At 34.6% G+C, this 72,089-nt stretch overlaps 1 long non-coding RNA gene and 1 pseudogene across 3 annotated transcripts; one reads left to right on the top strand and one right to left on the bottom strand.

Annotated features, from left to right (window-relative positions):
• The first annotated feature begins 34,452 nt into the window (after positions 1-34,452).
• Positions 34,453-40,063, top strand: LOC113760692. Of its 3 annotated transcripts, XR_003467093.1 has the most exons (9): positions 34,453-34,719; positions 34,812-34,979; positions 35,055-35,191; positions 35,878-35,954; positions 36,425-36,567; positions 36,664-36,888; positions 36,967-39,252; positions 39,422-39,479; positions 39,584-40,063. It is a non-coding gene; the product is annotated as an uncharacterized LOC113760692 (long non-coding RNA). The 3 variants fall into 3 exon arrangements; XR_003467094.1 differs by having other exon boundaries at positions 35,055-35,155; positions 39,422-40,063; XR_003467092.1 differs by having other exon boundaries at positions 39,422-40,063.
• A 17,810-nt stretch (positions 40,064-57,873) lies between these two features.
• Positions 57,874-59,622, bottom strand: LOC113763373 (annotated as a pseudogene).
• Positions 59,623-72,089: the final 12,467 nt, after the last annotated feature.

Below are 72,089 nucleotides of genomic sequence, written 5' to 3'. Positions count from 1 at the left end.
GTTTATGACTTGTTGTGTTGGTGTTGATCACGGATTTGATGCGAGTATAGTAGTAAATGATAGGTTAACATATGATTCTACTATTTTATTGTTAGTTTTGCTTTTAAAAGTATGCGAATTTCGTCCTCTATATGCAACAAGTATTCCTTTCAATTGTATAAAATGTTTTTCTAAGTATTGAATTAAAATATTAAATTGATGTTTTGCAACAAGGTGGAGGCGGAAAGAAGGTGAACAGTAACTAATGAAGTGATGCTGAGAAAATTGTCACAATGACGTGAGTTTAATCCTTTATTTTGCTTTTGCTTTGATTGATTTAAGCTGAAAAGAGGTTAAGCTATTGATACTTTGTACTAATTACATGTTGTCAACTCTGCTTAACTATGGTCAACATGATCTTAACCTTTATTTTATGAAACTAATGACTCAACAATAACTAATTAACCGCCAGCTATTTACTGGAAATAGCGAAATACACATGGCTTCAATATTTCAAACAAATGGCACATAATAGTCATCAGTCAAAATAATGACAAGTTATGGAAAACTACTTCAAACCAAGGAAGGGATCCAGATTTGTTGAGTTTCAAAGGATCAACCGCTTTTTTATCTTGAATCATCTTTAGAATTTGACGCCATTGATCACATGCTCGTATCAAATTACCTTGTATAGAAAGTTCTAGAAAGAGAACTTTCTGTAGAATTCTCAAAAAACTTGTATAGCTTTCTTAGCTTGCCCATAAATTCGTCAATCCCCCTCATTTGTAACCAATCTTGTGGAGGTGTTCACAAGTGCAATACAAATTTTTCTTTTTCTTCCAACATTTTCCTTCTTTGTTCTCTACTTTAGATTCCGCACATTTTCGTACACTTAGTGTTTACACTGAACTACCAAACCGTTCATAGTTTAAGTCTTGAACGATCGCTAGTACCACATTGCGTGTTGGCTTATAGAAAATTAAACAACCCGTTACAAAGGGAAGCAAACTCCTCTAGTATCCTCCTCCAAAACAAAAGAAATTTCTTCATCTTTTTTTATCTATACCTGACCCGAATCCGTTTAATATTTTTCATGTATGGATATAGTTTTAATTTTATTTATCCGAGCCTGGCTCGGACACGCTTAAACTAATCTAAAAAATGGGTAGAATAGGAAATATTGAGTTTCGTCCCGGGTTCGATCCGAACTCATTTGAATAAATAATTATTTTGATAATATATTTGAGTATTTCATATTTGTTTGAATCCTTTAGAGACTGTAATTTGTAGGAATTATAATAATTATCGAAAATAATTTTTGATTTTTAATTGAAATTTATGATGTGCAATTAATGTTTGTTTAGAAATATATTTTCTTCATTGTTTTGACTAATTTTTTTTGGCTGGACATATCCTACCAATACCTAAACCTAATCAAACTCGGATCCAAAAGAATAATTTCAGGACCCGCTGCGTATTCGGGTTGAATCCGATACAAGTATATCTAAGCGGAGTTTAGATCCGAGTCCGAAATATTCAATTTTAATCCAGACCCGACTCGATTACAGTTCTATCTAATTTTGATTAAAAAAAATTTTTTTAAAAATTGGCTCTCTTCTTTGTCGTCCCACGAATATAAATGATTTCCTACGTTCTTTCTCCAACCAGAAAAGATGCCTCCCTTCTCTCTCCACTCCACCCCCACTTCCAACCCCCAACCTCATCTCCACCTTCCTCCGCAGTACTGCCCCCTCCGCCCTATTCCTCTCCTCCCACTACTCCGTTCCATTCGCCCCAACACCACCCTTTCCCTTTCCCTTTCCTTTAAAGTCTACTCCTCCAACAATGTAATCCCCACCATGAACTTCATCTCTCCCTCCCTCTTCCGTCCCTTTTAAAGTTTGGATTCTACCGTGTTTTGTCAGGATAAGGATGGAATCTGCTACTGTGCCACCAAATGTACTTGCTGTGATCACATCAGTGGCACTAGTATGTTATTTAGTATTTTTATGGGTTGAAGTCGAAAAAGATGTCCAATGATGAACGAACAGTGGCGTATATCAGTGTTCTTGGCCCCTTTTTCGGTATATCACATCTTTTTTGTTTTTTAAAGATTTGTTTTGGATTTTTTTGGCTGATTTTTTGTTACTTTAATTCAGGGGTATTTGTCCTACCATAGACCGAAGGATTTGTCGGAGGTGTTGCTTAATGTCGTGCGGCTAATCATTGCTAAAAAAATGGAACATTTGCAATCATCCCTGGTGATCTTGTGTTCTTCAGGGCATTGTGACTTTTTAAACTAATTTGTATACGAAAAATAAATATATTTATAAATGGTTGATTTTGAATTTGATTTATAACTCACTTTGATTTTTGGTTGTTCTTTTATTTTTTTGATTTCCTTGTAGTTTATGACTTGTTGTGTTGGTGTTGATCGCGGATTTGATGCGATTAGAGTAGTAAATGATGTGGTGACATATGATTCTACTATTTTATTGTTAGTTTTGCTTTTAAAAGTATGCGAATTTCGTCCTCTATATGCAACAAGTATTCCTTTCAATTGTATAAAATGTTTTTCTAAGTATTGAATTAAAATATTAAATTGATGTTTTGCAACAAGGTGGAGGCGGAAAGAAGGTGGATGGTAACTAATGAAGTGATGCTGAGAAAATTGTCACAATGACGTGAGTTTAATCCTTTATTTTGCTTTTGCTTTGATTGATTTAAGCTGAAAAGAGGTTAAGCTATTGATACTTTGTACTAATTACATGTTGTCAACTCTGCTTAACTATGGTCAACATGATCTTAACCTTTATTTTATGAAACTAATGACTCAACAATAACTAATTAACCGCCAGCTATTTACTGGAAATAGCGAAATACACATGGCTTCAATATTTCAAACAAATGGCACATAATAGTCATCAGTCAAAATAATGACAAGTTATGGAAAACTACTTCAAACCAAGGAAGGGATCCAGATTTGTTGAGTTTCAAAGGATCAACCGCTTTTTTATCTTGAATCATCTTTAGAATTTGACGCCATTGATCACATGCTCGTATCAAATTACCTTGTATAGAAAGTTCTAGAAAGAGAACTTTCTGTAGAATTCTCAAAAAACTTGTATAGCTTTCTTAGCTTGCCCATAAATTCGTCAATCCCCCTCATTTGTAACCAATCTTGTGGAGGTGTTCACAAGTGCAATACAAATTTTTCTTTTTCTTCCAACATTTTCCTTCTTTGTTCTCTACTTTAGATTCCGCACATTTTCGTACACTTAGTGTTTACACTGAACTACCAAATCGTTCATAGTTTAAGTCTTGAACGATCGCTAGTACCACATTGCGTGTTGGCTTATAGAAAATTAAACAACCCGTTACAAAGGGAAGCAAACTCCTCTAGTATCCTCCTCCAAAACAAAAGAAATTTCTTCATCTTTTTTTATCTATACCTGACCCGAATCCGTTTAATATTTTTCATGTATGGATATAGTTTTAATTTTATTTATCCGAGCCTGGCTCGGACACGCTTAAACTAATCTAAAAAATGGGTAGAATAGGAAATATTGAGTTTCGTCCCGGGTTCGATCCGAACTCATTTGAATAAATAATTATTTTGATAATATATTTGAGTATTTCATATTTGTTTGAATCCTTTAGAGACTGTAATTTGTAGGAATTATAATAATTATCGAAAATAATTTTTGATTTTTAATTGAAATTTATGATGTGCAATTAATTTTTGTTTAGAAATATATTTTCTTCATTGTTTTGACTAATTTTTTTTGGCTGGACATATCCTACCAATACCTAAACCTAATCAAACTCGGATCCAAAAGAATAATTTCAGGACCCGCTGCGTATTCGGGTTGAATCCGATACAAGTATATCTAAGCGGAGTTTAGATCCGAGTCCGAAATATTCAATTTTAATCCAGACCCGACTCGATTACAGTTCTATCTAATTTTGATTAAAAAAAATTTTTTTAAAAATTGGCTCTCTTCTTTGTCGTCCCACGAATATAAATGATTTCCTACGTTCTTTCTCCAACCAGAAAAGATGCCTCCCTTCTCTCTCCACTCCACCCCCACTTCCAACCCCCAACCTCATCTCCACCTTCCTCCGCAGTACTGCCCCCTCCGCCCTATTCCTCTCCTCCCACTACTCCGTTCCATTCCCCCCAACACCACCCTTTCCCTTTCCCTTTCCTTTAAAGTCTACTCCTCCAACAATGTAATCCCCACCATGAACTTCATCTCTCCCTCCCTCTTCCGTCCCTTTTAAAGTTTGGATTCTACCGTGTTTTGTCAGGATAAGGATGGAATCTGCTACTGTGCCACCAAATGTACTTGCTGTGATCACATCAGTGGCACTAGTATGTTATTTAGTATTTTTATGGGTTGAAGTCGAAAAAGATGTCCAATGATGAACGAACAGTGGCGTATATCAGTGTTCTTGGCCCCTTTTTCGGTATATCTCTTCTTTTTTGTTTTTTAAAGATTTGTTTTGGATTTTTTTGGCTGATTTTTTGTTATTTTAATTCAGGGGTATTTGTCCTACCATAGACCGAAGGATTTGTCGGAGGCTTTGCTTAATGTCGTGCGGCTAATCATTTCTAAAAAAATGGAACATTTGCAATCATCCCTGGTGGTCCTGTGTTCTTCAGGGCATTGTGGCTTTTTAAACTAATTTGTATGCGAAAAATAAATATATTTATAAATGGTTGATTTTGAATTTGATTTATAACTTACTTTGATTTTTTGTTGTTCTTTTATTTTTTTGGTTTCCTTGTAGTTTATGACTTGTTGTGTTGGTGTTGATCACGGATTTGATGCGAGTATAGTAGTAAATGATAGGTTAACATATGATTCTACTATTTTATTGTTAGTTTTGCTTTTAAAAGTATGCGAATTTCGTCCTCTATATGCAACAAGTATTCCTTTCAATTGTATAAAATGTTTTTCTAAGTATTGAATTAAAATATTAAATTGATGTTTTGCAACAAGGTGGAGGCGGAAAGAAGGTGAACAGTAACTAATGAAGTGATGCTGAGAAAATTGTCACAATGACGTGAGTTTAATCCTTTATTTTGCTTTTGCTTTGATTGATTTAAGCTGAAAAGAGGTTAAGCTATTGATACTTTGTACTAATTACATGTTGTCAACTCTGCTTAACTATGGTCAACATGATCTTAACCTTTATTTTATGAAACTAATGACTCAACAATAACTAATTAACCGCCAGCTATTTACTGGAAATAGCGAAATACACATGGCTTCAATATTTCAAACAAATGGCACATAATAGTCATCAGTCAAAATAATGACAAGTTATGGAAAACTACTTCAAACCAAGGAAGGGATCCAGATTTGTTGAGTTTCAAAGGATCAACCGCTTTTTTATCTTGAATCATCTTTAGAATTTGACGCCATTGATCACATGCTCGTATCAAATTACCTTGTATAGAAAGTTCTAGAAAGAGAACTTTCTGTAGAATTCTCAAAAAACTTGTATAGCTTTCTTAGCTTGCCCATAAATTCGTCAATCCCCCTCATTTGTAACCAATCTTGTGGAGGTGTTCACAAGTGCAATACAAATTTTTCTTTTTCTTCCAACATTTTCCTTCTTTGTTCTCTACTTTAGATTCCGCACATTTTCGTACACTTAGTGTTTACACTGAACTACCAAACCGTTCATAGTTTAAGTCTTGAACGATCGCTAGTACCACATTGCGTGTTGGCTTATAGAAAATTAAACAACCCGTTACAAAGGGAAGCAAACTCCTCTAGTATCCTCCTCCAAAACAAAAGAAATTTCTTCATCTTTTTTTATCTATACCTGACCCGAATCCGCTTAATATTTTCATATATGGATATAGTTTTAATTTTATTTATCCGAGCCTGGCTCGGACACGCTTAAACTAATCTAAAAAATGGGTAGAATACGAAATATTGAGTTTCGTCCCGGGTTCGATCCGAACTCATTTGAATAAATAATTATTTTGATAATATATTTGAGTATTTCATATTTGTTTGAATCCTTTAGAGACTGTAATTTGTAGGAATTATAATAATTATCGAAAATAATTTTTGATTTTTAATTGAAATTTATGATGTGCAATTAATGTTTGTTTAGAAATATATTTTCTTCATTGTTTTGACTAATTTTTTTTGGCTGGACATATCCTACCAATACCTAAACCTAATCAAACTCGGATCCAAAAGAATAATTTCAAGACCCGCTGCGTATTCGGGTTGAATCCGATACAAGTATATCTAAGCGGAGTTTAGATCCGAGTCCGAAATATTCAATTTTAATCCAGACCCGACTCGATTACAGTTCTATGTAATTTTGATTAAAAAAATTTTTTTTAAAAATTGGCTCTCTTCTTTGTCGTCCCACGAATATAAATGATTTCCTACGTTCTTTCTCCAACCAGAAAAGATGCCTCCCTTCTCTCTCCACTCCACCCCCACTTCCAACCCCCAACCTCATCTCCACCTTCCTCCGCAGTACTGCCCCCTCCGCCCTATTCCTCTCCTCCCACTACTCCGTTCCATTCGCCCCAACACCACCCTTTCCCTTTCCCTTTCCTTTAAAGTCTACTCCTCCAACAATGTAATCCCCACCATGAACTTCATCTCTCCCTCCCTCTTCCGTCCCTTTTAAAGTTTGGATTCTACCGTGTTTTGTCAGGATAAGGATGGAATCTGCTACTGTGCCACCAAATGTACTTGCTGTGATCACATCAGTGGCACTAGTATGTTATTTAGTATTTTTATGGGTTGAAGTCGAAAAAGATGTCCAATGATGAACGAACAGTGGCGTATATCAGTGTTCTTGGCCCCTTTTTCGGTATATCACATCTTTTTTGTTTTTTAAAGATTTGTTTTGGATTTTTTTGGCTGATTTTTTGTTACTTTAATTCAGGGGTATTTGTCCTACCATAGACCGAAGGATTTGTCGGAGGTGTTGCTTAATGTCGTGCGGCTAATCATTGCTAAAAAAATGGAACATTTGCAATCATCCCTGGTGATCTTGTGTTCTTCAGGGCATTGTGACTTTTTAAACTAATTTGTATACGAAAAATAAATATATTTATAAATGGTTGATTTTGAATTTGATTTATAACTCACTTTGATTTTTGGTTGTTCTTTTATTTTTTTGATTTCCTTGTAGTTTATGACTTGTTGTGTTGGTGTTGATCGCGGATTTGATGCGATTAGAGTAGTAAATGATGTGGTGACATATGATTCTACTATTTTATTGTTAGTTTTGCTTTTAAAAGTATGCGAATTTCGTCCTCTATATGCAACAAGTATTCCTTTCAATTGTATAAAATGTTTTTCTAAGTATTGAATTAAAATATTAAATTGATGTTTTGCAACAAGGTGGAGGCGGAAAGAAGGTGGATGGTAACTAATGAAGTGATGCTGAGAAAATTGTCACAATGACGTGAGTTTAATCCTTTATTTTGCTTTTGCTTTGATTGATTTAAGCTGAAAAGAGGTTAAGCTATTGATACTTTGTACTAATTACATGTTGTCAACTCTGCTTAACTATGGTCAACATGATCTTAACCTTTATTTTATGAAACTAATGACTCAACAATAACTAATTAACCGCCAGCTATTTACTGGAAATAGCGAAATACACATGGCTTCAATATTTCAAACAAATGGCACATAATAGTCATCAGTCAAAATAATGACAAGTTATGGAAAACTACTTCAAACCAAGGAAGGGATCCAGATTTGTTGAGTTTCAAAGGATCAACCGCTTTTTTATCTTGAATCATCTTTAGAATTTGACGCCATTGATCACATGCTCGTATCAAATTACCTTGTATAGAAAGTTCTAGAAAGAGAACTTTCTGTAGAATTCTCAAAAAACTTGTATAGCTTTCTTAGCTTGCCCATAAATTCGTCAATCCCCCTCATTTGTAACCAATCTTGTGGAGGTGTTCACAAGTGCAATACAAATTTTTCTTTTTCTTCCAACATTTTCCTTCTTTGTTCTCTACTTTAGATTCCGCACATTTTCGTACACTTAGTGTTTACACTGAACTACCAAATCGTTCATAGTTTAAGTCTTGAACGATCGCTAGTACCACATTGCGTGTTGGCTTATAGAAAATTAAACAACCCGTTACAAAGGGAAGCAAACTCCTCTAGTATCCTCCTCCAAAACAAAAGAAATTTCTTCATCTTTTTTTATCTATACCTGACCCGAATCCGTTTAATATTTTTCATGTATGGATATAGTTTTAATTTTATTTATCCGAGCCTGGCTCGGACACGCTTAAACTAATCTAAAAAATGGGTAGAATACGAAATATTGAGTTTCGTCCCGGGTTCGATCCGAACTCATTTGAATAAATAATTATTTTGATAATATATTTGAGTATTTCATATTTGTTTGAATCCTTTAGAGACTGTAATTTGTAGGAATTATAATAATTATCGAAAATAATTTTTGATTTTTAATTGAAATTTATGATGTGCAATTAATGTTTGTTTAGAAATATATTTTCTTCATTGTTTTGACTAATTTTTTTTGGCTGGACATATCCTACCAATACCTAAACCTAATCAAACTCGGATCCAAAAGAATAATTTCAAGACCCGCTGCGTATTCGGGTTGAATCCGATACAAGTATATCTAAGCGGAGTTTAGATCCGAGTCCGAAATATTCAATTTTAATCCAGACCCGACTCGATTACAGTTCTATGTAATTTTGATTAAAAAAAATTTTTTTAAAAATTGGCTCTCTTCTTTGTCGTCCCACGAATATAAATGATTTCCTACGTTCTTTCTCCAACCAGAAAAGATGCCTCCCTTCTCTCTCCACTCCACCCCCACTTCCAACCCCCAACCTCATCTCCACCTTCCTCCGCAGTACTGCCCCCTCCGCCCTATTCCTCTCCTCCCACTACTCCGTTCCATTCGCCCCAACACCACCCTTTCCCTTTCCCTTTCCTTTAAAGTCTACTCCTCCAACAATGTAATCCCCACCATGAACTTCATCTCTCCCTCCCTCTTCCGTCCCTTTTAAAGTTTGGATTCTACCGTGTTTTGTCAGGATAAGGATGGAATCTGCTACTGTGCCACCAAATGTACTTGCTGTGATCACATCAGTGGCACTAGTATGTTATTTAGTATTTTTATGGGTTGAAGTCGAAAAAGATGTCCAATGATGAACGAACAGTGGCGTATATCAGTGTTCTTGGCCCCTTTTTCGGTATATCTCTTCTTTTTTGTTTTTTAAAGATTTGTTTTGGATTTTTTTGGCTGATTTTTTGTTACTTTAATTCAGGGGTATTTGTCCTACCATAGACCGAAGGATTTGTCGGAGGCTTTGCTTAATGTCGTGCGGCTAATCATTTCTAAAAAAATGGAACATTTGCAATCATCCCTGGTGGTCCTGTGTTCTTCAGGGCATTGTGGCTTTTTAAACTAATTTGTATGCGAAAAATAAATATATTTATAAATGGTTGATTTTGAATTTGATTTATAACTTACTTTGATTTTTTGTTGTTCTTTTATTTTTTTGGTTTCCTTGTAGTTTATGACTTGTTGTGTTGGTGTTGATCACGGATTTGATGCGAGTATAGTAGTAAATGATAGGTTAACATATGATTCTACTATTTTATTGTTAGTTTTGCTTTTAAAAGTATGCGAATTTCGTCCTCTATATGCAACAAGTATTCCTTTCAATTGTATAAAATGTTTTTCTAAGTATTGAATTAAAATATTAAATTGATGTTTTGCAACAAGGTGGAGGCGGAAAGAAGGTGAACAGTAACTAATGAAGTGATGCTGAGAAAATTGTCACAATGACGTGAGTTTAATCCTTTATTTTGCTTTTGCTTTGATTGATTTAAGCTGAAAAGAGGTTAAGCTATTGATACTTTGTACTAATTACATGTTGTCAACTCTGCTTAACTATGGTCAACATGATCTTAACCTTTATTTTATGAAACTAATGACTCAACAATAACTAATTAACCGCCAGCTATTTACTGGAAATAGCGAAATACACATGGCTTCAATATTTCAAACAAATGGCACATAATAGTCATCAGTCAAAATAATGACAAGTTATGGAAAACTACTTCAAACCAAGGAAGGGATCCAGATTTGTTGAGTTTCAAAGGATCAACCGCTTTTTTATCTTGAATCATCTTTAGAATTTGACGCCATTGATCACATGCTCGTATCAAATTACCTTGTATAGAAAGTTCTAGAAAGAGAACTTTCTGTAGAATTCTCAAAAAACTTGTATAGCTTTCTTAGCTTGCCCATAAATTCGTCAATCCCCCTCATTTGTAACCAATCTTGTGGAGGTGTTCACAAGTGCAATACAAATTTTTCTTTTTCTTCCAACATTTTCCTTCTTTGTTCTCTACTTTAGATTCCGCACATTTTCGTACACTTAGTGTTTACACTGAACTACCAAACCGTTCATAGTTTAAGTCTTGAACGATCGCTAGTACCACATTGCGTGTTGGCTTATAGAAAATTAAACAACCCGTTACAAAGGGAAGCAAACTCCTCTAGTATCCTCCTCCAAAACAAAAGAAATTTCTTCATCTTTTTTTATCTATACCTGACCCGAATCCGTTTAATATTTTTCATGTATGGATATAGTTTTAATTTTATTTATCCGAGCCTGGCTCGGACACGCTTAAACTAATCTAAAAAATGGGTAGAATAGGAAATATTGAGTTTCGTCCCGGGTTCGATCCGAACTCATTTGAATAAATAATTATTTTGATAATATATTTGAGTATTTCATATTTGTTTGAATCCTTTAGAGACTGTAATTTGTAGGAATTATAATAATTATCGAAAATAATTTTTGATTTTTAATTGAAATTTATGATGTGCAATTAATGTTTGTTTAGAAATATATTTTCTTCATTGTTTTGACTAATTTTTTTTGGCTGGACATATCCTACCAATACCTAAACCTAATCAAACTCGGATCCAAAAGAATAATTTCAAGACCCGCTGCGTATTCGGGTTGAATCCGATACAAGTATATCTAAGCGGAGTTTAGATCCGAGTCCGAAATATTCAATTTTAATCCAGACCCGACTCGATTACAGTTCTATGTAATTTTGATTAAAAAAATTTTTTTTAAAAATTGGCTCTCTTCTTTGTCGTCCCACGAATATAAATGATTTCCTACGTTCTTTCTCCAACCAGAAAAGATGCCTCCCTTCTCTCTCCACTCCACCCCCACTTCCAACCCCCAACCTCATCTCCACCTTCCTCCGCAGTACTGCCCCCTCCGCCCTATTCCTCTCCTCCCACTACTCCGTTCCATTCGCCCCAACACCACCCTTTCCCTTTCCCTTTCCTTTAAAGTCTACTCCTCCAACAATGTAATCCCCACCATGAACTTCATCTCTCCCTCCCTCTTCCGTCCCTTTTAAAGTTTGGATTCTACCGTGTTTTGTCAGGATAAGGATGGAATCTGCTACTGTGCCACCAAATGTACTTGCTGTGATCACATCAGTGGCACTAGTATGTTATTTAGTATTTTTATGGGTTGAAGTCGAAAAAGATGTCCAATGATGAACGAACAGTGGCGTATATCAGTGTTCTTGGCCCCTTTTTCGGTATATCACATCTTTTTTGTTTTTTAAAGATTTGTTTTGGATTTTTTTGGCTGATTTTTTGTTACTTTAATTCAGGGGTATTTGTCCTACCATAGACCGAAGGATTTGTCGGAGGTGTTGCTTAATGTCGTGCGGCTAATCATTGCTAAAAAAATGGAACATTTGCAATCATCCCTGGTGATCTTGTGTTCTTCAGGGCATTGTGACTTTTTAAACTAATTTGTATACGAAAAATAAATATATTTATAAATGGTTGATTTTGAATTTGATTTATAACTCACTTTGATTTTTGGTTGTTCTTTTATTTTTTTGATTTCCTTGTAGTTTATGACTTGTTGTGTTGGTGTTGATCGCGGATTTGATGCGATTAGAGTAGTAAATGATGTGGTGACATATGATTCTACTATTTTATTGTTAGTTTTGCTTTTAAAAGTATGCGAATTTCGTCCTCTATATGCAACAAGTATTCCTTTCAATTGTATAAAATGTTTTTCTAAGTATTGAATTAAAATATTAAATTGATGTTTTGCAACAAGGTGGAGGCGGAAAGAAGGTGGATGGTAACTAATGAAGTGATGCTGAGAAAATTGTCACAATGACGTGAGTTTAATCCTTTATTTTGCTTTTGCTTTGATTGATTTAAGCTGAAAAGAGGTTAAGCTATTGATACTTTGTACTAATTACATGTTGTCAACTCTGCTTAACTATGGTCAACATGATCTTAACCTTTATTTTATGAAACTAATGACTCAACAATAACTAATTAACCGCCAGCTATTTACTGGAAATAGCGAAATACACATGGCTTCAATATTTCAAACAAATGGCACATAATAGTCATCAGTCAAAATAATGACAAGTTATGGAAAACTACTTCAAACCAAGGAAGGGATCCAGATTTGTTGAGTTTCAAAGGATCAACCGCTTTTTTATCTTGAATCATCTTTAGAATTTGACGCCATTGATCACATGCTCGTATCAAATTACCTTGTATAGAAAGTTCTAGAAAGAGAACTTTCTGTAGAATTCTCAAAAAACTTGTATAGCTTTCTTAGCTTGCCCATAAATTCGTCAATCCCCCTCATTTGTAACCAATCTTGTGGAGGTGTTCACAAGTGCAATACAAATTTTTCTTTTTCTTCCAACATTTTCCTTCTTTGTTCTCTACTTTAGATTCCGCACATTTTCGTACACTTAGTGTTTACACTGAACTACCAAATCGTTCATAGTTTAAGTCTTGAACGATCGCTAGTACCACATTGCGTGTTGGCTTATAGAAAATTAAACAACCCGTTACAAAGGGAAGCAAACTCCTCTAGTATCCTCCTCCAAAACAAAAGAAATTTCTTCATCTTTTTTTATCTATACCTGACCCGAATCCGTTTAATATTTTTCATGTATGGATATAGTTTTAATTTTATTTATCCGAGCCTGGCTCGGACACGCTTAAACTAATCTAAAAAATGGGTAGAATAGGAAATATTGAGTTTCGTCCCGGGTTCGATCCGAACTCATTTGAATAAATAATTATTTTGATAATATATTTGAGTATTTCATATTTGTTTGAATCCTTTAGAGACTGTAATTTGTAGGAATTATAATAATTATCGAAAATAATTTTTGATTTTTAATTGAAATTTATGATGTGCAATTAATGTTTGTTTAGAAATATATTTTCTTCATTGTTTTGACTAATTTTTTTTGGCTGGACATATCCTACCAATACCTAAACCTAATCAAACTCGGATCCAAAAGAATAATTTCAAGACCCGCTGCGTATTCGGGTTGAATCCGATACAAGTATATCTAAGCGGAGTTTAGATCCGAGTCCGAAATATTCAATTTTAATCCAGACCCGACTCGATTACAGTTCTATGTAATTTTGATTAAAAAAAATTTTTTTAAAAATTGGCTCTCTTCTTTGTCGTCCCACGAATATAAATGATTTCCTACGTTCTTTCTCCAACCAGAAAAGATGCCTCCCTTCTCTCTCCACTCCACCCCCACTTCCAACCCCCAACCTCATCTCCACCTTCCTCCGCAGTACTGCCCCCTCCGCCCTATTCCTCTCCTCCCACTACTCCGTTCCATTCGCCCCAACACCACCCTTTCCCTTTCCCTTTCCTTTAAAGTCTACTCCTCCAACAATGTAATCCCCACCATGAACTTCATCTCTCCCTCCCTCTTCCGTCCCTTTTAAAGTTTGGATTCTACCGTGTTTTGTCAGGATAAGGATGGAATCTGCTACTGTGCCACCAAATGTACTTGCTGTGATCACATCAGTGGCACTAGTATGTTATTTAGTATTTTTATGGGTTGAAGTCGAAAAAGATGTCCAATGATGAACGAACAGTGGCGTATATCAGTGTTCTTGGCCCCTTTTTCGGTATATCACATCTTTTTTGTTTTTTAAAGATTTGTTTTGGATTTTTTTGGCTGATTTTTTGTTACTTTAATTCAGGGGTATTTGTCCTACCATAGACCGAAGGATTTGTCGGAGGTGTTGCTTAATGTCGTGCGGCTAATCATTGCTAAAAAAATGGAACATTTGCAATCATCCCTGGTGATCTTGTGTTCTTCAGGGCATTGTGACTTTTTAAACTAATTTGTATACGAAAAATAAATATATTTATAAATGGTTGATTTTGAATTTGATTTATAACTCACTTTGATTTTTGGTTGTTCTTTTATTTTTTTGATTTCCTTGTAGTTTATGACTTGTTGTGTTGGTGTTGATCGCGGATTTGATGCGATTAGAGTAGTAAATGATGTGGTGACATATGATTCTACTATTTTATTGTTAGTTTTGCTTTTAAAAGTATGCGAATTTCGTCCTCTATGTGCAACAAGTATTCCTTTCAATTGTATAAAATGTTTTTCTAAGTACTGAATTAAAATATTAAATTGATGTTTTGCAACAAGGTGGAGGCGGAAAGAAGGTGGATGGTAACTAATGAAGTGATGCTGAGAAAATTGTCACAATGACGTGAGTTTAATCCTTTATTTTGCTTTTGCTTTGATTGATTTAAGCTGAAAAGAGGTTAAGCTATTGATACTTTGTACTAATTACATGTTGTCAACTCTGCTTAACTATGGTCAACATGATCTTAACCTTTATTTTATGAAACTAATGACTCAACAATAACTAATTAACCGCCAGCTATTTACTGGAAATAGCGAAATACACATGGCTTCAATATTTCAAACAAATGGCACATAATAGTCATCAGTCAAAATAATGACAAGTTATGGAAAACTACTTCAAACCAAGGAAGGGATCCAGATTTGTTGAGTTTCAAAGGATCAACCGCTTTTTTATCTTGAATCATCTTTAGAATTTGACGCCATTGATCACATGCTCGTATCAAATTACCTTGTATAGAAAGTTCTAGAAAGAGAACTTTCTGTAGAATTCTCAAAAAACTTGTATAGCTTTCTTAGCTTGCCCATAAATTCGTCAATCCCCCTCATTTGTAACCAATCTTGTGGAGGTGTTCACAAGTGCAATACAAATTTTTCTTTTTCTTCCAACATTTTCCTTCTTTGTTCTCTACTTTAGATTCCGCACATTTTCGTACACTTAGTGTTTACACTGAACTACCAAACCGTTCATAGTTTAAGTCTTGAACGATCGCTAGTACCACATTGCGTGTTGGCTTATAGAAAATTAAACAACCCGTTACAAAGGGAAGCAAACTCCTCTAGTATCCTCCTCCAAAACAAAAGAAATTTCTTCATCTTTTTTTATCTATACCTGACCCGAATCCGCTTAATATTTTCATATATGGATATAGTTTTAATTTTATTTATCCGAGCCTGGCTCGGACACGCTTAAACTAATCTAAAAAATGGGTAGAATACGAAATATTGAGTTTCGTCCCGGGTTCGATCCGAACTCATTTGAATAAATAATTATTTTGATAATATATTTGAGTATTTCATATTTGTTTGAATCCTTTAGAGACTGTAATTTGTAGGAATTATAATAATTATCGAAAATAATTTTTGATTTTTAATTGAAATTTATGATGTGCAATTAATGTTTGTTTAGAAATATATTTTCTTCATTGTTTTGACTAATTTTTTTTGGCTGGACATATCCTACCAATACCTAAACCTAATCAAACTCGGATCCAAAAGAATAATTTCAGGACCCGCTGCGTATTCGGGTTGAATCCGATACAAGTATATCTAAGCGGAGTTTAGATCCGAGTCCGAAATATTCAATTTTAATCCAGACCCGACTCGATTACAGTTCTATCTAATTTTGATTAAAAAAAATTTTTTTAAAAATTGGCTCTCTTCTTTGTCGTCCCACGAATATAAATGATTTCCTACGTTCTTTCTCCAACCAGAAAAGATGCCTCCCTTCTCTCTCCACTCCACCCCCACTTCCAACCCCCAACCTCATCTCCACCTTCCTCCGCAGTACTGCCCCCTCCGCCCTATTCCTCTCCTCCCACTACTCCGTTCCATTCGCCCCAACACCACCCTTTCCCTTTCCCTTTCCTTTAAAGTCTACTCCTCCAACAATGTAATCCCCACCATGAACTTCATCTCTCCCTCCCTCTTCCGTCCCTTTTAAAGTTTGGATTCTACCGTGTTTTGTCAGGATAAGGATGGAATCTGCTACTGTGCCACCAAATGTACTTGTTGTGATCACATCAGTGGCACTAGTATGTTATTTGGTATTTTTATGGGTTGAAATGGAAAAAGATGTCCAATGGTGAACGAACAGTGGCGTATATCAGTGTTCTTGGCCCCTTTTTCGGTATATCGCTTCTTTTTTGTTTTTTAATGATTTGTTTTGGATTTTTTTGGCTGATTTTTTGTTATTTTAATTCAGAGGTATTTGTCCTACCATAGACCGAAGGATTTGTCAGAGGCATTGCTTAATGTCGTGCGGCTAATCATTTCTAAAAAATGGAACATTTGCAATCATCCCTGGTGGTCTTGTGTTCTTCAGAGCATTGTGGCTTTTTAAACCAATTTGTATGCGAAAACCAAATATATTTTTAAATGGTTGATTTTGATTTTGATTTATAACTTACTTCGATTTTTTGTTGTTCTTTTATTTTTTTGGTTTCCTTGTAGTTTATGACTTGTGTTGGTGTTGATCGCGGATTTGATGCGATTAGAGTAATAAATGATGTGGTGACATATGATTATACTATTTTATTATTAGTTTTGCTTTTAAAAGTATGCGGATTTCGTCCTCTAAGTGCAACAAGTATTCCTTTCAATTATATAAAATATTTTTCTAAGTATTGAATTAAAATATTAAATTGATGTTTTGCAGCAAGGTGGAGGCGGAAAGAAGGTGGACAGTAACTAATGAAATAACGCTGAGAAAATTGTCACAATGATGTGAGTTTAACCTTTCTATTGCTTTTGCTTTGATTGATTTAAGCTAACAAGAGGTTAAGCTATTGATACTTTATACTAATTACATGTTGCCAACTTTGCTTAACTATGGTCAACATGATCTTAACCTTTATTTTATGAAACTAATGACTCAACAATAACTAATTAACCACCTGCTATTTGTTGGAAATAGCGAAATACACATGGCTTCAATATTTCAAACAAATGACACATAATAGTTATAAGTCAAAATAATGACAAGTTATGGAAAACTACTCCAAACCACCGAAGAGATCCAGATTTGTTGAGTTTCAATGGATCAACCGCTCTTTTATCTTAAATCATCTTTAGAATTTGACGCCATTGATCACATGCTCGTATCAAGTTGCCTTGTATTGAAAGTTCTAGAAAGAGAACTTACTGTAGAATTCTTTAAAAACTTGTATAGTTTTCCTGGTTTGCCCATAAATAGGTCAATTCCCTTCATTTGTAACCAATCTTGTGGAGGTGTTCACAAGTGCAATATAAGTTTTTCTTCGCTTCCAACATTTTCCTTCTCTGATGTCTACTTTAGATTCCGGAAATTTTCGTACACTTAGTGTTTATACTAAACTACCAAACTATTCATAGTTTAAATCTTGAACGATCACTAGTACCATATGGCGTGTTGGCTTCTAGAAAATTATGCAGCTCGTTACAAAGGGAAGCAAACTCCTCTAGTATCCTCCTCCAAAACAAAAGAAATTCCTTCATCTTTTTTTATCTAGACCTTACTCGAATCCGCTTAATATTTTCATGTATGGATATAGTTTTAATTTTGTTTATCCGAGCCTGGCTCGGACACGCTTAAACTAATCTAAAAAATGGGTAGAATACGAAATATTGAGTTTCGTCCCGGGTTCAATCTGAACTCGTTTGAATAAGTAATTATTTTGATAATATATTTGAGTATTTCATATTTGTTTGGATCCTTTAGAAACTGTAATTTGTAGGCATTATAATAATTATCTAAAATAATTTTTTATTTTTAATTGGAATTTAGGGTGTGCAATTAATGTTTGTTTAGAAATATATTTTCTTCATTTTTTTGACTAATTTTTTTTGGCTGGATATATCCTACCAATACCTGAACCTAATCAGAGTCGGATCCAGAAGAATAAGTTTAAAACCCGTTGGGTATTCGGTTTGAATTCGATACAAGTATATCTAAGCGGAGTTTAGATCCGAGTTCGAAATATTCAATTTTAATCCAGATCTGACTCGATTACAGCTTTATCTAATTTTGATAAAAAAAAATTAAAAAAAAAATTGGCTCTCTTCTTGGTCACCCTACGAATATAAATGCTTTCCTACGTTGTTTCTCCAACCAGAAAAGATGCCTACCTTCTCTCTCCACTCCACCCCCACTTTCAACCCCCAACCTCATCTCCACCTTTCTCCGCTGCACCGCTCCCTTCGCCCTACCCCTCTCCTCTCACTACTCCGTTCCGTTCCCCTCACCACCACCCTTTCCCTTAAAGTGTACTTCTCCAGCAATGTCCTCCCCACCACGAACCTCATCTCCCCCTCCCTCTTCCGTCCCTTTTAAACTTTGGACTTTATACCATGTTTTGCCTGAATAAGGATGGAATCTGCTACTGTACCAACAAATGTACTTGATGTGATCACATCAGTGGCACTAATAGGTTATTTGGTATTTTTGTGGGTTGAAGTGGAAAGAGATGTCCAATGATGAACGAATAGAGGCGTATATTAGTGTTCTTGGCCCATCTTTTCGGTATATCACTTCTTTTTTGTTTTTTAAAGATTTGTTTTGGATTTTTTTGGCTGGTTTTTTGTTATTTTAATTCAGGGTTATTTGTCCTACCATAGACGGAATAATTTGTCAAAGGTGTTGCATAATGTCGTGCTGCTCATGATTTCTAAAAAAATGGAACATTTGCAATCATCCCTGGTGGTTTTGTGTTCTATAGGGCATTGTGGCTTTTTAAACTAGTATGGATGCGAAAACCAAATATATTTATAAATGGTTGATTTTGATTTTGATTTATAACTTACTTTGATTTTTAGTTGTTCTTTAATTTTTTTTGTTTCCTTGTAGTTTATGGCTTGTTGTGTTGGTGTTAATTGCAGATTTGATGCGATTAGAGTAGTAAATGATGTGGTGCCATATGATTCTACTATTTTATTATTAGTTTTGCTTTTAAAAGTATGCGGATTTCGTCCTCTTAGTGCAACAAGCATTCATTTCAACTGTATAAAATGTTTTTCTAAATCTTGAATTAAAATATTAAATTGATGTTTTGCAACAAGGTGGAGGTGGAAAGAACGTGGACAGTAACCAATAAAGTGAGGCTAAGAAAATTGTCACAATGACGTGAGTTTAATCCTTTCTATTGCTTTTGCTTTGATTGATTTAAGCTGAAAAGAGGTTAAGTTATTGGTAATTTGTACTAATTACATCTTGTAAAATGTTAAATTTGGAAATTTTTAATCAGTACTGATTTGCATATTATGTGTTTTTTGTTCAGGATTATTTTTGCATATTCAATGCCAGATTTTTGCTTTGAAGTTGGGTCAGTTACAGTTGATTGAGTGAATGAAATCTCTTAACCCCCATAATTTTGCAATTGTTTTTGAAGTCCACCATAAATTTCTACTAAACCCACTAATCCATTCCCCTAGATGATTGTATATGATTCTTTCAACTCCTGCTGGTCTTGGGTTTCTAAGTGAAGCACCATCAGTATTGAGCAGAAATAATTAGATTCTCTCCTTAACTATTACAATTCAAAAGCTCACACATCAAGTTGACACAGATCACACTGTTTCCACTAATCGTGCCCGGCCGACCAGTCATGCACTATTGTACATTGTGTTTTAGAAGAAAAATCAGGACCGTTAATAGACCCACACCTCATTCCCCCAAATAAGTGTCAAGCCTTGGAGACTTGCCTAAACATGGAGGTTACACCAAATGTTGTTAGAAGTATATATCAAATTCTAGAGACTTCCAAAATGTTATAGATTGTTCAAGATTTTTGTGGAATGCCCTAGAGGTTTGTATATAAGAGTTGTGATGTAAACTCGATTCTCCAAACTCCAGCTCTTGAAGAAACGAATTGCACTAGCAGCGGAAGGATCTATTTCGACCAGGTTATAGATACAAAGATGGAACAACCTCGACCCCTCTAACCCACAAATTTGTGAATCTTGAATCTAATTGCGACCCACAAATCAATAAGATAGCAAACCAAGATGTGTTGGTACAATAACGCTACAATTCAACGTGGTATTGAATTGATAAGTCAAAATTTGAACAAAGGAGAAACGACTCACTTTGTATTAAGGAACATTCCCAACGAACAAGAAAGAGAAAAACTCTCAAATTTTATTCATCATTTGATTTAACTATGAAAAACGTTGACACTTGAGACTTATTTATAGTTTTTTACAAAACTCAAAGATCTAAATCAACTTAGAAACAATTAACTATTTTTCTAAAACTCCAATTCGACTAGAATAGGAAACTAACTAATTCAAATTGGTTTAACTATGGTAAACATGACTTTAGCCTTTATTGTATGAAACTAATGACTTGACATTAACTAATTAACTACCTGCTATTTGCTGAAAATAGGGAAAAACACATGACTGGAATATTTCAAGCAAATGACTCATAATAGTTATAAGTCAAAATAATGACAAGCTATAGAAAACTACTCCAAACCAAGGAAGGGATCCAAATTTGTTGAGTTTCAATGGATCAACCGCTCTTTTATCTTGAATCATCTTTAGAATTTGACGCCATTGATCACATGTTTGTATCATTCCCCCCCTCTTTAAAGCTATTTGCCCTCAAATCGATAGATTGTAGAAAATGCAGCAATTCGGGCAACATCTTCATGCGAGTATACCACATCGCATGGCGCTTATGTAGGTGTAAGGAACTCATGAGCAAAGTTTTCAACCAAGGGATGTACCAATGTATCTGAAACTAATTGTAGCGCCACTTTGCTCTAAGATGTTCACGAACAATCTCTATAACCACTCGCATGAATTCTTTGTCACGGATTTTAAATTCGGCAACTACAAAAGAAACTAAATAGTAAGTACTTGTAGGTGTGAAATCACTTGAAAACTTACCATTTGCATCTACTAAATAGGGATCTTCAAAGCGATGCTCGTGTAGACTTAAAAAACTCCAAATCTGGTTATGTAAGGTTGTACAATCCATCACTAGTTGATGTTTATGTGGCATATATCTTGCATGGATGAAACTAAACAAGAATAAACAGTTTTGGAATCTACAAATGAAACAATGAAATTAGTATCGAACGAAATAAAAAACAGACTAACTACTGTGAGCTCGATTCTCCAAACTCTCATTCTCGAAGAAAACGAATTGCACAGGCAGCGAAAAGATCTATCTCGAACAGGTTATGGATACAAAGATGAAACAACCTCGACCCCTCTAACCAAAGAAATTACGAACCTTGAATCTAATCGCGACGCAAACTCAACAAGATAGCAAACCAAGATGTGTTGGTAGACTGGCGCTACAATTCAACATGGCCTTGAATTGATAAGGTAAAATTTGAACAAACGAGACACGACTCACTTTGTATCAGGGAATATTTTTGAGGAACAAAAAAGAGAAAACTCTCAAATTTTATTCATCATCTGATTTGACTATAAAAAATATTGACACTTGAGATTTATTTATAGCCTTTTACAAGATTCAAAGTCCTAAATCACTCTGAAAACAATTAACTATTTTTCTAAAACTCTAACTAGATTAGAATAGGGAATTAACTAACTCAAATTGACTTAACTATGGTCAACATTACCTTACCCTTGATTGTATGAAACTAATGACTCAACATTAACTAATTAACGTCCTATTATTTATTGGAAATAGCAAAATACACATGGCTGCAATGTTTCGAGCAAATGACACATAATAGTTATAAGTTAAAATAATGGGAAACTATAGAAAACTAATCCAAACCAAGGAAGGGATCCAGATTTGTTGTGTTTCAATGGATCAACCGCTCTTTTATCTTGAATCATCTTTAGAATTTGACGCCATTGATCACATGTTTGTATCAAGTTACCTTGTATAGAAAGTTTTAAAAAGAGGACTTATTGTAGAATTTTCTAAAAATTTGTATGGCTTTCTTGGCTTGCCTATAAATAGGTCAATTCCCTTCATTTGTAACCAATCTTGTGGGGGTATTCACAAGTGCAATACAAATTTTTCTTCGCTTCCAACATTTTCCTTATTTGTTCTCTATTTTAGATTTCGCACATTTTCTTGCACTTAGTGTTTATGTTGAACTACCAAACCGTTAGTAGTTTAAGTCTTGAACGATCGCTAGTATCACATGGTGTGTTGGCTTATAGAAAATTAAGCAGCCCGTTACAAAGGGAAGCAAACTCCTCTAGCATCTTCCTCCAAAACAAAAGAAATTCCTTCATCTTTTTTTATCCAGATCTGACCCGAATCCGCTTAATATTTTTGTGTATGGATATAGTTTTAATTTTGTTTATCCAGGCCTGACTCAAACCCGCTTAAACTAATCTAAAGTTGAATACGAAATATTGAGTTTCGAACAAGGTTTGATCCGAACTCGTTTGAAAAAATAATTATTTTGATAATATATTTGAGTATTTAATATTTGTTTGGATCTTTTAGAGATTGTAATTTGTAGGCATTATAATAATTATCTAAAATAATTTTTTATTTTTAATTGAAATTTATGGTGTGCAATTAATGTTTGTTTAGAAAGATATTTTCTTCATTGCTTTGCCTAATTTTTTTTGGCTGGATATGTCCTACCAATACCTGAACCTAATCCGACTCGGATCAAGAAGAATAGGTTCAAGACCCATTGGATATTTGGGTTGAATCCAATACAAGTATATCTAAGCAGAGTTTAGATCCGAGTCCGAAATATTCAATTTTAATCCAGACCCGACGACTCGATTATAGCTCTATCTAATTTTGATAAAAAAAAAATTTTTAAAATTCGCTCTCTTCTTGGTCACCCCACTAATATAAATGCTTACCTACGTTCTTTCTCCAACCAGAAAAGATGCCTACATTCTCTCTCCACTCCACCCCCACTTCCAACCCCCAACCTCATCTCCACCTTCCTCCGCTACACTGCTCCCTTCGCCCTACCCCTCTTCTCTCACTACTCCGTTCCATTCCCCCCCATCACCACCCTTTCCCTTAAAGTCCACTCCTCCAGAAATGTCCTCCCCACTACGAACCTCATATCCCCCTCCCTCTTCCGTCCTTTTTAAACTTTGGACTCCATGCCATGTTTTGCCTGGATAAGGATGGCATCTGCTACTGTGCCATCAAATGTACTTGTTGTGATCACATTAGTGGCACTAATAGGTTATTTGGTATTTTTGTGGGTTGAAGTGAAAAGAGATGTCCAATGGCGAACTAATAGAGACGTATATTAGTGTTCTTGGCCCCTCTTTTCGGTATATCACTTCTTTTTTAAAGATTTGTTTCGGGTTTTTTTGGCTGGTTTTTTGGTATTTTAATTCAGGATTATTTGTCATACCATAGACGGAAGGATTTGTCGGAGGCGTTGCTTAATGTCATGCTACTCATCATTTCTAAAAAAATGGAACATTTGCAATCATCCCTTGTGATCTTGTGCTCTACAGGGCGTTGTGGTTTTTTAAACTAGTTTGGATGCGAAAACCAAATATATTTATAAATGGTTGATTTTGATTTTGATTTATAACTTACTTTGATTTTTGGTTGTTCTTTAATTTTTTTTGTTTCCTTGTAGTTTATGGATTATTGTGTTGGTGTTGATCGCGGATTTGATGCGATTAGAGTAGTAAATGATGTGGTGACATATGATTCTACTATTTTATTGTTAGTTTTACTTTTAAAAGTATGAAGATTTCGTCATCTTAGTGCAACAAGTATTCATTTCAACTGTATAAAATGTTTTTCTAAGTCTTAAATTAAAATATTAAATTGATGTTTTGCAACAAGGTGGAGGCAGAAAGAAGGTGGACAGTAACCAATAAAATGAGGTTGAGAAAATTGTCACAATGACGTGAGTTTAATCCTTTCTATTGCTTTTGCTTTGATTGATTTAAGCTGAAAAAAGGTTAAGCTATTGGTAATTTGTACTAATTACATCTTGTAAAATGTTAAATTTGGAAATTTTTAATCAGTACTGATTTGCATATTATGTGTTTTTTGTTCAGGATTATTTTTGCATATTCAATGCCAGATTTTTGCTTTGAAGTTGGGTCAGTTACAGTTGATTGAGTGAATGAAATCTCTTAACCCCCATAATTTCGCAATTGTATTTGAAGTCCACCCCAGATTTCTACTAAACCCACTAATCCATTCCCTCAAATGATTGTATATGATTCTTTCAACTCCTGCTGGTCTCGGGTTTCTAAGTGAAGTACCATCAGTGTTGAGCAGAAGCAATTAGATTCTCTCCTTAACTATTACAATTCAAAAGCTCACATATCAAGTTGACATAGATCACACTGTTTCCACTGATCGTGCCCGGCTGACCAGTCATGTACCATTGTACATTATGTTTTAGAGGAAAAATCAGGACCGTTAATAAACCCACACCTCATTCTCCCAAATAAGTGTCAAGTCTTGGAGACTTGCCTAAAACATTGAGGTTACATCAAATGTTGTTAGAAGTCTATATCAAATTCTAGAGACTTCCAAAATGTTATAGATTGTTTAAGATTTTTGTGGAATGCCCTAGATGTTTGTATATAAGAGTTGTGATGCGAACTCGATTCTCCAAACTCTAGCTCTCGAAGAAACGAATTGTACTGGCAGCGGAAGGATCTATCTCGACCAGGTTATGGATACAAAGATAGAACAACCTCGACCCTTCTAACACAAAATTGCGAATCTTAAATTTAATCGCGACCCATAACTCAATAAGATAGCAAACCAAGATGTGTTGGTAGAATAACGCTACAATTCAACGTGGTCGTGAATTGATAAGCCAAAATTTGAACAAAAGAGAAATGACTCACTTTGTATCAAGGAACATTCCCAACGAACAAGAAAGAGAAAACTCTCAAATTTTATTCATCATTTGATTTAACTATGAAAAACGTTGACACTTGAGACTTATTTATCATTTTTTACAAAACTCAAAAATCTAAATCAACTTAGAAACAATTAACTATTTTCCTAAAATCATAATTCGACTAGAATAGGAAACTAAAACTAACTATAGTCAACATGACCTTAGCCTTTATTGTATGAAACTAATTATTTAACATTAACTAATTAACCACCTGCTATTTGTTGGAAATAGCGAAACACACATGGCTGGAATATTTCAAATAAATGACACATAATAGTTAAAAGTCAAAATAATGACAAGCTATAGAAAACTACTCCAAACCAAGGAAGGGATCCAGATTTGTTGAGTTTCAATGGATCAACTACTCTTTTATTTTTAATCATCTTTAGAATTTGATGCCATTGATCACATGTTCGTATCATTCCCATCCTCTTTAAAGCGATTTGCTCTCAAATTAATGGATTGTAGAAAATGCAACAATTCGGGCAACATCTTCATGCGAGCATACCACATCGCATGGCGCTTATGTAGGTGTAAGGAACTCACGAGCAAAGTTTTCAACCAAGGGATGTACCAATGTATCTGAAACTGATATTAGCACCACTTTACTCTAAGATGTTCACGAACAATCTCTATAACCACTTGCATGAATTCTTTGTCACGGATTTTAAATTCGACACCTACAAAAGAAACTAAATAGTAAGTACCTGTAGATGTGAAATCACTTGAAAACTTACCATTTGTATCTACTAAATAGGATAGCGATGCTCAAGTAGACTTAAAAAACTCCAAATCTGGTTATGCAAGATAGTACAAACAATCACTAGTTGATGTTTATGTGGCATATCTTACATGGATGAAACTAAATAAGAATGGACAATTTTGTAATCTACAAATGAAACAATGAAATTAGTCTCGAACGAAATAAAAAATGGACCAACTAATGCGAGCTCTATTCTCCAAACTCCCGCTCTTGAAAAAATGATTTGCACAGATAGCGGAAGAATCTATTTCGACCAGGTTATAGATACAAAGATGAAACAATTTCAACCCTTCTAACAAACAAAATTACGAACCTTGAATCTAATCGTAACGCACAACTCAACAAGATAGCTAACCAAGATGTGTTGGTAGACTGGCGCCACAATTCAACGTGATCTTGAATTGATAAGTCAAAACTTGAACAAATGAAACAGGACTCACTTTGTATCAAGGAACATTTCCAAGGAACAAGAAAGAGAAAACTCTCAAATTTTATTCATCATCTGATTTGACTATAAAAAACGTTGGAATTGAGATTTATTTATGGCCTTTTATAAGATTCAAAGTCCTAAACCAACTCGGAAACAATTAACTACTTTTCTAAAACTCTAACTAATAGGGAACTAACTAACTCAAATTGACTTAACTATAGTCAACATGACCTTACCCTTTGTTGTATGAAACTAATAACTCAACATTAACTAATTTACCACCTATTATTTATTGAAAATAGCGAAATACACATGGTTGGAATGTTTCAAGCAAATGACACATAATAGTTATAAGTTAAAATAATGGTAAACTATAAAAAAACTACTCCAAACCAAGGAAGGGATCCAGAATTTTGAGTTTCAGTGGATCAACTGCTCTTTTATCTTGAATCATCTTTAGAATTTGACGCCATTGATCACATGTTCGTATCAAGTTGCATTGTATAGAAAGTTCTAGAAAGAGGACTTACTGTAGAATTCTCTAAAAACTTGTAGAGTTTTCTTGGCTTGCCCTCATTTGTGACCAATCTTGTGTAGGTGTTCATAAGTGCAATACAAGTTTTCTTTAGCCTCCAAAATTTTTCTTCTTTGTTCTCTATTTTAGATTCCGTACATTGTCGTGCACTTAGTATTTATGCTAAGCTACCAAACCATTCGTAGTTTAAGTCTTGAACGATCGCTAGTACCACATGGCGTGTTGGCTTATAGAAAATTAAGCAGCTCGTTACAAAGGGAAGCAAACTCCTCTAGTATCCTCCTCTAAAACAAAAGAAATTCCTTCATTTTTTTTTATCCAGACCTGACCTGAATCTGCTTAATATTTCATGTATGGATATAGTTTTAATTTTGTTTATCCGGGCTTGACTCGGATCCGCTTAATCTAATCTAAAAAATGGTTTAAATACGAAATATTGAGTTTCGACCCGAGTTAAAAAATGGTTTGAATAAATAATTATTTTGATAATATATTTGAATATTTAATATCTGTTTGGATCTTTTAGAGATTGTACTTTGTAGGCATTATAATAATTATATATGATAATTTTTATTTTTAATTGAAATTTATGGTGTGCAATTAATGTTTGTTTAGAAATATATTTTCTTCATTGCTTTGCCTAATTTTTTTTGGTTGGATATATCCTATTAATATCTGAACCTAATCCGACTCGGATCCAAAAGAATAAATTCAAGACCCGTTGGGTATTCGGGTTGAATCCGATACAAGTATATCTAATCAGAGTTTAGATCCGAATCCGAAATATTCAATTTTAATCCAGACCCGACTCGATTACAGGAAACTTGACACATTGAGACTACATCATATTTAGAGTGATTCAAGTGCAAGAATACTCTTAAAAGAAGATTTGTACTCTTAGTTGTATAATTTTCGATTAGTTCTTCAAGTGTGTTTCAGTTACTTCAATAGTGTAGCTTTGTGAGAGTTATCTGAGCGATAGTAAAACTTCCTTACTTGACCAAGTGTGACTTGGGGCAAGGAGGAAGTGATCCTTCCCTTGTACACAAGAGATTGGTTGTAAGTTGATCAACTTGAAGAAGCTTGCTCTACAAAGTGACATTCAAACTCAAGAGGAGTTTGGTATTTGGTTTGATACTTTATCTCTTTTACTTTCTGTTTTGATATATAAATTGCTCATCTCTTCTACTCATAAACACTTGTGCTTTCTCATCAATTGCTCCATTGTATAGTCTTTTAGAAAAAGAGGGCAAGTACTCAAAAAGGTGACTCATAACTTGGCCAGTTTTTGAAACTACCTAATTCACCCCCCTCTTAGGTTGTTTTCGATCCTTACAATTTGATTTGACTATAAAAAACGTTGGCACTTGAGATTTATTTATGGCCTTTTATAAGATTCAAAGTCCTAAACCAACTCAGAAACAATTAACTACTTTTCTAAAACTCTAACTAATAGGGAACTAACTAACTCAAATTGACTTAACTATGGTCAACATGACCTTACCCTTTGTTGTATGAAACTAATAACTCAACATTAACTAATTAACCACCTATTATTTATTGAAAATAGCGAAATACACATGGTTGGAATGTTTCAAGCAAATGACACATAATAGTTATAAGTTAAAATAATGGTAAACTATAAAAAAACTACTCCAAACCAAGGAAGGGATCCAGAATTTTTGAGTTTCAATGGATCAACCGCTCTTTTATCTTGAATCATCTTTAGAATTTGACGCCATTGATCACATGTTCGTATCAAGTTGCCTTGTATAGAAAGTTCTAGAAAGAGGACTTATTGTAGAATTCTCTAAAAACTTGTATAGTTTTCTTGGCTTGCCCTCATTTGTGTCCAATCTTGTGTAGGTGTTCATAAGTGCAATACAAGTTTTCTTTAGCCTCCAACATTTTTCTTCTTTGTTCTCTATTTTAGATTCCGTACATTGTCGTGCACTTAGTATTTATGCTAAACTACCAAACCGTTCATAGTTTAAGTCTTGAACGATCGCTAGTACCACATGGCGTGTTGGCTTATAGAAAATTAAGCAGCTCGTTACAAAGGGAAGCAAACTCCTCTAGTATCCTCCTCCAAAACAAAAGAAATTCCTTCATCTTTTTTTATCCAGACCTGACCGGAATCTGCTTAATATTTTCATGTATGGATATAGTTTTAATTTTGTTTATCCGGGCTTGACTCGGACCCGCTTAATCTAATCTAAAAAATGGTTTGAATACGAAATATTGAGTTTCGACCCGAGTTAAAAAATGGTTTGAATAAATAATTATTTTGATAATATATTTGAATATTTAATATCTGTTTGGATCTTTTAGAGATTGTACTTTGTAGGCATTATAATAATTATATATAATAATTTTTTGTTTTTAATTGAAATTTATGGTGTGCAATTAATGTTTGTTTAGAAAGATATTTTCTTCATTGCTTTGCCTAATTTTTTTGGCTGGATATATCCTATTAATACCTGAACCTAATCCGACTCGGATCCAAAAGAATAAATTCAAGACTCGTTGGGCATTCGGGTTGAATCCGATACAAGTATATCTAATCGGAGTTTAGATCCGAATCCGAAATATTCAATTTTAATCCAGACCCGACTCGATTACAGCTCTATCTAAATTTTGATAAAAAAAATTTAAAAAAAAATAGACAGTAGAAGAATCTATCTCGACTTGGTTATTGATACAAAGATTGAACAATCTCGACCCCTCTAACCCACAAAATTGAGAATCTCGAATTTAATCGCGACTCACAACTCAATAAGATAGCGAACCAAGATGTGTTGGTAGAATAACACTACAATTCAACGTGGTCTTGAATTGATAAGCCAAAATTTGAACAAAGGAGAAACGACTCACTTTGTATCAAGGAACATTTCCAACAAACAAGAAAGAGAAAACTCTCAAATTTTATTCATCATTTGATTTAACTATGAAAAACGTTGACACTTGAAACTTATTTATCGTTTTTTACAAAACTCAAAGATCTAAATCAACTTAGAAACAATTAACTATTTTCCTAAAACTCTAATTCGACTAGAATAAGAAACTAACTAACTCAAATTGGCTTAACTATAGTCAACATGACCTTAGCCTTTATTGTATGAAACTAATGATTTAATATTAACTAATTAACCACCTGCTATTTGCTGGAAATAGCGAAACACACATGGCTGGAATATTTCAAGTAAATGACACATAATAGTTAAAAGTCAAAATAATGACAAGCTATAGAAAACTACTCCAAACCAAGGAAGGGATCCAGATTTTTTGAGTTTCAATGGATCAACCGCTTTTTTATCTTGAATCATCTTTAGAATTTGACGCCATTGATCACATGTTCGTATCATTCCCATTCTCTTTAAAGCGATTTGCCCTCAAATCGATGGATTGTAGAAAATTCAGCAATTCGGGCAACATCTTCATGCGAGCATACCACATCGCATGGCTCTTATGTAGGTGTAAGGAACTCACGAGCAAAGTTTTCAACCAAGGGATGTACCAATGTATCTGAAACTGATTATAGCGCCACTTTACTCTAAGATGTTCACGAACAATCTCTATAACCACTCGCACGAATTCTTTGTCACAGATTTTAAATTCAGCACCTACAAAAGAAACTAAATAGTAAGTACTTGTAGGTGAGAAATCACTTGAAAATTTACAATTTGTTTCTACTAAATAGGGATCTTCACAGCGATGTTCAAGTAGATTTAAAAAACTCCAAATCTGGTTATGCAAGGTAGTACAATCCATTACTAGTTTTGACATTGTTTTTGATCTCTTCTCTTTCTTTTCTCTGTTTTAACATTTTTACCTTTTCAGTTGAACAGGCACCAACGTCCAAGATGAAGATAAAGATGATATTCTGTACTAGGAGGATGAAACGATACTACATAAAGGTCAAGTTACACGCGATTTTGGGGTTGTCATACAAGAAATCCAGCAAATCCCGCTTGACCAAATTGTATATGTATATTAGCCAAGCTATTGCTGAGAAAGAATAAAAATCGTTTTTAACATTGAAGTACATTCTCTTCCTAGCTGGTATTATATGCATGGCTGCTTTTACTTCAGTGATATCTTGTTTGGAGGAATGTTTTGAGAACTGGTTTAGAAATTAATGACAACCTGATCACAAACTGGAATTCCCAAAATGTGAAGAAGAATAAAGAAGAGAAAATTTATTTGTCAAAATTTATTTGCTTCTATTTAATAAGTGTGTGTTTGGAATGCACATTATTTAAACTTTATTTACACACACTGACTTGCTTGCATTATCAACACATTTTTCAATCACCTTTTTTATCTGATATATATTACATTAAAAAAAGTGTTATAGTATTTTTTCACAAAATTATCTCAAATAATTTACAATCCAAACACACTATCAACACATTTTTCAATCAATTTTTTATCTTACATACATCACATCAAAAAACTGCTATACCATGTTTTCAAAAAAAAATTATCTAAAATAATCTACTATCCAAATACACTCATAATTTGATAGTTATTATCAATTAAGTCATAAAGTGAGATCTTCCTCAAAAATAAATTAGAAAACGTCAATGAATTACAATTTTACAAATGGTAACCATCCTAAAAAAGCCATCAAGGAAACAAAATAATTGGTGGTTCCGTTAAAATTAAAAAAGGCAGTAATCCATAAGCTATATAAACTGAAAAATCACTTGTAGTAAACAAAAATGTCTCTGTGTACGGTCCAATCTTGCAATTTAACACGAGATGACGAGAGGAGGAGAGAGTAATTGAGGCCGGAAGAAAGAAACATTTTGCTTGCATCATAAACACATTTTTCAACCCACCTTTTTATCTCACATACATCACATCACAAAAAGTGCTACAGTAATTATTCCAAATAATATTTCAAATAATACCCTATCCAAACAAACCCATTATCTAGCACCTGCAGCTGCAGCCTTCAGAAACCAAACCAATGACCGTCCCTAAATCCAAACCCATAAGTCAAATCAGGATTCGAATTCCTGTGTACATACCCAAACCCGTATTTTATGCAGCATCATCCGGAACAAGCCGAGCCCTTTACGGCTCCATTCGTGCCAACCGTACTCCTCATGGCTACCCTCTTCACTCTTTCTTGCTCGCTTCAGTATCCAGCGCTAGCAGTAGCAGGCTCGTCACTTTCGATTCCAGTCATTTTGCTTAAGGGATAATTACAGAAACCTCCCTGAGATTTCTGACATTTGCACTGACCTCCCCTATAGTTTGAAAAATTACACTGACCTCCCATGAGGTTACTAATCCTTTGCAAATTTAGTCCAAACGATTAAAATATTATTTTAGAGAGTGAAATTAGAATTTTGTACCAGATTTGCCCTTTGTGCTACATATCCAATGAATGACAAAGTACTATAGAGCTTGTTTGGAAGCCCTGTTTTTTACCAAGTTTTTATTATACTAGTTTTTTAATAACTTGTACTACAGGAACCCCCAAAAACTTATCAAAGTTTTTAACCTACACACTTAAAATATCCAAAACACAACAAAAAAAAAATTCCCTTCTCCTTTTCTTCTTCTTCCTCCCCTACCACCACCTCCATTGCCGGCTCCGTCGCCGGTTCTCGCGCCAATTTCCGGTGCCGGTGCCGGTCTTTTTTTTTTTCCCTCTCCCCCTCTTCCTTCCCTGCCATCATCCTCTTTTGTCTTTTTTTTTTCTCTCTACGTCCGGCGCCATTCCTCTCCCACCTCTCTGTGGGAAAAAAAAAAAGAAAGAGAAGAAAGATGGTGAGAGAAGCGGAAGGGGACAGGGGAGGCGAGGGTGGCGGGGCAGAGGGGGGCTGCGGGGGGAGAGGGAAGGGGCAGAGAGGGGTGGCAAGGGGGGGAAAGGCGGGCAGAGGCGGCAATGCTGCTGGGGGGTGGCGAAGGGGAGGGGGAAGGCCGGGGAGGGGGAAGGGGCAGAGGTGGCGGGGGGGGAAGGGGAAGCGGGGCAGGGGGGCGGCGGGGGGAAGGGAGGAGAAGGGGAAATGGAGGAGAGGATGGTGGTTGCTGGCAGGCTGCTGGGGTGGCGGAGTAACGAAGAAGAAAGAAGAAAAAAGAGAGAAGAAAAGAAAAAGGAAAGAAAGAAAAAAAAGAAAGGGACAGAGAAAAAAAAAGAAAAAAAAGAAAAGGAAAAAAAAAGAAAAAAAAGTTTTCTCCTTACAAAAACTTCTACAAAATGTTTCAAAAACTTCTACAGTGCACTACAGTAAAATTTTAGACAAACTCCCAAAAAACTCAGGTTCCAAACAGGCCCATAAATCAATTAACAATTAATAAATTTTAAAGAGTATAATTTATGGACAAACACGCATTATTCATTTAAAGTACCGGCTCTTTACGGGTATTTTACTTTCAAATATTTAATTTTTTATAAATATATCAATATTTGTAAGTAAAATTCAAAAATTGTTATAGTAATATTCTTGCAAAAAGAAAATCGATAGGTTATTTGTTTAATATAAATTAAATATTTTTTTAAAAAATAAATGGCCCATAAAGTATTAATTTTTTATGACTTTCATCCATTACACGAGTAAAGTATTCGCTCTTTATGTACAATTTATTCTGAATCATTTAATTTATGTTAAATACATAAATGTTTGTAACTAAAATTGAAAAAGTATTATATTAATATTTTTACGGAAGAGAGATTGGTAGGTTTTGTATTTAACAAAAATTAAATATTTGAAAGTAAATACAAATCTGTATTTGAGAGTAAATATTTGTATTAAATTAAATGTTTGAAAGTAAATTACCCTTAAAGAACCGGTACTTTAAATAGTTACTGACTCTTTATAGGCAAACAAACATTACCCATTTAAAGTACCAGCTTTTTACAGATATTTTACTTTCAAACATTTAATTTATGATAAATATATCAATGTTTGTAAGTAAAATTCAAAAAGTGTTACAGTAATATTCTTACAAAAAGGAAATCGATAGGTTATTTATTTAATATAAATTAAATATTTAAAAAAAAGAAATGGCCCATAAAGTATTAATTCTTTATGGCTTTCATCTATTACAAGAGTAAAGTATTGGCTCTTTTTGGGTATTTTATTCTGAATCATTTAATTTATGTTAAATACATAAATGTTTGTAACTAAAATTGAAAAAGTGTTAAATTAATATTTCTACGGAAGAGAGATTGGTAGTTTTTGTATTTAACAAAAATTAAATATTTGAAAGTAAATACAAATATGTATTTGAGCGTAAATATTTGTATTAAATTAAATGTTTGAAAGTAAAATACCCATAAAGAGCCGGTACTTTAAATAGGTAATGCGTATTTGTCTATAAACTATACTCCTTAAAGTTTATTAATTGTTAATTGATTTGTAGTATTTTGTCATTTATTGGACATGTAGTACAAAGGACAAATTTGGTAAAAAATTCTAATTTCGCTCCCTAAAATAATATTTTAATCGTTTGGACTGAATTTGCAAAGGAGTAGTAACCTTAGGGGAGGTCAGTGTAATTGTTCAAACCACAAGGGAGGTCAGTGCAAATGTCAGAAACCTCAGGGGAGGTTTCTGCAATTATCCCTTTGCTTAAAAGCTTCTTCTCTTTCTCTTCCCAAATCTTACCCCACCCAACTTCCCAAATCCCCGCCCTGTCTTCTCTGGTCTCCCTCTGTCTTGCTCTGCCTCCACACTCTCCACTGGTCAGCCAAAACCTCTACCAGGTCAACCACCACCGTCCGATCATTCGCCGCCGTATCACCATCAAAATCCACCGTCTCCCAACCTCCTTCCAGATTGTCCTCCCTCGGCGACAAGAATCCTCTTCTAACGGACTTCAATTTCCCGCCGTTTGATTCGATTGAGGCCGTGCACGTCCGCCCTGGCATCCGCGCTTTGCTGAAGCAACTCGTTCGTGCTTTCAAAATTTGAAGAAATTAACATCATATTTATTCATTTATTTTGATTTAACAAACGAGATGATTCAATGCATGTAAATGCAGGAGGGAGAATTGGAGGAATTGGAGAAGACGGTGGAGCCGACGTCGCCCAAATTGGTGGAGCCGTTAAAGAAGATAATTGATCGGATTAGTGTGGTTTGGGGAGCAATCAACCACCTCAAGTCCGTTAAGGACAGCTCTGAGCTTCGTGCTGCCATTGAAGAAGTGCAGGTCTATATATATATATATATTTTTGGTTATTAATCGTGCTATAGATTTTTTCATTTTTTTTTTGTTAATTGATAGGGAAAAGTTATATCACTGTATTGCTTTTGGTGCTTATAAAGCTATACGGGAATCTCCTGATTGGGATTCGCTGAGTGATGCTCGTAAACGGATAGTTGAAAGTATGTCTTTGAACTCTGCCCTGTTTGATTTGGCAGGTACATACTTTGTTGTATTAGCTGTAGTTAGTGTCACATATAATTTCTCATTATGAGTGCTTACTTGATCCTCATGTCCTTTTCTTTGGTTTTTTATGTCTAACCTTTTAAGTATGTCATTTTCTTTTTGCCTTGAGTCATTCTGTGGTATGAGGTATTTCTGAAAATTCCACTGAATTTGTTAGTTTTAGCTTGTAATGCAGAATGAATATAGGGAATGAAACTATCTGAATCTGTTGCTCTTTATATTCTTAGTATTGTTCTATATGTTAATTTGTTCATTTTCTTGCCAAGTTTTTCACTTGATAGAAGGGTAAAAGACCACCAAGATTGCTCTTTAGTCTCCTCATTAACTACTTTGCAAGTTATTGCAGAAAGTTGTCATCAGAGTTTTCTACGCATAAAATGTTGCCTTCAGGGATGTTTAATGCTCAGTCTTCTACCTTGCAAGTCGTTGGATTAATAAAGTTACAAAAATGACGTCCTACACGTCTTATTTAGACTTAATCCCCAAAAGGAAAGGAATTTGGTTTATATGATTAAGTATTACATGTGCATGTTTACTGACGAGGAGTTACAACAACTGTACTAGGATATTTTCCTATCTTTTTGTTACTTAATAGTGCCATACTAAAATTTGGTATGCCTGAGCTTAAAAATTCTCGGGACCTCTCTTACTTATGCAGCATCAATTAAGGAGGCCATATTGAGTGGCATTGCTCTTGAAGATGATAAAAGAGAGCAATTTAACAAAATTGAGCAGGTATATGCTGCTTTGTCGAATTCTATATTTCGTCATAATCAGATTATTCAGATTCCTTTGGTGGTTATCTGATCTGTTTTATCTGTATCTTTGCCTAAAATTTGATTGTCTGCTCATTATTGGTGCCAAGAATTTGATGTAAATGTGACATCTTGAGTAACTATATGTTTTTCTATTTTTCCTTGATCATGGGTGGATGGCTCATTTTTTATAACATAGGTTGCCAAATAAATTGCATTGTGCTTATTGTTTTATTTTCCTGGATGTTGTCTTTAGAGAGTTCTTTCTGTTGATTATTTTTGAGCAATTCTAGCATGATGCTTATATTTCTTTTTCTGTTGAGGAACACTAAATTTCTCTCATAATATGATGATGATGTGTAGCCCAGATATATCTTGCAATTTACTTCTGATGTTCAGTTTTACCTTCTAGATAAGTAATACTTTCGTTTGCTTTCAATTTGTCTGCAGGAGCTGGCAAGACTATTGCGAAAGTTTGAGGAAAATGTTCTGGATGCCACAAAAAGTATGAAAAGGTAATTACAGACAAGAAAGATATTGAAGGATTGCCTGCTACAGCACTTGGATTGGCTGCCCAGACTGCAGTTACTAAGGTAAACTGTTTAGAAAGGGGCATTACTTATGACATCATCATTTTGGTTCATTTGTTGCTTGGTATAGCATTACTCATCATCCTATAAGCCTTACAGGGGTATGAAAATGCTACTGCTGGACCATGAATAATCACATTGGATGCGCCGAGTTTTATGTCTGTGATGCAACATGCTAGAAATCGAACCTTGAGGGAGGAAGTTTACCGTGCTTATGTGACACGTGCTTCTAGTGGAGATCTGGCTAACACAACGATAATTGATCAGATTCTACAACTTAGGTTGGAACAGGCTAAGCTTCTTGGCTATAATAACCATGGAGAGGTACAACCATTAATTGTTTACTTCCAAATTGACGTCAGTCAACTTTAGGTGTACTAATGTAGTTGTCGTTCTTCTTAGGTAAGCATGGCTACTAAGATGGCGACTGTTGATAAGGCACTAGAGCTCCTTGAAAAGATTCGTGCTGCATCTTGGGATCCTGCAGTTAAAGGGAATCTACTAGTATGGTTTTTAGTTCATTGCTTTTGGCCAGTTAAAACATAATAAGTGTATGCTTTTGATTCAAATCTGACATGAAGAAAGTGTTAAAAGTCTGATGGCTTTAGTATGTCACTTATGTAATATTTTAAATTTTTTCACTTGACAGGATTTGCTAGCATTTATTTCTTAGTTCAACATATTTATATTGGTTAAAACTGTAGAGTTCCATCATATATTCCCTCAAGCTTTGCTTTTTTAAAAGCAAAGTGGAAAGGTAAGTAAAGAATTGTACTTCTATAGATTTCAGCTTGTTGACAACATTATTTAAATTAGATTTTTAACCAAGTGTTCTATGCAAGTTCTGATATTCCTGGTTTGTCAAATTTTAGCATGCTCTTATGCTTTTATCTAATTTAATGGCCTATTTCTTTCCTGCCTCACATTTTCTTTACTGCCTAAAGTTGTTTTCTAGAACTCAGATTACCCTAGCTTGGGAATAGTAATAAAGCTGACACTATTTTTTTAACTCGTAGTATAAATATCAATATTCTGGTCAATGACCGTCCAATCCTGTATTGCCACTTTCCTTCTCTGCTTGAGATTACTGTATTTGCCTTCACTTTTTTATTGGCTTCTCCATCTCTGCCCTATATTTCCATGCCCTATGTTTTCAGCTGCTCTAGGTAGATTAACTGAACACCCCTGGGTAACTAACTAAACTTAAGGTAGAGGCTTTTGGCGTCCAAACAAACAACTGTAATTATGTTGGTCAACTCAAGATGCTGTCAAGCTAGGAACTAATTTTACATGGGGAAGAACATTTTGCATTATAGAATTCTAGTTAATAATCTTGTAAAGACATTGGGAAAAAGTAGAGCAGCTGATTCTAGGGACCCTACAGTTCTTGTCTTTGTTAAGACTACAACCATTATATGTGGAACAGATATGGTTAATTATACTCTTTAAACTCGTGAACTCAAGGGTTGATTGGCGCATTTAGGTTTCATTGATTGGCTGTTTGATGTTCGCTTTTGGTGAAACCTAGAGTTCACTGTCATCGTCTTCCGAACCGGTACCCCATCAAGCTCCAAGGAGTATTTGGTTACGTATGTGTAAGGACTTGCTTAGTTATTGCTCATACGTAGTTCCTTCCACTTGTATTCCTTGGAAACTTGTGGTGTCCTTTTTTGGTTAAGTTATTTTTCTTGGTTCCTCATGGAAATTTTGCTGTTTTTTTCCCTACACAAATTATCTATAAATTCTTAAGAAAATTGCATTATGAAATTTTTGTAATTCCATCTTGCGAAGTCAGTGTAGCTTGTCACCTGCAGCCGGTACATTTCACCTCAAGCAAGGACTGGTTTACGACAGAGGGAACATCTGTTACTTCGATTCGACTCCTCATTTATACCTTGTGAACAAGGTCTTCCCGGTGACCAATTATTAAATTCTTCGAATCTGATTTTTTTTTTTTTTTTCAATGAATTCTGTGGTTTCTAAATACACACTCGTGGGTTGCTGCCAAAGGCCAAGAAAAGGAATGACGAGAAGAAGAATGGAAAGAATAATAGCAACAATAAGTTCTTGATTACTATAAACATCCTTGGTAGCGCTGGACCCATAAGGTTTGTGGTGAACGAGGATGACAGTGTCTCAGAAGGGATGGATGCAGCTCTAAACTTTATGCCCACCAGGAGCGCTTTCCTGTTTTTGGTTCTGATGTAAACAGTTTCCTTCTCTGTCCAGCCAATGCAGGATTGGACAGTAGGGATCTTGTCAATCCAGTTTTCAAGATTTTATGTTCAAATTCTTGTTTTGGCCCTTGGTCCTTATTTGTATTACCGCTAAATTTTGGCATACCCGTTCTAGTATCTCCAATTATTTTTATTTTTATTTTATTTTTATCAAGCTGTAGCAAATTGGCATTGAACTTAGTCCTCAACCTTTGAAGTAAGATTAATTCACGTGCCAATTGTTGCAGCTCTTAACCTATCAGAGTCAATAGGATTGCAGGGAGTGAGGAACTTTGTCCTCTGCAAGAAGCAGAGGCAGCCACAGATGACAGCAGCAAGCAAGGTCGGAGATGATTTCTCGTAAGAGAAGTGGCAGTTGGGTGAAGGCGTGGTTTAACGAGTCCCTGAGCTTCAAGATGTTATCGCTCTGATATTCATGTATTCAGAATTGGAAGTAAATGGGCATCCCCAGGTACATGTGTTACACAAGTCGTTACAATGTTGTTCAAAAATGTGGGTTGTATTGTAGGTTAACATTTCATAATGCCATGTATATACTCTGTGTTTCATGATCGCTTTCTTGTTGGGTTGTGTAGTTGTTTATACACGTACGATCATGTGTGCTCTATTTCCAATTGCAGATTTTGTAAATCATCTAAAATATTTGCAAACAGAATTTGGCTGTCCCAGTCACTTGAGGTCAGAAGTTTCATCAACCTGGCAGTCTTGCACACGCATCTTAATAATTTCATGAGGATTATCACAGATAATCACTGACCAGATCTGCATTCTATTTCAATTAGCATGTGATAGAGATCCAAATGCCACCATGTGTTGAATGTTGATGCTCTAGCTCCACGTGAATTTCGAAGTCTTGCGAGTAGTGAATGAACTACAGACTTTTGCAGTGACTATGGAGCCAGCCAACTAGACTCATATGGACTATCCTCGTTTGGCATTTCGGGCCAAAAAGAAAGGGTTAATCGCTCTCTGCCCCAAGAAGGTAGGGCAGTTACATTCTATCACACCCAACTTCTGTAGTATACACTTTATCCCCCACTGCTTGACCAACGTTATAAGGCTTAACACTGTCACGCAAGATGGGGAAAAAAAAGGTTGAAAAGACTTGAATAGCCATGATTTGTTAGTGAAGGGACAACTATACCCTTGTGTTGGGAGCAAGGGGGAAAGCCATGGCACGCACATGAACTAGAAGAGGCAAAAAAAAAAAAAAATGAAGTTGTTATTGCTGAAGTGAAATTATATTCGTTGCCAAACGTAAGACCAAAGCTATTATATTATGTGCAAGGTTGATCTTATGTTATAATTTCAACCTACATACAAAAAAAAAAGGGTTATAATTGCAGCATCCCATGAACTCTCTTATAGGATCATATGGTGCATAATGGTATTCTTTTTATCCCATACTTGCATCTTGCATCTTCACTTACTTCATACCTTGACGAAGTTGAGCTATTTGACGAGTAGTTGCTGTTATTTAATTGTTGAAGTTAGAATGCAAAAAATTTAGAATTTGGGTTCATTTATCCAAGTTATAGTGCAGAATATTTGGCTTCATTTTTGTTTTGTTTTGCACTAGAGAATTTATACCAGAATTTATTTTGGAAGAGAAATGTTTACGTGGAATTAGAGTTAAAAGGTAGAAAGGATGTTAACTTAATGGGTATAAATGGGTAAGTTAAAAAATGAATTGGATAAGTCAATTACCCATTTATAACTCATTTATTTTAACTTTTTTGTAAACTCATTTAAATTTATTTTTACAAACTAAGTTATCAATTTATACAATCCTTTGCACCAATTATTAGTTTTAAATATTTACTTATAATGTTCAATAAATCTAATTATCAATTTTTTTTTCATCTATACTCTATGTAGAAAAATAACATACTATTTAATAATTGAACGATAAGAATATAAAAATTTGAACTAAGTACTATAAAAGTTAATATAAAAATTTAATTCAAAAATTTTGAACTCCTAATATTTTTTTCGCGTGTAAATTTAAAATTTCATTTTGGAAAGATAGGAAAAGATGCTAAAACTTGTCATAAATTGCTAATGCTGAAAATGAGCAAGTTAATAAATTAAGAGAAAATAAAATGATAAGATAAAACTAATAAATAATAATAATAATAATAAGTAGTTAATATCATGACAAAATGAAGAATTAGAAAAAAAAAAAAAAGTGTGGGGGCAATAAAGTTGTGGAACTGGCCGGGTAATTAACTACTACTGTCAAGAACTCATTGTTTACTGTTATGAAATGAACTTATATTCAAGTTAATTTAAACAATTAATCAACATACTAATCTCGATTTTGTTTGCTTGCTCCTTTTTAACATTTTTGTGACATGTTTTGAACGAGAGCTTGGGCCGTCAGCTGAGATGCTTAGCTCTATAGCGTTGGGTTTGATATGTTTCAGATTCCTGAGTCCTATCCTTCCATGCCCTGTAGAATGCAATTAAGCATTGGAGAATTAATTAATACTACAAAAAAACTAAAGCATATCCTGAGGCTGATTTCAGGGCTATAGCAAAGTTGGTGAAACAACCAAAATTTGACGCTATTGATGATTTTGATGAAAGTTTCGCTTTAGGTGCCTGATTGCAGCCAAAATGAGCCCATTATTCCAGTGTATACAGGCACTGCTTGATGCAAGTATGCTGATTGTTGTCGAAAACCAAGAAAATCCTTCACTCTGTATGGTTCTGGTAACTATAGCAGCTGTTCAATATTGCTTGATTGAAAATTGAGATCAACCATATGAAAATTGAGATCAACATATGTATACCATTCCAACAAGTAAGTGTAACCTCTGATGTGATTGATGTAATCTCATCTACTCCATAGAACTTAGGAAGTCACAGTATTGATAATAAGTTGAATCCGGTCTAAGCAAGTCTTTTCCTGAAGCAAGTATTTCTATTTCACTTTTGTCCACAAGGAAACAGCCTAAAGAGCTATAGCAGTAAGAACGCTAGCATCTTGGGAAAAAAGTAATTAATGGAGCAAAAAGTACCAAAGCACTAACACAGTAATGCTACTACTAGAACACGGGGTAAAAAAATGGGTTATAATGTATCGGAAATTTGGTACCAAACCAGACATCCCTACGCCCAATTTCCGCATCCATCTGGTTTGCCCATGAAATTTGAGTGGAACTATCTGTATGTAACTACAAAGTAGTAATTAAGATTGGCCAAGCCAACGATCAGCTTAATATTCATAAAAATGAAAGGGAAACACTCTAGATTGCAAAAAGCACGTCCAAAGTCCCAACTCTTGCCAAAGTGGATGCAGCACTAGTATAAAAGCCTTGACACAATAATATCAACTCAGCAGCATGAGCCACCAGGTAGATAAATTTTAAGGTTGATATCTATCATAATCGAAGTTTACTGTGAACGTGGGAAGTGACGATCAAATAATAAATCCAGCCTGCCATCAGGTAGCTTGCCATGACGTTACAACATTTCAGATCGATAAGGGTTTGCTGGAAAAAAAACATTTCAATCTATTTCTTTGCGAAACTTCTCATGTCATTATGCACTTTTTTTTTCTTATGTCATTAAGCACTTACCAATATGAACGTAGTAGCAAATGAGAATAATTTGACGCCACTAACTGGTAACACTTGGGGTCCAATACCGATATTGAAACGTGCACTGGACGCGTGTACTTTTGCTGCTTAATTAACTAGGCAATTTGCGAGAAACCATGAGTAGCAGTGTTGCGTGCAACACAACTTGTGGCTGCCCCGTTCCATGCCCCGGTGGCCGGTGGGTTTGCCTGCAGTTGTGCAACGGGACGTAGGGAGGATGATCTTAGCAGTCAGCATAGAAACCCTTTGTAAGGTCTATGAAAATAAAAAAGGGAAAATCGTTCAAAACCTCCCTCACATTTTGCAAAATAACTTTTTTCGTCCCTCACTTTTAAAAATATAATTTTACGTTCCTTACAAATTCACATTGGTCAAATTTGGTCCCTACTTAGGTTTCCGCCAAATTTTTTGTCGGAATTCACCACGTGTCTTGCACGTGATCATATTTTAAGGGAAAAATTGTCAAATCAAATTTTATATAATTCGATTCATAATCCCTCACATTTCATAAAATAAATTTTTTCGTCCCTTACATTTCACAAAATGAATTTTTTCATCCTTCACATTTTTCAAAATGATTTTTTCATCTTTTATTGATCATGTGTGTAAATAATTTTTTTTTTAAATTCATGTATATATCTATTTGATTTCACCTTAACAGTACGAATAGCACGTGAAATCAAATAGAGATATGTTACATACTATTCGTACTGCTAAAGTGAAATCAAATAGATATATACACGGGTTTAAAAAAATTGTTAGTGTTTCACTTATATTCATTTTATTTTATTCGAAATTTGAAAATAAAGAAGACATTTAATCCTAAATATTATTGAGTGTTTATATCGAATTAAATTTGGAGAGAAAAAGTAAACAAAAGAAAAGTATGACAAAAAGAAATAAATGATTGGCATTTTCAAAATTTAAGACAATCACAAGGCAAGTAATTCAACTTGTTGGTTTTAAAAGTGTCGAATAGAAATTTCAGATTTAAACTGAAATTTGTTAGCACAATTATAGAATTCGAGTTATGACCCATTAATTAGATGACCTTATTATACAACTCAATAAATAAATTATTACCAAAAGAGAAAGGTCACAAATATTGAATAGGTTCAAATGGTGAAATCATATAAATATATACATGGGTTTCAAACAAAATTATTAGTTTTAAACTCTTATATATATCTATTGAATAGCATCTGTATAACTACGATTAGCATGTTTAAATGAAATCCAATAGAGATAAATTACATGTTATTCATGCTGTTCAAATAAAATCAAATAGACATATACGTGGGTTTATAGAAAAAAAGCTATTTGTACACATGATCAATGAGGGATGAAAATATTCATTTTGAAAAATGTGAGGGGTGGAAAAATTCATTTTTGAAATGTGAGGAACGAAACAATTTATTTTGTAAAATGTTAGGGACGAAAAAATTCATTTTGTAAAATGTGAAGGACTATGAATCAAATTATGTAAAAATTTGATTTGACAATTTTGCCCTAAAAAATGATCACATACAAGTCACGTGGTGGATTCCTGCCAAAAACTAGTCGAAAATCTAGGTAGGGACCAAATTTGATCAATGTGAATTTGTAAGAGACGTAAAATTATACTTTTAAAAGTAAGGGACGAAAAAAGTCATTTTGTAAAATGTGAGGGACGTTTTAAACGATTTTCCCAATAAAAAAAAGGAAAGTTTTTACTTGATGTTTATGACAAGTTAGATAATTTGAGGTGGCCCTATCTCCAAGAAAGCATATGAGGAGTTTGCATTAATTTGCGAAGAACGTTACCGACTAAAAGTAGTTAATTGTGCATAGGCTAATTTTCGGGTTAACGAACCATTGCAATGTCACAACTCCGCAATACCTAATAACAATAATAATAATAACTCAATTTAATCTGACGGAGTTGAACTTTATTTATCATTAACTTCGCTAATGTAAAAGTTACAAGATTCAAATGAAGGAAGACGAATCTAAAAAAAGGCTCTCTTTCAAACTCGATAAGCTCATCAGTCACCAAACAAGTGAACAAATCCAATTTTTCTTCTATTCAATCTCTAAAAAGGAAGAAAAAAAAATCATTGGAATGGTTGACCATGAGAAGAATAATGGGTGAAGTAAAGAACATTACAAAAATCAAATGATCCATTTCAATTAGCATTAAATTACTCAACATGTTGGTTTTTCAAATATTTTCTAATTGATTTAATTTGGAAAAAAAACTAACAAACGTTAAATTACATTTAACGCCTTAATATTTTTTTATGCATAATGTCGATATACACTACATGGTGTAAACTTTGGAATTATGACTAGGGCCTAAAATGGTTAATGTTATGAAACAACTAAAAGTGTGGATTAATTCTTGATTTATTGTTACATTAAGTATAGAAGTTACAATTCATAAATTTATTCATGTAGTGGAGGAACCGTTTCATAAGTTTCTTCATATTCTTGTAGTAATAGGTGTTTAATAGGATTGATGTACCTTTAATCTTGTAGTACCTATATATAGAGGTACATTAACACCTTTTGTATTTTTTGGAATATCAGAATATCATTCTCTATTTCTCTACTTCTTTCTCTAATATCTCCATTCATACTATAGTAGTTTATTAGTTTTACAACACGTTATCAGCACGAGTCTCTACTTTTGAGCAAAAAGTGAAAACGAAGGCTCTACCTTGAACAAAAGTGAAACACAAGATTTTGCCGAAATTCTGCCCATATTTCTTCAAGTAAATTCTGAGGTAAATTTCTAACTCAAAACTGATTTTAATTTCTTATGGCTAATCTTACAAAACAAGAGTTCGTACCTCTTGATATTTTTGGAAAATTATTTATTATGGGTATTGGATGTTGAAATTCATTTTGAAGCAATGGGTCTTGGTAACACTATTGTTGAAAAAAATGAATCTTCAAACCAAGATCATGCCAAAGCTATGATTTTCCTTGGTCATCATTTAGATGAATGATTAAAAATAGAGTATCTTACTGTTAAATATCCTCTTGTCTTTTGGCAAGATTTGAAAGAAAGATTCGACCACCTGAAGTTGGTCGTTCTTCTAAAAGCCCGATATGATTAGCTTCACTTATGGCAGCAAGATTTTAAATCTGTCAACGAATATAATTCAGCCATGTTCAGAATCACTTTTCAATTATCATTCAGTGGCGAAAAAATCACTGATGAAGATATGTTAGAGAAAACATTTTCTACTTTTCATGTCTCTAACATGCTCCTGCAGCAACAATAGCGAGAGAAGGGATTTAAAAAGTATTCTGAACTTATTGCATGTCTTCTCTTGGCTGAACAAAATAATGAATTATTTCTGAAAAATCATGAATCTCGACCAACTGGTGCAAGTCAATTCCCTGAAGCGAATACTACTCAATTTCAAAATTCTGGTCGAGGTCGTGGACGTGGCCGTGGCCTTGGACGCTATCATAGTAGATTTGTGCCTCGTGAAAATTATAACCGCAACAAACAACAAAATATTTTTCAAAAGAGGGAAAATAACAACAATCAGAAAAATGGAGAAAAGAAAATTTATGAAGAAAAATACTATCGATGTGGTATGGAAGGTCATTGGTCCCGTACCTGTCGTACGGCTGAGCATCTTGTTGACCTCTATCAAGCATCATTGAAAAAGAAAGACAATAGTGTTGAAACAAATTTCATTGATCAAAAGAATGATTATGATGATGTGATGATGCTGATATGACACATCTCGATGTAGCTGATTTCTTTGAGCATCCTGAAGATGTCAACAAATACCCTATGATTGTTTAGATATTTTATGATACTTTATATCTTTCATGTAATTTTCTTTCTATTTAATATTTATTTTCACATCTTTATTAATATTTATTTTTGTTTAAAATTTTCTTCCTGAAGAAGAAATGGATGCTAAATATTTGGGATTAAATAATGGTGATGATGACATTTGTCTCATTGATAGTGCTACCACACACATTATATTGAAAAATAAAAAATATTTTTCTTGTTTAAAAATGTGAGAGACAAATGTTAATACCATCAGTGGTAGTGCAAAATTGATTGAAGGCTCCGGAAGAGACACTCTATTTCTCCCTGAAGGGACTAAAATTGTCGTAAATAATGCACTACTCTCTCCCAAGTCTCGGAGAAACTTATTGAGTTTTAAAGATATCTGCGAAAATAGATATCATATCGAAACAATGACTGAGACAAATAGTGAATTTTTATTAATCACAAGTATCATTTCTGGGCAAAAATGCGTAGTAGAAAAATTGTCTTTTTTTTTCTTCTGACTTATATTATGCACAAATTAGTGCAATTGAAATTCATCACCTAGTAGACCAGAAGTCTACTCATCCTAATGATTTTATGATTTGGCATAATCGTCTCGGACATCCCGAATCTATAATGATGAGACGAATAATTAAGAATTCATATGGCCACTCATTGAAAAATCAAAAAGTCTTAAAAGCCAATGAATTCTCTTGTGTTGCTTGTTCTCAAGGGAAATTAATTATTAGACAATCACAAGTTAAAATTGGGACTGAATCCCCTACATTTCTAAAACGAATTCATGGTGATATATGTGGGCCTATAGATCCACCATATGAACTATTTCGATATTTTATGGTGCTAATTGATGCATCAACTAGATGGTCACATGTATGTTTATGATCTAATCGCAACCTGGCGTTTGAGAGATTGCTTGCTCAAATAATTAAATTGAGAAAATAATTTTCATATTATCTAATAAAGAAAATTCGTCTAGATAATGCTGGTGAATATTCGTCACATGCTTTTGACGATTATTGTATGTCCATTGGAATAACTGTTGAACATTCTGTAACTTATGTTCAGACACAAAATGGTCTAGCTGAATTATTTATTAAACGGTTACAATTAATTGCTAGACCATTGTTGATGAGGTCTAAATTTCCTTCACCTGCTTGGGGACATGCTATATTACATGCAGCAACACTTGTAAGAATTAGGCTGACAAGTTATCATACTTATTCTCCCATACAATTAACTTTAGGTTATGAGTCCAATATTTCTCATTTACGAATATTTGGTTGTGCGGTTTATGTTCCAATTACACTGCCCCAACATCGTAAATTAGACCCCTAAAGAAGATTAGCAATATATGTCGGTTATGAATCACCTTCAATCACTAAGTATATGAAACCATTGACAGGTGATTTATTTACTGCGAGATCTGCAAATTGTCATTTTGATGAATCACATTTTACGATATTAGGGGGAGATAAAAATCAACCGAAAAAGGAAATCACTTGAAAAATATCATTGGATTTCCTTGATTCTCGTACTAAAGAATGTGAACTAGAAGTTCAAAGAATTATACATTTGCAAAAAATTGCAAATCAATTACCGGATGCATTTAATGACTCCAGAAGAGTTACTAAATCACATATTCCTGCTGAAAATGCTCCGATTAAAATCGATGTCCCTGAAGGACAAATTACAAGTGCTAATGAGTTTAAAGCACGCCTGAAACATGGGAGATCTCTTGATTCCAAAGATAAAAATTTTCGAAAGAAAAGAGGAGTAGATGAATCAATAATTAGTGACAAAATTCAACCTCTTGAAGATGTCGCTCCTAAAAAGTCAACTCTTGAAGAGAATGAAACTATAGAAAACTCAATAAATTTTGTCACTTCAAGAAAAAGTTGAAACCGAAAAGAAATAATTATTGATAGTATTTTTGCATATAATATAGCACTTGATATTATGGCAGAAAATGAGGATCATAAGCCTAGATCGGTTGATGAATATCGACGTAGAAATGATTAGCCAAAGTGGAAAGATGCGATCCAATCTGAATTGGATTCATTGGCTAAAAGAAAAGTTTTTGGCCCTGTAGTCCAAACACCTGAAGGTGTAAAGCCAGTAGGATATAAATGGGTATTTGTGAGAAAAAGAAATGAGAAAAATGAAATTGTGAGGTATAAAGCAAGACTTGTAATCCAAGAATTTTCATAAAAGTTTGGATTTGATTATGATGAAACGTATTCACCTGTAGTGGATGCCATCACATTTAGATATCTTGTGAGTTTTGCAGTACATGAAAAACTAGATATGCGTCTAATGGACGTTGTTACTACATATTTATATGAAAATCTTGAAAATAATATTTATATGAGAATCCTCGAAGGATTCAACATGCCTGAAGCATGCAAATTAAATTCTAAAGATATTTATTCTATTAAATTATAAAGGTCTTTGTATGGGCTCAAACAATCTGGACGTATGTGGTACAACCGTCTCAATGAATGTTTAATTAAAGAAGGTTATACAAATGATCCAATATGTCTATGCATTTTTATCAAGAAAAATGGATCAAATTTTGTGATAATTGCTGTATATATTAATGATCTAAATTTGATTAGAACTTCTGAAGAGATTCAAAATAGTGTTGAATATTTGAAGAAGGAATTTGAGATCAAAGATTTTAGAAAGGCAAAATTTTGCCTTGGTTTACAAATTGAGCATTTGAAATGTGAAATTTTTTTACGTCCACCAAATTGCTATATTCGGAAGGTATTAAAACGATTTTATATGGATAAGCCACATACATTAAGTACCTCAATGGTCGTCAGATTATTAGATCATAATAAGGATCCTTTTAGACCACGTGAGAAAAATGAAGAGATACTTGGTTCTGAGGTACCATATCTCAGTGCAATTGGTGCATTAATGTATTTTGCTAATTGTGCAAGACCTAATATATCATTTGCAGTGAATTTATTAGCAAGATTTAGTTCCTCGCCCACAAGACGGCATTGGAATGGTATTAAACATTTTTTTTGCCATCTCTAAGGAACAGTTGATCTTGGTTTATTTTATTCAAATAAATTTAAGTCTGAATTGCTTGGTTATGCTAATGCTGGGTATTTATCTGACCCGCATAAAACAAGATCTCAGACTGGTTATCTATTTACATATGGAGGTACAGCCATTAAACAATCATTAGCCGCCACTTTATCGAATCATGCTGAAATAATAGCAATTCATGAGGCCAGTCGAGAATATGTTTGGTTAAAATCAATGATCCATTACATCTGGAAGAGTTGTAGGTTATCCTCCGAAAAAGAAAATCCTTCAACTATATTATATGAAGATAATGCAGCTTGTATAGCTCAATTGAAAGGAAGATATATTAAAGGAGATAGGACGAAACATATTTCACCAAAATTCTTTTTTACTCATGAGTTGCAAAAGAATGGTGAAATCGATGTGCAATAAATCCGATCAGATAATAATTTGACAGATTTATTTACCAAGGCATTGCCAACTGCAACATTTGAGAAATTGATGAAGAATATTGGAATGTGACGATTAAAAGATCTCAAATGATGTTTGCATCAGGGGGAGAAATTAATACACAGAAATAATGTACTCTTTTTCTTTCACTAGAATTTTTGTCCCAATGGATTTTTCCTTAGTAAGGTTTTAACGAGGCATATTCTTTGTGTAATGGACATCCAAGGGAGAGTGTTATGAAACAACTAAAAGTGTGGATGTCCCTTTGTATTTCCAAGAGAATTAATTCTTGATTTATTATTACATCATGTATAGAAGTTACAATTCATAAATCTATTCATGTAGTGGAGGAACCGTTTCATAGGTTTCTTCATATTCTTGTAGTAATATGTGTTTAATAAAATTGATGTACCTTTAATCTTGTAGTACCTATATATAGAGGTATATTGACACCTTTTGGGAGGACTTTTGTATTTGTTAAAATATTAGAATATCATTCTCTATTTCTCTATTTCTTTCTCTAATATCTCCATTCATACTATAGTAGTTTATTAGTTTTATAACAAATAATAGATTAATTACAATATTGCGTGGAGCATCTCTACTAGAGGTAATGGCAAAGCAAGAAAGATATAGCTATGCCTTGTTGCTTTCAGGCTACATATTGCTAATGTTTTGAAACTTGGACTGTTAATTGAACCGGTGAGGTGTTCGGATCGGCATTCAATCGGTTGGACCGATTCAATCCTGGTTCAATGAAATTTTTTTAAAAATAATTTATATAAATATATATGTACAAAATAAGACATGCAATAATGGACTAATTTAAGACTTTATATGATCAAAATTTTAATATTTTCAAGGAATTTGGATTTTCACGAATAAAAATTTTAAATTATAAGTTGAAACAAATAAATTTCATTTCAATTTTAATTATATCAACCAAAAATTAATCTTAAATTCAACCCAAAAATACCACAATATTCTAAAATTATACAAAATTCATGTCTAGGGGAATTAGATATTGTGAGTTTAAATTTTAATTTGCATTTTTGGGATTTAGAAATTACAACTTTAAAAAAAAGTTTGGAGTTTGAAAGAAATCACGAAAATAGAAAATAGAGATGCAAACTTAATAAGAGACAAAAAAATGAGAAGAAAGTGAGTGAATGTGGCATTTAATAATTAGTCTTTAGGATTAAGGAAAACTTATTCTTTTTTAATTTTTTTTTTTCAATTTAATAGACAAAAACCAAACAACTGCCGGTTCAACAATTCAATATGACTCGCACAATTCGAATAGTTCTTATTGATTTTAAATCCAATCAACTTAAAATATGAACCAGATGGGAGTTATGAATAGTTCGCAATTCAACCATTCGAACCGGCCGATTAAATTTAATTTTCAAAACAATGCATACAGCTTTATGCCTATGCCTCCACTAGTAGGTCATCTCTGAGGTTAGTGGTAACGAACATTTCCGCCATCTTTGCATGAACCCTTCTTTTATCATACACAACTAAAAGCGAAAGCAAGATAGAAAGAATCAGTGGCTTATGTTCTTTCAATTAAAATCTGTCTGTGTTTTATTTATTTATTACGGTTAAGCTTATCCAATTTTTACGCTTTTTTGTTTCCGAAAGTAGCTTTAGACTTTCTAATGATATTGAAACAAGCAGCAAGATTTATCTCAAATAACCTACTTCCCTCTAAATTGATATCATGTAGTATAATATAATTGTCTAAGCATACAATGAATGAAGTCATGAACATTTGTTTGTTTAAGCTCATTTGCAATTATTTTTATGCATTTGGAGCAATCGTTTTGACGATTATTTGTTTTGAATGTGCTTTTGTTAATGCACAAATTGCCACGTTAAATATGCATCTTGCAGGACGGGTATTTAACCTGGACCCACCATTTAATTTATATCTTGTCATTGGTAAAGAAACTAATTTTAGATAAATAGCTAGGTAGGTGATTGGCAAAAACATAATAATCTCGCCATGGTTTACAAAACAAAAATTGATGACCATTGCTATCGTTTTAATCTTACTAATTTTGCAAAGGTAAGGAATAATATATTAGAGTAAGTTGAATACAACTAATAAAACCCAGAGGAGTTAAGTCGAACAAGAAGACATGAGTTAAAAAGAGTACCAAAAGCAACGGCGATTTGCTTGTTCAATAATATATCAAATTCCATTTTCGTTGTTCTTCTTTTGTGGGTATGGCATTATACGTTCATTGCGTGACGGCTACATTCGATACTTTAATAAGAATAGTAGTGTATGGTTAGATAATAACTTGACTATTGTTGAAATCTCGAGCTTGGAGAATTATATCAGATAGCAATAATTACATGTTGTCCACCGTTCCTTAGATATTTTTGGTCAATTTTATGTAAAAGAAGTATCATATGCCTTTAAAAACTTTACACTTTCGGCTAGCATGATATACAATTTTGCTTTCATACACAAGTTTTATGTCAATTGTTTTATATGTTCCAAAAATTGCATAATCTCAACTTTTATTCTAATTTTCCTGAAATACATTATATTCTTAGAAAAAGTGTGTCCCAAAAATATTTAATGACAGTTAAAAACACGAGCTTTTACCCTAAATTACACTATGTAGCTGCATTGAAAATTTCTTGTGTAGCTTTTCTTTTTGTTTATGGTTAAGACTGTAAGTTGAATTTGTTAATCTATTGTTGAGGTTTCTAAAATGGTTTATCATCTTGCAAAATGTCGAGTGAATTATGAAATTAATCATACAAAATACGTTAATGAAATTTAGAATCACACTTCGAACGAGAGGATAAAACATTTCGGTAAGCTACAGAATAGAAACTAGTCAATCCTTTTTGAACTTTTCTTCCCACTATATTTTAAGGGAGTACTGCACAATAATATGAAATTCTAAGTGGAAATTCAGCAAGAATTTTTAAGGGAAATGAAAAAAATAGAAGAGAAATTCACTATGTTCGAGCAATTTATAAGAATTAATGGATTGCTAAAAAGTTTTGGACGAGATTGTAGTCAATACACTAATTCCACCTTTCATTAAAAAAATTTTTGGCCTAGACAAGGTGATATATAACGCTTTCCTGACTTTTTTTTTTTTTCCTTTTCCACACATTTTAAAAAGCCAAAATATACTGATGTCCTACCCTTTTTCTCCACCCCACCTCTCTTGCCCAAAATATGCTTCATATCTCCAACCACCTCTCTTGCCTTCCTCTGCCGTACTCCCCGTATCTTTCTCATTCTCTATTCCACCCCCACTACCACCCTTTCTCTTTTCCTACCCGTCTGCTCCTCTTTCACCAACCTACTCCCCACCTCCAGCCTCCTCCTCATCTCCCTCCTCCACCCTACCCCTTCTTCGTTCCACCCTCCACCCTCCACCATCAACTTTTCCCTTTTCCTTAAAATACTTATCCGCACCTCCAGCAATTTCCTCCCCATCTTCAACCTCCTCTCTGTCTCCTGCATCTGCCTCCTGCAAACTTTGGACTCTATCCCATGTCTTGCCTAGCTGAGCACGAAATTTGCTATTGTACCACCAAGGCACCAACTATAATTCTTTTGGTGACATTGGCGGCAGTAGTAGGTTATGTGGTATTTTATGGGTTGGAGTGCAAAGAAATGTTCAATGATGAACGATTAGAGGCATATACCAGTATTGTTCGCCTATTTTTGTTGGTTAGAGGCATTTTCTCAAAATGCTTGTTTCCACTTTTATCTGTTGTACCGATCTAGTAGAAGCGTGAAAGATTAGTAGAGTTAGTGAGTGCAATTAGAACATGGAAAGCATGTTCTTTGGACTAGTAGCTGTTTCATTTATGAGATAGTAGCTGGTAAATAATCAGAACAACCGATCAACAAGGTTTACCTGATAAAAGCATTTTTTTTTTCACTCTGTGTATTAACACTTGATAATAGAAGTCTTAATTATAAAAGAGGGCAACTACCCGCATATCAACTTGTGCATACTCATTAAACCACAATGGCACATTGGAGTCCCATTTGACATCTTTAACTAGTTTAATTGCAAATTTGGCTAGCTTATTATGGCAACAAACATTTCCTTCCTTTGAACAAAAGAGAAAGTACACTATTCCAACAACTTTCTCAAATTTAGCTAGCCTGTGACAACATGCATATTTTAGTTACTTTTATATTTTCAATTACTTTTATCTTACACATGAAATTCTTATATACAAATTGCAAGCATTCATTGTCAAAATAGAGAAGAATAAGATATTTTGCAATGTAGCAAAGGTTTTTAAGTTCACCAATAAAGATTCAATCCTAATCTTTCCCTTCCAGTCCTATCTTTCTGTTTGAAGGGTGTAGTCCACAACTATATTCATGCATCACAAGTACTAAACAGCAACATATATGTCTTATATTATAATTGGATAAAATATAGAAAATTGCATTGTGATATATCATAAAACTCCCCTCTACCTTATCGTTTAAAAATACTAGAAAACTTCCCTATGCTTTGGACTGATGTGGAATGTGGACGTAAACCATCATTATGGATGGAATTGTGTAAATATCCATATCCATATAACCCCTATTTTAAAAGCACTTAAGGTTAACTGAGGGGTTCAATCATAATTTTAGAAGATTTTCTTACATTACTGAAGATAAAAGTCAAGTTGGGGGTGTAATTATAATTTCATGAAATTTGTTGCCTACCCCAACCTTTTCCACCCGATTAAACAAACAACAACAGTCCACATTTTCTTTTCTTTTTTCTTTTTCTTTTCCTTCCATCAACCTCTCTTTTTTCCTTCCTCTAATACATCTAACAGCACCGCTACCACTTCCATCGTCATCGCGACCATCATCACCATTTTCATGGTCATCTTCATCACCATTGTACTTCTATACTACACTTTCAAGCATTGGCAGAGCCACATGCAAGCATGCAAGCAAGTGTGGTCAATTGACCCCACTTAACTTTGGAAAAATTAGATTTTAGTATTGGAAAATTTATAAAATTTTAAAGTTGTATCTTATTTGACCCCACTAAATTTTAACGAATTCTCTTTTCTATATACAATGACCACTAAACAGTTGAAAATTCATAATTGTTACCGTCACAAGAATTTTGAATTTATTTTAAGTTATTTATGGAAGTTATTTCAAGAATAAATTCTTCCTAAATTTCCAAAAATAAGGGATGGGCTTCCTTGAGTGGAGTGAAAAACCAAATCTTTCAAACTTCAAAGTTTCTAAAAACTAGAAATTTTCAAGTAGGTGCTAAATTGTTTATCTATAATACGAAATTAAGTTATTATGTTTTTTATTTATAACAAGCTATAGACAAATTTCTTTAAAAAAAATCCATAGAAGATCAAGTTGACAATAATTCACAAAATAGTTTAAAAAAATCACGAGCTTTAGTTCCTTATATTGAAAAGATGTGTTTAACCAAATTGATAATGAATTAATTTTGCAACGTTTTTAAAAGATGAATAATCGTATGATACAACTATAATTTGTATGTAATTTTAGTAATTTTTATTTTTTTACTTTATATTTTAATTTTTGCTTTGTAAAAGTTTTAATGTACTGCCTAAAAAAATAAGTTTTACTTGACCCCACTTACCATGGGTTCTTGGCTCCACCCCTACTTTCAAGTCAAATCTTGGTTTTATCTCGAATTCAAGTATTTTCACACCTTTTCATATTAAATTGATATCGTATTATTGTTTCATGGGTCCTAATGATCATTCTAACATAGTTTTTATAAGATTTAATGGCGATTTAATGAGAGAACGAAAACTAGACCCATTTCGATTTTGGGTCCTTTCACCAATTTTTGGTCATTGTCGGTCAAAATTGCACAGTGGAATCACGATGTATGTAAAAAATGGAGTTTGTGGGATAGATTGTGATTCAGATATTTTACATAGATTGTGATTCATGTTTAAAAGTTTGTGGGATAGATTATGATTTGTGATTATAATTGTGATTCGTATGATTCAGATATTTTACATAGACTGCGATTCTTGGATTGGAATTGTCATGTGAATCACATTTGGGATAGATTGTCATTTCACCAATTGTGATTCATGTAAGATTGTGATTCATGTTTAAAAGTTCGAACATCCTAAGTTGATTGTGATTCACCAATTGTCATGTGTTTGATTGGAGTAAGTGACTGTTGAACAAATCTAAAGGGGTGAGGGAAAAAACTAATTGTCTACTAATTTGAATATTATTTCTGATGATTTGATTATTGGATATTGTTAAGCCGCTACCTGTTGTGGTGCTCTACTATTGATGGCTTGGGATTTGATGAATTTTGAGTGAAATGACTGACATGGATTGGAAGCAAGAATAGAAAGAGACGAAGGAGAGTGTGGGCGGTGGGGACGTAGTGGGCTCCGATTCATGGTGGGATCTCAGTTGGGCTATTATATGAATTAGGATGTTTCGAAGGTTATTTGTGAAATTTTCAAGTTCTAGTATCATTTGATCTCCACAACTTCAACCGGCTTAACAGACAATAGTTATACCCAATGACGGAGTCAAGGGGAATGAGGGGCATGGCCCTCTCTGAGTTTTGAAAATTTTAATTCATATTATATGATCTATGTGCAAAATAAAGTTGGCCCCTCTTAATTTTTTACAATTTAATTTATATTATGAGAGTTTATATATATATATATATATATATATATATATATATGAATTAGCCACCTTTGAATTAATTCTTTCTTCAAAAAAAATTATTTATTATTTATTGTGCTATTTATTTAACTTTCAAAAAGTAAACATACAATCGATGATTCATAGTAAATTGACCCAATTTGATATATTATAATAAAAAGATCCAATTCATAATTATCAATGGGTTAAAACAAAAATAATTACTTTAATGGCTCATATACAAATATACAATTTAGCCCAATTAATTGGACTCATTCTCACTCTTCTTGTAATAACTGCAACTACAGATTAGGTATTTTCAATTATGAAGATAATCAAGACAAAGTTCCGAAACAAGATGGAAGATAATTGCTTGAATGATTGCCTAATTCTATACAAAGAAAAGAAAGTTGTTGGAAAATTTAGCACTAATTCAATCATAGATAAATTTACTTCTAAAAAAAAACATAAAACTCAATTTATTTTTAATAAAAGAGTTTGAAATTTTAGTGTATGTTGACATAACTTTTATCATTTTTTAATGTAAACTAGTTTTATTTATATTGCATAGTTTTTTTTTTTTTTTTGTACAGGCGATATATTGGAGCATCTTCTTATAAATATGCAATTTGGGTGGTTTGTGATATTATAAGATATTTAATCAAGGGTTATTTCTTGTCTTAATTCATTATGACTATGGTTCATATTTATGAAATAGACATACCTTTATAATTAAAGTTAATATTTGATATTGTTAGATGTCATATATTTAAATAGATAAAAATTATTTTGAACATTTTACCCCCTCCCCCCGGCGCCACGATAAAAATCTTGGCACCATCACAAGGTATAATTGCTACGGGTTATGTGAAGACAATAGTTTAGGACATCAGTCTAAAATAGCTTCAAAAGTGTACCTCTGTATTTTATGATTGTATTTGGAACATCAGGTCAGCTCTCTCTTCCTACGCTAGTATCCGCTGAAAAATTCAACAATGTAACGTAGTGAAGCAAATGGCCTTTGTGGGGAAGAGATGTTTTTAGGTCGGTGGATCACGAATCACAAATGCTTTCAACCAAAATAGTGGTTAGCTATTTGTAAAGGTGTAAGAATATGAACCAAGACTGAAAAAGTAAGCGGTTATTTGAATTGCAACTTCTCAAGAGTTTTTAGAAACAAATTAGTGTAACATTTTTTTTAAGATAGGATTTATATATGTGAATTAAAAAAGTAATTGAACAATATATTAAAAAAATTTATTTATAAAAATATTAAATTTTTTTTGGGGATAAGAGCAATCCAAACTGGGCTCAAGTAATTTATTTGGAACACACACCACGTACGTGCACGAAAAGGAAAGAAACACATTCCACACACATATATTCACACATTTATTGCACAAAATAGGGATAACAACCTCAAAATAATGCCATCAACAACAAGGATTTGAAGCGCGGTGAGAAACAAAACATGTATAAAAGTGCATTGCTGCTACATACAAAAATTCTATTAGAACTTGCATTGCTGAATTATTTGAACACAATTTGATCTCGATCCTAAGAATTAAGCATATATATCAAATCACAGTGAATAAAGATAATGAGGAAGCCGAGGCTCAACGGCGGCAACAAGCGGGAACTTCCTTGGTGTTGAAAGCCCGAAGATTTCTTCCATGTCCAACTCCTCAGGATTCAGATCTCCTGGCAACTTCCAGTTGTATCCATGTAAAAGATTGGCCAAAGTGGATTGGACAACCTTAAGGCCTAAACTGTACCCCGGGCACATTCTTCTTCCAGAACCAAAAGGCAACAACTCGTAGTCTTGCCCTTTTACATCAATTTCCTTTCCAATGAATCTGGCAGGGCAAAATTCCTGGGGGTTTTTCCACAATTCGGGATCCCTTCCAATTGTCCAAACATTAACGAGAACTCGAGTTCCCTTCTGGATATCATACCCTGCAACATTGCAATCTTCGCGGGCACATCTTGGCACCAGCATTGGTGCCACAGGGTGCATACGCAGTGTTTCTTTAACAATGGCTTCTACATAAGGAAGGTTTGGGATGTCCTTCTCTGTTACCCATCGGTTCTGACCGATAACCCTGTCAAGTTCTTGGATTGCCTTTTCGAATAATTCTGGGTTTTTCAGCAACTCCGAAATGGCCCATTCGACTGTCATCGCTGAGCTCTCTGTTCCACCAACAAGTAGGTCCTGGAATTCATTCATTATTCGAAAACATTTCAGTGCAATTATTAAAGTTTATATATGTGTATATATATATATATATATATATATATATATATATATTACAAATAGAACCACTATACCAGAGTGAATGCCTTGACTCCATGCCTCTCCAGCTTCACCTCTAAAGTCTGATCCTCCGCAAGGTCCAGAAGGACGTCCACCATGTCCTTGCTTACACGATTCTGTTTGTCATTCCTCATCCTGGCCGCGTTATGCTCATCCAGGACATGCTCTAGAAACCAGTCGAATTTCTTGCTCAGGGCTTTCAGCCTCCAAGAAATTCAGTCAAGGTATCGAATCACCAATGTTAAAGACTCCATTCAGCAAAAGGAGCTCATCCATCATCTTCACGAACTCTTCCGGCGTGACGATTGAGTTCTGATCAGACTGGTCCAAGTATCTTTTCCCCAACACCATCCTGCTAATCACATTCAAGGTCATAGTTGTGAGGTGATCTTTCAACAAGACAGGCTTGCCTAATGATTGGAACAGCCCCTGAAGAAGTGAATTCATTTCTTCCACCCGAATATGTTCATAGGACTCGAGTCTTTTTGCGCTGAACAATTCCATGAGGCACATCTTATGCACCTGGCGCCAGTATGGTCCGTAAGGGGCCAAAGAATGTTGGAGTAGTTGTAGCCGGTATACTTTCCGGCGATTGTTTTGGGCCTATCAGCAAAAGTGGCGTCCATGGTCTTGAGGAAAACTTTGGCCATCTCCACGGAGGAGCTGACCACAACGGGGAAGGAGCCAAAACGGAGGTGCATTAGGGGACCATATGTTAGGGATAGTTGATGGATTGAACGATGAGGGAGGGTGCCAATGAGGTTTAAATTTCCAACGATAGGCCAGGGCTTTGGACCTGGTGGGAGGTTGAGTTTTTTCTGATGAAAACGCCTACAAAGGAGCGCGATGACCATCGTTGCAAGCCATGCGACTGCGTAGGCGGCCCAACTGGTGGTGGGGGTGAAAGAAATCTCCATTTCTTTTGGTGTGTGTGTGTGTGTGTTTGGAAGGGTGTTTTAATGAGCATGGAGCCTTGAAGGGGTGCTATATAAAGTTGTGGAACTGGCCGAGTAATTAACTACTACTGCCAAGAACTCATTGTTTACTATTATGAACGGTCAGTCGGCCAATGGTCAATTGAAATCAATGTTTTAAAAGACGATGGCGGACCAGGGGCAGGAACGGTTGCACTTGCAACCGTTTGCAACCGTTCCTGAAGGTTATGCGTATTTTGCACATGGCATAATTTTGTTTAGACATAGTGTAACTTACTTTCCACAATGTGTAATTTTAGAACAAAATTTTGTGGGTCTCACACATGTTATTAAAAACGAGGTACAAAATGAGATTTGTACCGTACAATTTTTTTTTTGCCAAATTTTGGCCGTAAATTTTTAGGGACGGTCCACTTGATGACCATCCCTGCCCCAAATCCGGCGAAGGCATTGCAAATGGGACGAAAGGCCCAAGCGTAAGCCCCACAAATTTTTATTTTTAAAATATATATAAATATGATATATATTATAAAAAATTCATTTGAAGATATAAATAAATATAATAAAATTAGATAAAATTAAGAAAATTTATACAAAAAAAGAATTATTATTGTATAACTTCAACTGATAATTTAAGAAACATGCATATTAACATTAGCTGCACCAAAAAGCAAAACAATTAACATTACAAAAAGTTCAATCTTAGAAACAAACTAGTCACAATTCAAAAGTCACCACATTATCAAGCATTTAAATTACAAATACATAAATTCAAGTAGACACAAACTTCAAAGGTTAATTGTTCAACAAACACACTTAAATAGTATCAAAAATAAAATACCAAATTAGCAACCATATTGCTTATAATACATAACAAGGAATAGCACCAATAATTAGAAATAAACTGACAAATAAAATGATACTATTCATCAAAGTCAATATCATCCATGTCATCATCTTTATCTAGTGTATATAAACTAGGTAATTTTCTTCCAATAGTTGATGGTGGTTTTGAAATTTCTATCCTATCACAGGATCCAATCTACAGGTAACAATCTCTTTTTCTTTAACTTTTTTGCCTAACCATATATTATATTACAAAAAAATTCATATTAAATTCATTCCATGTCTCAATATAAAAGATAGTAAATTAGTAATAAAGCTAAATAATAAAAAGTTAAAAACTTAATTGATGAAATTAAATCTTTTTTTAAGACAGTTTGTGGGGTATACGCTTTTAACATCCCACTTCAGAGGCGTGCCCAAGTGCCTGGGCGTACGCCCCACAACACTTTCGCCTTATATGATCGCTTAGCGGTAGTATTGGAACACTTCGCCTCAGGACTCGCCTCGCGAACCTCTTTTGAAATGAACTTATATTCAAGTTAATTTAAACAATTAATCAACATACTAATCTCAATTTTGTTTGCTTGCTCGTTTTTCACATTTTTGCTTTCTGTGTATACAGGAGAGTATTTCCCGTGATCAGCTTGGTTGAATTATTGTGCAGATCCTCAAGTCTGCATCGCATGTTTAAAAGAAATTCCAGTATATAGAACGATATAATATAGGTGTCAAATTTTTTATGGTAGTAGTTCCTTACAAGGAAATACTACCTCTATCATTGTATGGTGTCGAAGTGATTTTGTCCTTGAGGACTTGGAAACCATACCATATCCAATTAGTGGTCGCATCAACAGGCGGTGTCGCGACATGTTTTGAATGAGAGGCTGGACCGTCGGCTGAGATGCTATGCTCTATAGCATTGGGGTCGAGAGTGCCTAAATTGCTCAAGAAAAATGTGGTGCCAAAATCGATCAAGGGGCATTCATTCGGTCCAGATAGCTTGTTTGCCTCGAGAGTCTATAAAGGATCGACACGTAACATAAGTTTTAGTGCAAAAAAGACTGACGGAAGTTGCTAGTAGCTTAACCGAACATGGACAGCCCCTACAGGTCGTCCTGTGGCTCAAATTCATCATCTCGCAACCATACAAATTTGTCCTCTGCAATTGCACGAACAGCTTGTTACCATCTATTTTTATTTCAATAACCGCAACCATCCATCTTACTCTTAGAACAAGCTACACTATGAGAGAAGGAAAATTCAAAAGAACTTGTATAGCCGTTAGGAGGTGAACTGTCAATGCACTACTGAACTTTTTGAATTTTACCAAAAAGAAATTATAGGAGAAGAGAATTCGAAGAGGCTCGTATAGACATTATGAGGTGAACCACCATTACATTATAGAACTGTTTAAATTTTTGAAAGAAGGGAAGCACTGTAGTACTTCTTTGTGGTGCATTAAGTGCGATTTAAACATGGTACTATATCCGGGCAATGTAACGAGAATTCCAAAGAGTACAGCGGTCTATACCAATGGAATGGTAAAGGTGTACGGAGGGATTGAATGTAGATGAGAAACCAAACACGGAAATGCAGGGGGTTTTGTCCTGCCCCGTGTTGGAGATTGATTACCAGATGTCTAAAAAATCCGTACAGGTGAATATGGCAAAGACGGATTAGGGGCAGGAGCGGTCATCAGACCGACCGCTCCTGAACGGTCTTCTCACAAGACCCAAATGTGAGGTGAGAAATATTCCACGTCAGGAAGCCTTCAACAAGCCCTAAAAACGACGTCATTCCAAAAAAAAAATGTTTAGCCAAAACGGGAACATGACGGACCAACGGAAGAGTTTCAATTTTGAAAATTAAGTTGAAAATTTGAATCAGTCGCACAAAACAAAACTGAGGGAAGAGAGGTGGCGTCCTGCTTAAGGTAGCAATTGACAAAAAAGTGGGTGGAGAGAGCTGGGATATGGTGTTGAGTGAATAAGGAAGAAAGCAAACAGAAAAGTGGAGAGCCGCACAAAACAAAACTGAGGGAAGAGAGGAGGCATCCTGCTGAAGGTAGCAATTGACAGAAAAATGGATGGAAAGAGCTGGGGTATGGTGTTGAGTGAATAAGGAAGAAAGCAAACCGTGCAGTGAGAGTGTTGTATGCATTCTGAAGTTGGGTATGAGAGTGTTGTATCCATTTTGAATGCGTGCAAGGCAGGCGGCAAGGTAGAAGGAAACAGAGGAAATTCATCATCTCACGAAGCCAGATTTTGTTGTGCAATTTAATAGCAGAAGCAACTGCGTTCTCCGAATTCGGTGAAACATAAGCGTATTAGCAGATCAAGGTAACGTGACTAAATGCAGTATGTTAAATGAGTAATATATAGTTGGTCTATGCTCATCACGCAATCTTAGTTTGCCCCTCTCCTGACCATGTAGTATGTATAAAATGGAGACGTAGAATTGAATGAGGTGAAGCAGAGGAAAAGACATATATGTGAATAATAAATGGGTGTACCTTGTGTTATAAGTAAATTACATGATGTAAGAAATATATTATAATGAATAGAAAGTGCTTGTTTGGCCCTCAAAATGTAGAAATAGTAGAAAATGCGGAGTTGGCTTAGGCAGTTGTCATTAACGAATGACATAAGGTCCAGTGAGCTAAAGAATCTAGAACCGAAATATAATCACCAGTGTGGATATACATACAGTTAAAATAGACTTACATCGTGTGACCAATATATTACAGTCCGTATAACTTAGTGTACATGGAGTTGTATTTGTACATAGATAATGCCGTTCTCTTAAAGTAAAAGTAAGGTGATGTGAATCATTAATCATATTGATAAGCGTAATAATAGGATTTGGTATACGAGTAATGTGTGATTCATAACACATTATGAATGGTAATATACATTTATGTTGTCGTTTATGTACATACTATTTATGAAGTGTTGCAAATTAGGGTGTTTAATGCATAATTGGCAGGAGCAGAAGTAATGGATTGCAGTAAATTGACAGAACATGGGACCCCCTGAGTTAGGAATGGAGTTCAACAGTGAAGATAATGCGTACAAGTTTTACAACAAATATGCCTTTAAAATGGATTTTAGTGTACGCAAAATCTATCTGAATAAAGACAAAGAGGCGTGACCACGTCTAGGAGATATAGTTGCTGCAAGGAAGGTGTGAAGTGCAAGTACGAAGGTGATGTGATGCCAAAGAGGACACGGGAGCCGACGAAAACAAGGTGTAGAGCTAAAATAGTTATCGTGTTGCTTAGAGGGACAATGAAGTACCGTGTGCATGACCTTGTCTTAGAGCATAACCATGAGTTACATATTGCTCAATGTTCGCACATGATGCCATCACAAAGAAAAGTGAGTGAGACTTAAGGATTCCAAATTGAAATAAGCGAGGATGCTGGATTTTCATTGAAACAGAGCCGTGAGCTTATGAGAAAGGAGGCAGGTGGAATAGGATAAGATTCAATTTGTAAATGAAATGGGAGAGGCAGTAGTTGCAAGAGGCATTAAAAAACGTGCCGGTGGGAAGAGAAGTAAAGTGATGCGAAGTTGGGCCAATAAATTTGACGGATTAAAAAGAAAATCTAGATTGTCAAAGGCTACATAGACTACGGTAAGGATTCAATAACTATGATGGTAAACATTTATGCTACAACAATGTTATCATTGTACGGTTAACTAATGAATAGGTACCATTCACGATAAAATAACATTATTGTCGTGTCAATAATACAGGTCTTAAAATCGGAGCCGACATCGGTTTCATTTGATGAACACATGTTTATGGGATGCCGTTCATCAACTGACTCAGTTTCGGTTAGTATAAAATAGGCATGGTTTTAACTTTTATTTGGATATTTCTAACAACACAATTAGTTATGATGATGTTACATTGTGTGATGATTTTGTTACGACTGACATCCCTCCTGATATACCTTTTTTGTCTGTCTTATACAATTATTTGGCTCATACAAAACTCGTAGATGCATTCAATGAGCCAGTCAGTGAATAGCCCTCCAAAAGTTGTTGCTCCCGAAATCGAGGAAAGTCAAACGGTATGCATACATTTAGTAGATAAAATAAAGTCCTTTTTTTGGTATCGTAGAGCTACTTTTTCTTTAATTGTAATGGTGGGCACCGGAACGCTGTCAAAGCATGCATATTTTGTAGTTAACATGTAATACTTTAATGACATATTATTTTGTATTATTTGAAAATCCACTGATTAGCTAATCAGGGGTCTCGTGGAAGTGTCCCTACAGAATGGATGCATCCCAAATTTTATATATTTTTCAAGTATAACTCCGTCAGAGATATCTTAATGGTCTGAAATATGGTTTTTGTTATAATGTCTAGTCCAATTTAACTTTGTAACTGAGCAATATAGGCATTGCTACTGAGTTGTTGATAGTTGAATAGTTATATTGTACAATGTAGGCGGAGCGTGTGGCAATTTCAACACACTGCGATAATGATACATATCATATATTTTCACCATCACCCCAGGTGACAAGTTTTTATCATTACATCACATATTTATGTAGTCTTATTAATTGGATACTTCGACAGCATATATCATTAACCGTATGTTCCACAAACTTTATGAACTGATTTGCCATCGTTACGCATTTCAGAAAAGAAATAACACCCAAGGATTGAGACTAACTGTTGACGTCAACTCTCCTCAATGTGCAGGTTGATGAATGATGTGTACCTACAATTTTTATGAATACAAACCAATTGGTTGTTCCAAACAATTGAGTTCCGAATATCCGTCCCCAAAGTTCACCTCATTTACTGATGTTCGTACTTGTCCCGAGATGATATTGCTCAGTTTCGATCGATTCCATATTGTGAGCTTGTTTTAATCTACAATCTCTCAATGAATTAGTGCTTGCACCAGATATTAGGTGTCTAGCACCAGATTTGCGGTGTCTAGCACCAGATTTTTTAGACATTAGGTGTCTAGCACCAGATTTGCGGTAGTTTTGGACGAACATTTACTAAATACAACCATGTCGTCCCTACCAGGGAATGCCGTATATGTACGTTACAAGAAGTTAATAAGCTGTTACAACTTATTGATGTGCTTGTACATACAGGCACTTCAATAGGTATTACTCCTTTACTATGGAAATGAAGTTACAATTGGCGGCTCGGTTTGGTTCCACACGACCACATAATAAGTAACAGTTTCACAGAAGAACATGATATTTCGTTGGAACAACTAATTTGAAAATGGGTAACTAATATTTAAAATGCAACAAATAGTTATAACGACATGTACAGATTGAGTTACAATTAGTTAGGTGTATGTTACAATTCATTACAACTAATGAATTTGCAATCGGCAGCTTTTTGTCTTCTCTAGTTAAAACTAGTGATATTACAACTAGATATTCCTCAATGTTACAACCTCAGGTTACTACAACTAGTTAATATCTGATGAATCTTTCCTCTTCTTTTGTTTGTGCTATTGCCCTTGGCACAAACAATAATTCCTCCCTCCGATACATTAAATTTCTTAGACACTTTATTAAGTGTCTATTAAGAATATAGAGATGATCGTTTCGAACCCCAAAATATTTGATGCAGCAAGACCTTCTCGAATATCTCATTAAAATAGCGAGATCTTCCTGAACATCAAGCAAACCTGAGGAAATTATTTGGCTCCCAAGAACTTCTTTTAAAACTGAACACTGTATTGATAAGATTGTAATCCTTGTTGTAGGGAGGTTGAAGATAAAAAAAAATGAATCTAGTACACGGGTCCATTGACACTTTAATATGAAGAGAAATTGGAAGTGTGAAGTTAAATAATAATGTAGGCAAAAATGAAAGGGGGACGAACAAACTGGAGTCTGTGTAAGGGATATACAACTGCAACCTCAGCCTTTTATAGTCCGCCATACCCTCTAATATGGTAAAATATCAGACCCTAACGCACATGAGGCCAACTAGTACATCACGGGAGTGGAAGCTGTAGACTCACATGCAGCACCTGAACCATGTCGAATAAGCTTTCTTATGTACAAAGCGTGAAATTTGTAGTATCGAGAGTCTTGATATGTGTTACGAGCTGTTGCTAATTAGTTACAGGCTTTAGCACAATTTTTGGCAGCTTTTATCCTGAAAGGACCTGTACACCAACATTGGGGGTCACGTGCATACAGAGTTACAGATTATTGACGATAAGTTTTACTGTCTGCATACACAGTAACACTCTAAATACACTGTTTGCACTTTACCTTCTTCTATTTGTTGGGTGGCCCAACATTTTTCATTGTAACACTCTATGCCCTTGGTCAATTTATGATCCAACCTTTCAACACTCTGTCCGGCGTTTGGAACGTCCTTTTCATCCACAGGCATGTAGTAATTTGCAATGAGAATTGTCTCAAACACTTAATTAATTTTCATTGTTATAAATAAGAACGAACAAAGCTGTAAGTAAGAACGCACGAATTGTGACTAGATATGCACTTTGGTGTTGACCATCATAGTGAGTTGTTGGAGTTCCACTATAATATATGAAGTTCGTGTATTAAGGTAACCATACAATCTCGTTTAGCTCAATAAACATAATAGTGGCAGGCTTACTGATGTTAATAACATAGAACAATTGAGTAGTGCAAGTGAATTCAGATGTAAGTAACACACTTAATAGTTCCCAATAACTTGGGCCAAAAAAAATTTTATGTCTTCATTCAACAGTACACGCAAAAGTCACAGACTGTGCGAATGAGCTTACATCTACAACTACCTACCAGCGAAGTCCGCTTCATATGTCTTCCAGTCTAGCTAACGTGGGGTCAGCGAAAAACTGCTATTATTAGCAGCAGCAGGGCGATTGAAACCGAAATCGTCAAGAAGGTTTTCATTTGTTGAATGTCACTCCAGATACATTGTACACTCTTTCTTTTCACGTGGATTCTTCTTTGTCCTTTTCCATGCCATCTTGCCACTGCTCAAGCAAATTGTAAAAGTTATTTACTTTGTTCAACACATATCAGTTTAGCTAAGGCTTTATATACTCTTATCTATGCAAATTAAAACAAAGTGAGACCAATTCAACAACTCGTAATTGCAATCAATCAAACAATCACGTCTCACTATCTTGCCAACATACTGGTGCAACATAAAAGCATTGACAAACTTACATATTCAAGGATTTTGATGGCGTTTCAAGTTCGCTACTACCTAAATTTTCACTTTTTTCTTTTCTAGCTGCTTTCTTAGTCAAACTTCTCAATCTCCTTCATGCCATCTACACCAACTTTTTGATAAACAATTACATTTCAATTACATTGGGGCATTCAACCAGTACGCCCTTGGCCGATCCCTCGTCTTATCGTTGTCTTGTGGGTCGACTTTTGTACCTCACTATCACACGACCAGATATACTGTATGCTGTTAACATTTTGAGTCAGTACATGCATTCCCCTAGATTAGATCATCATGATGCAGCAATGAAGGTTGTTCGATACATTAAGAATTCTCCAGGCCAGGGATTATTTTTCCCTTCTCAAAACAATTTGCAGCTCACTGGTTATTGTGATGCTGATTAGGGTGCTTGTCCTAAGACGCGACGCTCTATCACGGGTTATTACATTTCTCTTAGGAATGCGCCTATCTCCTGGCATACTAAGAAACAACCAACTGTGAGCCGCTCGTCTGCTGAAGCCGAATATCGTGCCATGGTCGGTACCACCAGTGAATTGTTATGGCTACGAGCTTTATTATTTGATCTCACCATTCTTCATCCGCAGTCGATGCATCTATTTTGTGACAACCAAGCTGCACTTCATATTGCTGCCAATCCTGTCTTCCACAAGCGTACCAAACATAATGAGTTGGATTGTCACTTTGTTCGTGAACGGATTCAGTCCAATGAGCTTTGTACCCATTTCATTCGTTCAGAGGATCAACCTGCTGACTTGTTCACCAAAGCGCTTGGTTTTAGTTCCTTTCAACGCTTGTTAGGCAAGCTTGGTGTTTCGTTCCTCCACACTCCAGCTTGAGGGGGGCTGTTAGCCAACTTCATCCATATCTCTTATCTTGTTAACTATACACTGAAGATAGAATTAGTCTTTGTGTTCATATATGAAACTAGTTGTATTAGTTAACTCCAGTACGTCTAGAAGAATTAGTCTAGGAGTCCGCCTACTACTTAGACTAGGAGTCTGCTGCTTATTCTTTATATAAGCTTTCGGTTGTACCAGAGCAAAACAGTTTTTTACAATGAATAAGATTACCGTTTCTTGTCACTTAGCAGTAATGGGTATAAGATGCGTTTTTTTTTCGGTTTGGGACTGATTCGAACCGTCTATATGTTGATGATAAACTGAGAAATGCATAGAAAGTTTTGGGATGAATCTGGGTTTGCAAGTTTTTTCTAATTCAGATCTTGCTTTCTTTCGTGGGTGCTCACTCTGGTCTTTCGTGGGTTTCATAGCAAGATTAACAAAGATTTGGGTTTGTTTTCTGGTGTTGTCAATGACTGGTGCATGAACTTGTTAAAACAACAAAGCATCAAGGAAAGTTGCAGCAAAAGCTACGGATGGAAAATGCAGCAAATGTTTTCGATGATTGCATGAGAAAATTGATAGGATTTGGGTTCCCGTAGTTACGCATGCTTGTTGCCTTTTGTTGGGCTGTATCCATTTTTCTTTCTCTTGTTTGTTCATTTGCTCCAGTAGCTATTTTCTTGCGTTTCTGTGGAGTCTTGTTGATTGCTCAAGAACTTGTTTGAGAGATTTTGGTTTGGTTTACCGTGAAGCGAGACTTTAATTGTTGTTTTCCTTTTCATGATGCAAAGCATGTGAGATGTGTTAATCAAATAAGTGAGCTTGTGTAGAATAACCCATAATTGACATGAAATCCACGTGGGTTGAAGCTGCAAAGTTGCAGCAGAGAATAAGAAAGCTTTCCAACCATTTTGTATGAAAGTTTTCCAGAATTTGCATAACCTCATTCTAAGTTGTTGGCTTGTTGAGTTTTGTGATTGTCTTTTGCTTAATAATCGAGGCTTTGATTGGTTGGCTGAGATGTTACTTGCGTTAGGATTGCATTTGAGAAACCCAGTATGTTGCAAAAGAATGAAACCAGCAGAAATAAAGAAAGCTTCGTTGCATGCATGAAGTAGTTTTCGAAAATTACACTTTGGCCCCTCAAGTTTCCCATAATGCTACTTTGGCCTAGAAAATCGGAAAAACTAATCAATTGTGTCACTCTTGTGAGGACTCGTAAAAGTATTATTTTCGACTCCTATTTTTGCTCATTTAATTATTTATTCAAATATTTGCTTCGATTATTATTTTCTAGCCTTATTAGATTTAAATACATGGAGTTATGATTTCATTATATTTTTAAAGTGACTCGTTTCAAAAAAAAATTTTTTTTTTGGAAGCTCGATTAATGAAAATAGCGAAAACGTGTCTGAAAACTTTAGCCTTTTGGGAGTACATTAAGTTCAAAACTTTGAGACATGTACAACGGTCTTAAAATAGGTAAATTTAGGTTTAAGTACTCAAGTGATAGTTGGTGGTACGATCATTATAAGAATTTCTCGAAGGTTTCACTTTATCGCGCCTAATTTGGAAATACGCGTTTTCACACGCGCGCTTAATTGTGGGACTTTAGACCATTATTTTGGGACAATTAAGAGTGAATAATATTTGTATGAATATAAGTGCATTAGAGGTTTAGTGCACTAGTAAAACAAATGCAAGAGGAATCGAGCACAAAACGCGCGCATATGCGCACTATTTGCGGTTGACTCTTGCGCATCTAAACTCTTAGTCATTAAGCTTCCTTCGTAAGCCAAAAAGTCAGACCAAACCTCTCTTTCTCCTAGCTCTCTTGGCCGGCCATCAAGCTGCAAAGAAACAACCAAAGTTCTTCAACTTTTCACTCTAAAATCTTGCTCAAATCACTACCAAATCCTCTCAAATTTTAGCACCACTTAGCTCAACACTTGGGAAGTCCATCTAGCTGCAAAAGAAAGGAGCTCTCCACGGTTTTCTTCAGGCTTCAAAGGGCCGAAAATTCTGACTTGAACAACCACCAAAGTAGGTAATGATCCAACACTCTAAACTTGTCCTATGGGGGTTAAATTACACATATGAGCTTGAATCTTTATATGGGTAACTTGTATTGTTGAAAAATTTTGATGGTGGGCTCTATGAACTCACACCCTTGGCTTGATGGCTGATGAAATGATTGATGTTGGATATAATGCTGGTTTAGTGTTTAAAATGGTGGATTAATGGTGTATTATTAGTAGAAACTTCAAGGAACTCATGGGATAGAAATTTCTGATTTTGCCCCTGCCTTGTTCGGTTATTTTAAGGCCAATTTTTGATGCTTGAATATGATTTTTATATGTTGTATTAGTTGTGTAAAAATTTTCGTTGGAAAATATTGAGGCTTGGTTGGGCAAGTGAATTTCTTTGTAAAACTAGTCAAGCTGGAAAACTGTTCCCGTGTAGCTCTGACCAGCGATAGTGTTTTGGCCCTAACTCTGTCATCCGACGTCGAAATTGAGTGCCGTCAGTGGCATTTGAAACTAGACATCCACACCTTTCCAACGGTATAAAATATACGTTTTTGTTTTAAGTGTGTGAGCCAAACCAGTCATTTTAAGAAGGCTGCCCCGTTTCTCTGTTCTGCTGGAACGATTTGATGATGCTGCAACTTTAGGCTTAATTTCGAGCTAGTTGTATGCTGAATATTGAAACTATTTATTCTGTGAAAGTTTAGCCTTATGAATGTGTTTTCCAACACTATCAACCATACTCAATTTCGAGTTAAATTGAGTGAGTTATGATCAAAATACGGTGACTGCCCTGTTCTTGAAAACCCTTGGATTTGGACAGATTTGATGTGAGACTAGTTGTGGTCTTACTAAATGTATTTCTTAGTGCTAAACACCTACCAAATGTACCATGTATGTTCCTTAGACTTGTCTTGCACAAATAAACCATGTTTGGAGGTTTTCCTTAGCTGAATGTTTGGAAACGGAGAGAAATGGAGTTAAAGACAGTTTTGCCTTAGTAATTTCAAAACTTTGGTTGATAGGTTAACCACCTTCCCGAAGGTATTTTTCCACAAAATTTGATAGAGAGATACCCTTCATATAGGAGTACTGTACTGCAAAATTTGGCACCAATCCAAGTCCTTTTCGATACTTAACTAAAGGTCCAAAGTCGGAAACCCAAATCTGGAACTTGTTCAACAGTCTCGAATTTTCCCCAATTTTGAGCTACCGTATCTCGGAGCTCGAAACTCCGATTCTCGATCCGCTTGTTCTATCCTAAGCCTTAATTGCACCTCTAATTGAGTTATAAATTTCAAAGGCTGGTTTGCAACGAGTGAATTCTGCCGAATTTCCAAAGTTAGAGAAAAACCAACCCCAGCTCAATCCTGAACATTCTGGAACAGTGATTCAAGCTCATTTTTTAGTACTTTCACTTAGATTCGTGGAAACGTGTCTTCTAAGAACTTTTAGTACTTTCCAAGAGGTTTCCAACGGTATAAATTTTTCCAATTTTGAACTTGTATCGAGTGAGATACGATTTTTCAAAAATCCATATC

Source organism: Coffea eugenioides, chromosome 2, assembly GCF_003713205.1.
Source record: "Coffea eugenioides isolate CCC68of chromosome 2, Ceug_1.0, whole genome shotgun sequence".
In the NCBI taxonomy this organism is placed as follows: Eukaryota; Viridiplantae; Streptophyta; class Magnoliopsida; order Gentianales; family Rubiaceae; genus Coffea; species Coffea eugenioides.
The sequence above is the reverse complement of the archived record's forward strand: the minus strand, read 5'-3'. Positions and strand labels throughout refer to the sequence as shown.